Genomic DNA, 72,089 nt, shown 5'->3' with positions numbered 1-72,089 from the left:
GACTCTTCCATTTCGACCTGCCAGTACCTGCTGAGGAGATCTAAAGATGAAAAGACTACGTTATTGTCACCAAGGGATTCTAGCAAATCAGTGAGGACAGGTAACGGGAAACGGTCTGGAACGGTGACAGAATTGACCTTACGATAGTCGACTACTGGTCTAAAGTTGCTGTCCTTCTTTGGTACTAAGAAAAGTGGGCTCTTCCATGGACTGACGGAGGGTTCAATAATGTCCTGGTCTAACATGTTCTGTACCATTTGATCTGTTTGCTTTCTCTGGCTGTGAGGCAATCGATACGCTGGTATGTAAATCGGCTGAGTTCCTGGGAGTAGTTCAATCGTATGTTTGACAAGGTCTGTTCTACCCATCGGTTCACCGGGTGAGGCAACCACGTTTCTGTACGAGGTCAGAAGGTCGAGGAGTTGAGGCGTATGTTCTGGGAAATCTGTGCAAGTGAGATGTGAGAGCATATCGGGTGAATGCGTCGGCGCAGATCCCGTAGAGTTAATAGTACATACACCGATTGGCGTATCATCAGTCTGAATAGTAGGAATTGAGGAATCCTGGCACACCTTTACGGCTGCTGGGTATACTAGGAAGTCTCCAATCTTTACACCACGTTTAAGTTTCAGTGGAGCATTTGTGACATTGAGCAAGTACAGGTAGCATAAACTGTCCTCTAAGACTGTACATCATGCTGACTCGTAAGTCAAGCCATTCACACAACACGTCTCAGGTAGGGTTAGTACATCCACTCCTTTCGCACCGGCAACACAAACAGAGACTTTGGTGAACTCATGCAGTAACAAAATTGTGCACGTATTCGTTACTGCACGTTTCGTCTCTGCGTGTTGGAGATCATTCAGACTGTGTGAGGTAGGTAACTGAGACATCTCTGAGTCAGCGATAGTGTTATCGGGAGAGGATGTAAGAGCCATGTTCGAGGGCTGAGATGATGTATCAGGAGACATTGAGGAATTTATGTCCTTGCTCGCAGTCAGTAAAGGAATGATCTCTGTATTTTCAGATGATGATAGTGGTGGTTTGGGCTGGGTTGGACTTTTTGGTAGTGATAGGGACAGAGGTAATTGAAGGACTGATTTGATCGTAAGAACAGGACGGGGACATTCCATAGTGTAAACCGGGAATCCAGAAATGTCTATACTACCACAAGCAGGTAATAATGCAATGGAATGTTGTGCCATGGTGGAGAAACAAATAAGGGCATCTGCGGGATACTGCAAGTCATTAGCGACATGAAATTCAATGAGGATAGGGGGCAAATCGCTGTGGAGTTTGACTTCAAGGGTGACTCTTCCCTTAACCTTAAACTCTGAGCCGTTAACACCACATAGGCGAATGGCTGGTGGTTCTAGGAAACTGACGTGGCTGTGATGGCGATGAATAATTTGTAAGGAATTTTCGGAGATGAGATTTACTATAGATCCTGTGTCCAAGAAGAATGACGTTGGTATGTCATGACTGCTTCCGAGAATGACTAAACCCGAGGATGTTATGGGACCTACATGGCGGATGGGGAGATGGGTTTCTGGTTCTACGTGATATTGGTCCGATACGGGCGCGGCGCTTCCCCCGACTGTGGGCGGTTGAGGTAACGACATTCCTCAGTGGTGTGAGTCGTGCTTGATTTGTGGTATTTACAGTGTGGACGACGTGAGCGGGAAGGCGTACGCTGTCTGGTTTGGGAGTGAGGACGCCTGTATGTACGGTCGCAACTGGATGCTCGATGTCCAGGATGACCACAGTACCAGCAAAGAATTGAAGATTGTCTGTTCCGTCGGGCGCTAGATTGATCACGGCCTGCGGTAGGAGAGCGATGTGTGGCAGGTCTGCCGCGTGTGGTGGGACGGGAGCGAGATTGGTTTGGGGTAGTGGAAGTGTGACAGACTGAGGAGGCCAAGGGTTGGGTGGTGCCCTGACGCATGTAGTTCGAACCTGTTCTTTCATGAATGGCTTTAGTGACCTGAATAATTTTATCTCCTGGATTGAAACCGATTTCCAAGGTTAGCTCTCGCTGTTTAGGAGTAAGCCAGTGAAGGAATCTGAGGTAACCGATTAAGTCAGCAAAGTTGGTGAGTGAAAGCATTGGAACGCCATTCTTGTCTTCTAACCATTTCGTGCCTACCAGTAATTGGAGCATCTCGCTACTAGTTGCTTTCATGGCGGCGGCAGCTTCGCGGAGCTTGGCATATTGCGCTGGGACGCGCAAGTCCTCATCTAGTTGGTTTAGGAGATTAATGAATCCCATGAGAGACGCGGTATTTGAATGCTGGCAACAAAGGCTGATGAGTTCCGTACGAAAATCAGCAAAGGTACGAATGCTATCGAAATGTCCTGCACGGATCGCGGATCCGATGTCTGATTTACCGTGGTGCAAGCGACCGAGGAGGTAAGCTACTTTGAGCGATTCCTCGGTAATTTGTCTATTGTTTATTTCTGTTTCGACTTCTCTGAGGAAATCATAGACAGACCAAGTTGGGTCCTGGCTGGTAAATTTGGGACGACTGGCATCGTCGAGATAGATAGACTGTGGAGGGTTGGCCATGGCTGGAAGTGCAGAAGTGGCGGCAGGAGAGGTGTGGGAGAGAGAGAAGGTAGTGGCAGTTAAGGGCGAGCAAGACGGGGTATGAAGGGAGGCAGGAGAGGGAACGACAGGGGAAGGAGTAGAGGAAGAAGAAGGGAGTGTAGAGGCAGGAGTAGAGGAGGAGGTATCTGGATTTATGAGGGTAGGACGGGTAGTAAGTGATTCTGCGGGAAGTGAAACGGGAGTCTCAGGTACAGGGCGGTGGTACTCTTTGCCACTTCATAAATGAGTGATTGTGTTAGAGTCGGCAGACGGGGTATGAGCAGGTGATGTTTCCGGGTCGAGAGGGCTGGTGGTAAGCGGTTGACGTGGAAAGTATGACATTTAATGCGGCAATGGAAGATGAAAGGATGAAGATGGATACGTAGGTGGAAATGTATAAATAACAATGAGAGAATGGAATACACTAGGTGTGAAAATATGAATGAAGGTGCGGGGATGAATGGTTTAAATAAAATGCGAAGGACGAGATGGATAATAACGTAAGTGAAGATGAAAACGGGGTAATGGAAATGAGATGGAATTTTTACAATAACCAATCTGTAGAGAAAATAGAGGGTAATCTCTAGAGAACGGAAAGATATACTATAGTTACACAGTAGAAACGGGAGTGTCGAGATGTATGACGTGCAGGGTGGCTGGGCGTAGCTGGTCTGAGGCGGGCGGGGCGACGGGGCGGGGCGGGGCGGGGCGGCGGTGGAGAGACAGCTGGGCGGAGAGGAGAAGAGACGCCGTGATGAATCACCGGCAGGGAGTGGCGGTCGTAGGAGGCTCCGTAATGCAGACCAGATGCGGGCGACGGCGGAGGCCGGTGGTGGGTGGTGAGGCAGATGTCGGTGCAAGGCAGGTGTAGAGCTGGTGAGTTGCAAATGCAGAGAATGGTGGTGGGCAGGCAGCGGGCAGACTGATAAGTGGCACCGTGGGGGCAGGAGTTATGATGAGTCCGGAACAGGTGCTGGGAACAGGTGCAACAGGTGTGTAGGTCGGCGACGGCGACACGTGCGGTCAGGAACAAGGCGTATGGGTGCGGTTGTTGGAGAGGTGAGCACTGGTGAGAAAAATGGTACACTCGAAAAGCACAGCCAAGGTATAGAGGCACGGAGGAGGGGCGAGGCTGGCAGATGTGAGTCGTCGTGTATCTTGTTGTATCACTAAAAATCCAAGGAGGCAGTCAGAATGTGATGGTTCGAAACACCGCTGCTACCAAATGTAACTTGCAATACTTTGGTGATAGAAACTCCGTGTACAAACAGCTAGATAATGAGTTTATTACAAGCTCACAGTAAAATAGTCTGCCCGTGTCGGCTGTCTGATATGAACTGATGCAATAACGCCGTCTTCAGGCGTGGGAAAGCATGATGACCTAGCAAGATTAGTGGGGGCATGTATGCATTGGGGGGGGGACATATATACATCGGGGGTAGACATATTGTTGAGGGGGTACAACAGCTCTAGCATGTATTCATTATGGGAAAGAGAGAGGTGAGAAGAAAGGATGGTTGAAATGAGACAATGTAATGTAAGCCTACCCCATATGACCTTGGCCTTTGAACCCTTGACTTTGCTGACCTAAATATTTCATCGTCTTTTCATAATGTATCACTGACCAAAGTTTGGTCAAAATCCGTCGAGGGGTTCAGAAGATACCATGCCCGCAAGGATAAATTGTCAACCCCATAATTGTGACCCAACCTTTGATCCCTTGATCTAGATGGTCTCAACAGGTCTTCATCTCCTCATAATGCATTACTGAAAAAAGTTTAGAAGAAATCAGTCGATGGGTTTAGGAGTCCTAAAGAGTGTTACGGATGCACGTACCTCCAGTACACAGTCACGCACCTACCCATGGACAGACACACCAATCACTTAATGCTGTCTCCACCATAGGTGGGCGGAGGCATAATAAAGACTGGCTTTTTTTCCGCATATTTTTATTATTTGTTATATATTGTTGTGAAGGTAGAGTATGCTAGCGACCACAATAGCTTATGCTTGTGAGACTATGTCATAAGAGCGAAAAGTCAAATGATTACTGAAGAATGAAAGTGGAGTATATGCTAAGGACAGGATTAAGAAATAAAGTGATATTCAGTTGATGTAGACCAAGTAAGTCTGTTGATACTAAGATATATCAAGAAGACTGTGCTTAGGTAATATAGTTAGATGGAGTGAATATACTGTATAAGGACAGAATGAAGGTACAGGTATATATAAGCCTCAAGGTGGGAAGGGGTCTGCAAGAGCAAGAAGGTGGATGGATATCGATATTAAGTGTTTAAGAAAATGAGACAAAAATAATAAATTCACGAAACCTCATAACTGAAATTTTTTTTTAAGATTAATATCTGCTGTGAGTAATAATTTTTCTAGTACAAAGCGACACCAAACCAAAAGGTTCATAATATTATTGCCTCACATCAGTAACTAAGTCAGTATTCTAAAAGTGTATTTTCAGTGATATGCAAGGGAGGACTGATGTGTAATATGCAATATATATTGTCGTGGAATAATAGCCGAATTCCCCTTGACGTGAAAAAAAAAAATATTGTAAGAAATTTTAGCATGCTATTTTATTTCATTTTACAAATTCATCCATATATTCTCTTGCATGTTTCTCACTTCGATATAATGTCTTCAGTCCAGTAATGTATATTTCATTACACTCTTTACTTTCAATGATTTGATTCAACACATGGAAAAAAATCAGACAGTGTTGGGTTTATTGATGAAAGTTTCTAAGCCCGTCATTATAAATGGTCTCCCCTACCCATAAAGCCCGATTCACAAGACTCATTTGGTTCCAACAGGCAGGCCGCCGGCTTGACGTCGTCAGAATGCTGTGTATTCACATGACACGTTTCCGGTCCATCCAGCATCGTCATTCAGTGTGTGGTCATTGTTGCGTGAGGATCATGGCCGGTCGGTCTCTAAGGAATCTGGTGGCAATTGCTCTACTATTAGAAGAGGAGGAGGAAGAAAAAGTTCGTGGAAAGAGGAAAAGGTTATGGATACACCAGACACTGAAAAAGAGAAAGTTCGAGGGAGAATTCTGGACCCTGTATTTAGAACTGGGAGATGAGGTAAAATTTTTCAGTAGTCCTGCTGGAGTGCTACCTTGGGAGTGATATAACATATCCTGTATTATTGCTAGAGAAAAACAGTGAATTTTACCTGCAAAGATTATGAGTTATAAATTTTTGTATAAAAAATTAATGATTCACCTGGTTGGTTTACACTACTTCCTCACCGGTCACTTTCCATATCTTTATGCAGATTATCACTGTACTTCTTCTTAGTCATATCAAATAATTCTTCATAAGAATGCACAAGTTCGATCAGCCTTTCGTCCATGATGCCAAATAATGAACTGTGTGTGTTATCTACATGGACAAGGCGGTAACAGCAAGTCGTGGAATGCACGGGTACGCTACGTATCCTCGTTCACATGAACCATCACCAGCCCATCAGGCCGGCGTCAAGTCGCCAGCTAGCCAGCCAGGATTTCTCGAGAAGATATCCGTGACGTGTTGGTCAGCTGACGGACTGCTGCCGCCGTCATCTTGATGGGTCATTTGAACAGTTACATTAGAATGCATGTAAGAAATCTCGATGGCGTCTAGCCGCCGGATTGCCTGTCGGAACCAAAACGGGTCGTGTGAATCGGGCCTAATAAGGCCATCTGTAAGTGGCATAACGCTTTAAAGTATACACCACTGCTTCCTTGAGATAAACACTTTCACGCTCCCATGACTCACTCAGCTGATTAGAAACTTGGAATAAACTCAAATAGAATACTTAAGTTGTCATGACAAAGAAAGGGTTAATGGCGATAGTATTAGATTTCTGAAGCTAATGAAATTTACACTCTCCAGTAATCTTGTGGCGTCATCTGATATACGATAATTGAGAACATAACATGAGAGGGATAAAAAGCTGTTAACAGGAGACAGTGCATGAAAACTGACGTATAATGTGTAAATACAATGCTAAGAAATAAATGCTGCGAAGATATGATTCCCTAAATTTGGAATATGAAGCCTGCATCCCGTACTGGCTCCCTGGTAGCGGGTTCAATTCCTGATCTTGTGGGAGTATTGTGTGGATATTAGTTCTATCTAATTACGTCCACCGTTTGTTCAAATGGTCCTAACGTTTACGCTGCAACACTAGATCTGAATGAAATATCATTAGTGTCTCAACAGACATTGTGGTATTAGTGGTGGTTATCAAGACAGTAGATTGTTGCCCAAAAGAGCATCAGCTCCAGTTCAGGCTTGAGTATTGATTAGAATGATTATTTGAATTTCATTTAACTCATTTTTATTTATCATCCACAAGTTTATTTATCATCCACAAGAGCCACGGATGTCATTAAAAAAATGTAAATAATTAAATAAATAATACCATTTCATCAGTTCTGAACGAGGCAACCTTAGCATGTACTCAGTGGAGACGGTGGACAGTAATGGTGAAAAGGCGAAGTGTTAAAGTATTTTGAATAAAGAGAGACTGGCTGACACTAAGAGACGGATTGTTTGTTCTATGCCCAGAGTTGACGTCCGATGACTTATCGCAGTTTTTGGAGATCATCCTTCTATTATGGTGCTGAAAGTGGATTACTGAATCTAAAACACAGACCTCTTAGTCAGAGCTGGATGCATATAGAATGCAATTTTCTTTTAATTTCTCCTTTTTTTTAAGTTTTCCTTTAGTTCATACGTGTCACGTTGAATATTCTCGGGCTCCAATGACTCACTCGCCAAATAAAATCATCAAATGATAGCTGTAATATAGTGTTTAACATGAACGCTTAACATAGACAGTTAATATCTAGGTTCTGACTCATTCAATACTCATTTGACATTTGTCTTAGTAAAATATTTGAGTTGGACTGATCTTCAGTTTATTTCATTTTCATTTTTCCTTGTTTCCTTTATAAATCTTTCCCTGTGCATCTCTTTCATTTTTTCCACGTCAGTGACACTTTTTACAGCCACTCATTTTGATGTATCTCGTACTACACGCCTTGATCACTCTTAGTTTTTCTTCACTCGTCAACTTCCCTCCTTGAAATTTTCAGTCTCCACATTACATATCTCGCCTCATAACATGATTGCCGCCTTCCTTGTTCGCCTTTCATTTTGGTTTTCTCTTTATATCCGGTTTCTTTACTCATCTCGCCTGTTTCATCTTGCCTCGCCTCATTCCAATTATCATCACAGTAATGTATCTTATTTCCCATTTCTGTCTCAGTCTTCCTTCTCCTTCGTCCATTTTTCCCTTGTATAGAGTTTTCTCACACATTTCGGTTCTTGTTTCTCTCTCATCCCACTCCTTTCTTTTTGTCTCTCACCACGCTGTTTTAAGATTTAGCCAAAAGAACCAGGGTTGTCCCTTCATGTGTTGGGTCCTGTGAAGGTTGATATAACAAACCTTACTGCATAAAGTACCACTTATAATTGACCACAATTGTAAGGTTATAATCTCGTTGAAACTTATTTTCCGTGAAAAAAAAAAAAAAAGTTTCAGTAACAAGAAGGATCCAGACAAGATCTCTTAATATTTAAATTAGTATAAGGTGGAAGGTAGGGCATACACCATCCTCCCAGGTGACTTTTCTTTATGCAAGGAAGAAGGAACCAAAGGCCAGGGGCCCGCAAACAGTTCCTTAAAAAAAAAAAAAAAAAAAAAAAAAAAAAAAAAAAAAAATTCATGATCCGTTCATTTCGAGATGCCTGAACACACTGCGTTAGAAAAACTGGAGATCATAGGAAGTTGGAAATACAGAGGGAGACAGTTCCAGAGTTGGCCTGTTGCATAAATGAAGGACTGGAAATAACGGTTAACTCTTGCATTATAGACTTGGACAGAAAAGGGATGAGAGTTTGTTGCTAAACGGGTGCTACGTGCCCGTCGTAGAGGTGGAGGGATGCAAGCAGACAGTTCAGAGGAGCAGTGACCATTGAAGTAGCGACAGAAAAGAGAGAAAGATGCAACAGTGCAGCAAAGAGACAGAGGTTGAAGGAAGCCAGTAAGAAAGGGAGAGTTAATGAGACGAAAAGCCTTAGCCCACACGCTATTAAGAACAGCTGTATGTGGAGAGCCTCCCCACACATGACAGTTGTACTCCATATAGGGGCGAATAAAACCCATGTATAAAGTCAAGATCTGTGCAGGAGTAAACAACGTACGGAGTCGGCCTAGCACACTTAATCTCTTGGAAGCAGATTTTACAAGACATGTATTATGATCTTTCCAGGATAAGTCCCGAGAGAATGAAACCCCAAGTATGTTTAAGAACGATGGAGGATTGAGCTGAATATTATTAAACATTAGTGGGTACTCCTGTGGAAGATTTTGTCGGGTTGATAGGTGTAGAAATGAGTCATTGATGCATTAAAAAAAAACAAGATTACTTTTACTGCAGTCAGAGATGTGAATCAAGTCAGACATTAGGTGCGCCATAGCCTCATCCCTTGTTTCCTGAAGAAACTCCTGAGATGGACGTTGCAGGAACTGAATGGAAAGGTGGAGGTGGAGTCATCAGCGTATGAGTGGATAGGGTAAGATATACAGATTAGGTCATTGATGAATAAAAGGAAGAGAGCTGGTGACAGGACAGAGCCCTGAGGAACACCACTGTTGATAGATCTAGGAGAAGAATGGTGGCAGTCTACAACAGAAGTTACAGAACGACCAGAAAGGAAGCTATAGATGAAGGCACAGACAGAAGGATAGAAACCGTAAGAGGGCGGTTTGGAAATTAAAGATTTATGACAGACTCGATCGAAAGCCTTTGAGATATCAAGTGCAATGGCTCAGCTTTCGCCAAAGTTCCGAAAGGAGTCTGGAAGGTAGCTGAAAAGATTGCCAGTGGAGCGTCCCTGACGGAACCCATAGTGACGATCAAAAAGAAGGTTATGATAGGAAAGATGCTTTAAAGTTTTTGTTAAAAATAGACTCGAAAACTTTTGAGACACAGGATGTTAAAGGAATTGTGCGATAGTTAGAGGGTTGGGAATGGTCACCCTTCTTTGGGACTGGCTGAATGAGAGCAAACTTTCAGTAAGAAAGAGTTCACCTAGGCACGGTGTAAGCACAGAAGCACAGTTGTTGAGGACAACAGGAGGGACCTCATCAGGCCCATATGCCTTGTTAGTATTGAGGCCAGTGATGGCAGAAAATACATCAACTAAAGAAATTTTAATGTCAGCCATGAGGAATTCAGAGGGGGGGAAGTGATGGAGGAATAGCACCAGAATCGTCTAAGGTGGAATTGGACGAGAAAGTCTGAGCGTAGAGATCTGCTTTATCAGTAGAAGAAATCAGTAGAAGAAAGGAGGAGGGAAGGTTGATGAGGTAAAGTTGTTAGGAAGATTTTTGGCAAGGTGCCAGAAGGAGCGGCAAGAATTCGAGTTGGAGAGTCGAGAGCATTTAGTGCGGATTAAATTATTTTAGCAGTGCGAAGAGTATATTTAGCACGATTCTGGGCAGAAACATAAGAAAGATGTGATTCAGGGATGAGTTGGCACCGGTATCTTTTATGGCCCTTCTCCTTGTGAACAACATTAGAACAAGCGTTATTAAACACATGCTTTCATGCATTAGTCAAAGGATATGAGAAGGGAATATATGCCTCCATGCCTGAGAGAATTACCTCCGTAATGCGCGAGGCACACTCAGATGACTCCTGGCCATGGATGCAATAATCATTCCATGGAAATTAAAAAAGTACTGCCTGAGGGCCTCCCAATCAGCAGCCCAAAGTGCCACAACCGACGTTTCTTTGGAGGGTCCACACACCATACTGGAGCGATAAGACAGGTGGAGGTAATAAGGTTGTGATCGAAGGAGCCCAATGGAGAGGATAGATTAATAGTTTAAGTAGAAGGTTAGTTGTAAGGAAGAGATCAAGTATGTTGCAGCACTCTCCAAGGCGGTCAGGGATACGGGTATGATGCTGTACAAGCTGGCTGCTCTAGGTCATTAAGGATAGAAAAGATGTAGGCTTGTTCATCAGGTGAATCAGTGAAAGGAGAGGAGAGCCAGAATTGGTGGTGAACATTGAAATCTCATAGAATGGAGATTTCTGAGAATGGAGAAATGGATAGAATGTGTTCCATCGTAGAAGTAAGATAGCTAAAGAATTTTTCATAGTCAGTAGAATTAGGGGATAAGTAAACAGCACAGATGTACTTAGAGAATGACAGGAAAGCTGAAGCCAGAGATTGGAGAATTTAGAAGAATCAAGTTCAGTAACACGAGAGCAAGGTAAGTCATTGCGTACATGTACACAACAACCACCTTTGGCTTCGAAATGAGTATAAAGAAAGTAGTGCTGGGGTGGCCATACGTTATGGTGGCCAGGGCCACCCTGGATGCCTTTCCAGCTACTCCATTGCCCAAACCATGTATGTCATTCAGCATAATATGTCTGTGCACTGAATGAAATGCTTAGTAAATGGCTTGTAGGAAAAATAGTTACTAAGTATTGTTACTAGAACATGAGCTACACATTTATTCCAGCTTTTCCATCCTAAAGTTACAGTAAATATCCCAGTGACACTAAACACACCATCCATTCTTAATCTGTCTGTCTTCTGCACCGATCGCCTCCACTGCTACCGGCTTACTGTTCTCCAGACTTTCCCCGATTTAGGATGGAGTATCCATTTTTATGCACAGCAAGATAAACCGTAATATTGTTCAGTCTAAGCAGTATTGTCAATGCTTCCAATACAATAATCGGTTTCCTGATAATTGTTACTGTGCAGTAAACTTACCACGTCTATAGATAATTGCTAGGAATAATGGATTAAGGTCAACATCACCGTCATCAAAAACAACGAAAAGAAATCAAACAACCCACTGAACGGAGGATTGGAGCCAAAGCAAGTACCAGTGAACCATATTTTTGTCTTGCAATGTAGGCTCTTTACCCTTTTATGACAAGAGATTCATGTAGCCAAAAATATAATAGGCTTTTATTTTTCTTTTATAGTAGCAAATTAGTTCATAGCTTCATATTTATTTGAAACATACCCTTAATCTCCCATCCACCACGAGCGGGCGGTGCCCGACGCTAAGTCTAGTAATACCAAGTCGGTTCACTTTCCCTCAGTGCGCAGGGAGGCGTGGCTTGTGTGTGACGTCAGTCGGATTAAGTAACAATGTATAAAAGGGCAGACTCAAACATTTATAATAATGGAAAACGAAGAAGGGGAAGAAGTGTGGACTCGTTTAACCGTATAACATTGCAGTAAGTTCCCTCACACCCCTACGCCTTTCTTTACACATTTCAGTCCCTTCCCTCACTTCGGACTGAAAATGTGTCATGATCTGGAGAGTGCAGCATACATCCACTCACCACCATGGTCAGGTGTCAACTGAACTTTGGTTTCATGCAAGCTGACGTCACTCATACTCTGCCCCCTGCGGCAGCTTGGACCCGTTTTATATGGAAGTGATCCGACTTGGTATTAGTAGACTTAGGCGCGACGGGCAAACATAGTTACCAAATCACGTTCCAATTCACACGTTTAGAGGGTGGGTGGCGGCCACGAGTGTAAATGAAGTCATAAGCAGGGAAACCATGGGCAAACAATCGAAATGCCCTGCCCGTTGTCGAGGCACTGCCTACTGGGCTGATGGCCTTTATGTAGCCAACGGCCGTCGGGGACTGCTTGATCTGGAAACACTACTAAAAAAAAAAAAAACAGGTATATCCACTTAGCGGGCTGTGCCCATTGAGCACTGCCCGCTCGTGTGGATGGGGCCTAACTCTGTCTCTTTGTGATACGATATACCCACTACTTTCAGTGGAGAACACAGATTGGTTGTTAGCCCTTCCAGAGTCCAGGTCTTAAGCCCTGTCCACACGAGCTGGCAATGCCCGCGGGCACAAGCGAGCAGTTTGCCTGTTGACGGGCTCACCGCTTGTGCCCGCGGGCAAAGGCGTATATTGCCTGTGGCAATTTATGCCTTTGCCCGCGGGCACAAGCGGTGAGCCGGTCAACAGGCAAACTGCTCGCTTGTGCCCGCGGGCATTGCCCGCTCGTGTGGACAGGGCTTAACGCAGGGATGAGCCGATATCACCCGTCCCATGAAATTCCATGCATAGAAGGGGGATGCGCGGGACAACATAGGTTCCAGGAAGACTATAAACTCCTTTGATGGGTAGTGTAATTACGTAGGGTAAAAAAAAAATGAAGGTTGGCGAGGTATCCAAAAAGTATGGGCATGTCATGAGATGGGAATAAAATTACGTGACGAGGACTACTGGAAACAAGCACAAGGAAGAAACAGGAGTAGGTCGAAGAGGTGGTGACTGGATTGCATGAACGAGTGTTTAGAGAGAGAGAGAGAGAGAGAGAGAGTTTCCCTGATCTAGACCTTTATAGATCATATAGCCCTGCTAGGTGTCTGAAGAGCGCTAGCTCTCCCAGCAAGGCAGCTACCCAGGCGGGGCGCGAACGTTCGATCCTATGGTCTCGAGTCAAGCACTACCACTGAACAACCCTGCCTCCGAGAGAGAGAGAGAGAGAGAGAGAGAGAGAGAGAGAGAGAGACGCAGGACCAGGCTGTATGGTGTAGATTCGTCAATAATCTTTTTGTACAAGAAGGAAAATATGGAACAGATTTTTGCCGTGGCCATGAATCAAATTCAATGGCAAAAGTAAAGATACGAAATAATCTGGAAAACAGTGATTACGCCGATTCCCATCGATTGATAGACCATCACTAGGCTAGTATTTAAAAAAAATTTAAATTATAATGGTTAATTGCAATAGACTTTTTTTCAGCCACTATCCCTATATCTTCTGCCCTTTTTTCTATGCAGTGCTTCTTGAAAATCCGATCAATCAATACTCTGACAACCGAAAAAAAAAATCAGTTTTCACCCATACGCCGTAAAAAAGAAATAAGACTTGAAAATTCCTGGCAACAGTTTACGGGATATGTTTCTATCTAGTACATAAGGCGTGTGACAGTTATCTTGCTTAGTACGTTAGGTTTAAGTGTAAAGTCCTGTTAAAATTAATTACAACTTTAATTTAGATATTTAATTACATTTGTTAAAAAAAGCAGTGAGATGCAGGACTACTGGATCTTAACATTCAGGATAGGAGGCCCCCAAAGCAGCAGCATCCATTAACCTTTGTGGAAAAAAAAGAAAGGCTTACAAAAATTCATGATCAGGGTACTTAAAAGTATAAGTTCATACAGACAAAAACTCTTATCTGGACAAAATTGTACTCCAGCAAATGCCACGATTTTCTTTGGGCCATATAGTCAGCACCTACAGTGCCGAGAAATATTATGTTAATGATGCATAATATATTAGAAAAAATTAAGTCTCAAATGAGATTACAATGATCCTGGCCTGAACTTTTGTCCGAAACACTGCCAGGTCTATATAAAGCATCAACCTAATCAAACAACCCTATGAAATGTATGGATCAGGTCCTCCACTGAAAAATTCAGCTGTTCTTTTATGTAACAATATTAAACAGTGGGAACTTAAAATGTTCTGGAAAAAGGTAACGAATTATAAAAGGTCAAAAAAAAAAAAAAAAGTGGTAGAGGAGCGAAAAATAATAGATTGCTAGTGGCAAAGGGAGAAAAAAGTGAGCAGATAGAGAGAAGACGTTAAGGATTTGTTACACAGAATGAAAGTAATACAATTACAGTAACTGGGAGAAGGAGGAAGATGAGAAGGAAGGAAGAGAGCAGTAGGACTGAAGTAGTGGAAAAAATAGAACTAAAAAGTGGGAAGTGTCAAGAAATAAGTTGTGAAATGCTAAAACAAAAGGGAGAGACAGTAGAATGGATATGAAAGATGTGCAGATTGGACTTTACCTTTGTAGAGTTCCGAACGATTGGACCCATGTACCAAGGGAAACTGGGGAAGTGTGGAAATCACTGGGACATTTGTCTGTTTAATAGGTTAAGTATACAGTAGGATGGAAAAGTTTCTAGAGATGGGAAAAGTTTTATGCGGCCTTCAAGGATTTGGAGAAAGCATACGACAGTGGATATGTAAGGAATGTGGAAAATATTAATTTACGGCGTAAATGGAAAGCAGTTGAATGAGAAGAGTATATGTGGGCGCTAAGACTGCATTGTGTATGGATGGGGAACCTAGCGAAATTTTCGTTCCGAGAGTTTGATTGCAACAGGGGTGTATTAAGTCCCCCATGGCTGTATATTATAGGGATGGAGTTGTAACAGATTCAAGATAGGGCAGTGGATGGATGTTGGAGCAGTCCTATTGTGAGAGGGCAGCGTTTGGAAACTTGTTCGCAGATGATATTGTATTAAGTGAAGACGAAATGTGACAGCAAGGGTTGGTGAATAAATTTGCGATAGCGTTTAAGAAAAGTAATTTAAAGATGAATTTAGGGGTGAATAAAGTTGTGGTCTTCGAGAGAAATTAAGTCACTGAATGCACAGGAGCTAGATGGTGAGGAAATAGAGAACGTGAGTATTTTAGTATTTAGACAGCCATTAATACGGATGGAAGGTGAAAGGATGAAATGCTTGAAAAGAGCACGACAGGGAAGAAAGGTTGCTGGCTCTTTATAAAAAAAAAAAAAAAAAAAAAAAAAAAAAATCGGGAGGTGAGTATGGCAGTAAAAAAGTCGTTGATAATATCGAGATTCCAACTTTGAAGCCTGGACCTTGTTGGAAGGACAAGTCAAGAGTGAAAGCAGTAGAAATTATTTGCTTTGAGAGGAGCATGTAGATTTACATTGGGAGATACTAGATAAAAGAAGTGAAGGAGCGTTGTCTTGTGTATTTGGATTTGATAGGTGTCAGAAGAAATGCACCGAGGTGGTTTGGCCATGTGGAGAAGAGGGAGAGGGAGGACTAACGAGGAGAGTATGTGAAGGATTGGGAGGGAGAGGGGAGAGGGAGGGAGAGGGGAGAGGGAGGGAGAGGGGAGAGGGAGGGAGAGGGGAGGGAGAGGAGAGGGAGGGAGAGGGAGAGGGAGGGAGAGGGGAGAGGGAGGGAGAGGGGGAGAGGGTGGGAGAGGGGAGAGGGAGGGAGAGGGAGAGGGAGGAGAGGGAGAGGGAGGGAGAGGGAGAGGGAGGGAGAGGGGAGAGGGAGGGAGAGGGGAGAGGGAGGGAGAGGGGAGAGGGAGGGAGAGGGAGGGGGAGCAGCGTAATGGCAGGAGACACTGTAACATAGGCGATTAGCTTGTAGACACCCCTTACGAAATTAAGGAGTCTGATTATAGAGTATAGATATACAGTAACCCTTGTTTAAGCAAACCATACTCCCGAGGAAAAAAAAAACGTTCCTTTAAATCGAGCTTTAGTTACATCTTGCCCAGTTACCAACAATTAAAATAATTTTGCATCTATCTAGTAAGTGAATTTCCACAAATTGCATGGAAAATAGAGGGTGTTAATATCAATCCTGTCAGTTTTTTGGTCGCCTAATCCTATCCCTAGCAGAAAGGCTTTACCAATTTCAGAACTATAAAATTTCACTGTACGTAGTCTGATTTTGGGCTGTACAAGTAAATCCCTTGTGTAATACTGCACGGCTTAAAACAGCCTCAGGCAGAGGGCAGATTCGAAGTGTTAAACCTGGCTAATACCCTGCATGGGGGTAAAGTGCACCAAAAGGACGCTGAAAAATGGTATGCTCAATCTGTTAGTGATCTGAACAACTTTATGCACTTTGCCAGAAGCAACAACTGCACTTTATACATAATAATGAAGGAGGTTGAGTTTTCCAGCTACAATCAATATTTACTCTTTTCTTTAAACTGAACGTACCTGATCTATTTTACCCTACTCTATTTTTAATGTAGATGCTACAGCGAACTGATATAGAGCTGCAAAATACCCCCCGTCCCACTCACAAAACAGTTTACTAAAAATTGCACTTGCGACATCTGTACACAAGAGAAATGGCTAAAATTTGCATTAAGTGGTGAATAATGAGTAAATTCCTAAACACTATAGAATGGTAGACCGCAGTTAAATACAGGGCTCACTAGTTATTGTGGCTGGCATAGTGTGCAGTACAGGAACAGGGTTACCACTCTGTTTCAATTGTGGTTGTGCCAGCTTTGCTGTGACGTTTACGCCAACGCTTGTGGCGGATTTTCACCACAGGAGCTACCAGTGGGGCTGGTGCGATGATTGGAGCTGGTGCGATGAGTGGAGCCGGTGCGATGAGTGGAACCGGTGCGATGAGTGGAACCGGTGCGATGAGTGGAGCCGGTGCTATGACAGGTGGTGGTACTGCTATGACGGGAGGTGGTAAAACCATCTCTGTAGACTGCCCAGATCCCATGGCTCCTAAAAACAAATTTTATGAACGGCCATCTTAGTTAATTTACACCAATTACGTGTAAAGTGCTCACGAATATATCTCCACGATCTTTCCACACGGTCCGTATTATACTGAACGGCATTGGCTGGTTCAAATTATAATTTTGTATGGCCAACACAGCAACTCCGTTAAATAAAATCTAGGAGTGAAAATAGTAGTAGACCTATGGACATGACTCATGAAAATGTAAAAAAAGGAATTTATTAGCAAAGTTTTTGCTGTAACAGTTTTTAGAATAAGCCATTTAGTTAAAGCTGAACCACGAAGATTCAGAAGTGTTATCTCCAGCTTGCTTCGAAAATTCACAATTTAGATATTTTCATGCAATCTCCCTGAAATACCTCATAGGACTTCTGTGCCGATGTCACCTGACGACATTGCACCCGTGCTGAAATTAAGTGATTGGCTCTGCCCCTAGTTATTCGGATACTTAACCTTACCTAACCTAACCCAGTTTATTTTCATTTCTACTTAATTACTACACATATGGATTACAACACGAAACTAATTGGGTGAAACTCCGTTCACAGGCTCCTGTCCTACTGAACACTGCGCTAGGGTACAGGGAAGCATATTACTGTTTTACATAGGTAGAAATGTAAAAAAAAAAAAAAAAAGGGAATCAGTAAGTATATATAATCTCAGCACGGGTGCAATCTTTGCCGGCGACACCGGTCCAGTAGTTTATCACTGGATGAGGGCTTATAAACCCATTTAGCACAAATCACGTTTCAAGTAAAGTCTGCTTTAACAAAATGCATATCTTTAAACAATTTCCTGCCCAAGGCAGAATTGTATGTTAGGGTTCATTAGGAATGCAGGCCACCTCTCTACCAGCTCTCGCTCCAGAATCTGATATCTGATGCGACCAAGATCCGTAGGAAACCAGTTTCTAAACTAAATTTGTAAGAACATATTTTCTCTCAAACACTGTCCATAGCAGTACAGGTAAGTTTACAGTGTTTAAAGACCAACAGCTATGAAGTGTTAGCCGCGGGGGGTAAGGACTTAAAAATTTGGGCAAACTGTAGAACACGCATTTGAAAATTACAATTTCAGGACTGTTTCAGACATGTGATTCACATGGAAATTCTGCAGATATAATTTAGGTGGTAGTAAGAGTACTAAAGTTAAACGAATAACACCTGTACTAGAGCCAAACAACGGGCAGTAGATTGATTCAATTCCTAATCCGATTCGTTGTCAAGTCGTTCTGAACAAATAGGATAGAATAAATTAGGTTATGCTGGGAGAGGTTAGGTTCGGATAGGCTAGGTAGGGCTAGCCAAGGTTAAATTAGTGTTACGGCGGGTTGGATTAAGTTATTAGGGAATAAAGGACTGGTTACGAAATCTATCAGCCGAATCAACATGAAAGCTTATTATGGCATACGGAGCCATTTGCAGTGCTAGTGCGTTAAAATGAGAAAATAATTGTTCATATCGGAAATTACGCATTTCTGAAACTTTAAAATCATCAAGATACTCCACTAATATAAAATGAAATAAAATGAAAGGTAATAAACTAAACCAATCGAAATTCAGTGGTTTAAATATTCTTGAAGACAACAACAGGGCAGAGTCCCAAGGTATAAAAAGAACTCTAATTGGGAATCAATTCAATCATCCCGACACATGCGCCATACCAACAGCATACGGTAATATATCAGACAATAATTTTATAGGTAAAACCGGTAATCACAGCAAACTTACAACTCGGGGGGGAAGAATAGTTTCGAAGAGGTTATCACTGGGCAGCAAAATCACGCCTACACAAAACCAACGGTTTATACATGAGAAGTAGCACCGGTCTGACTTATTCTGGCAAGGTGGTGAGAAGAACTGAGAGCTGATTTGTGTTTCATCCTTTCTACGCCTTGCCTAAGCCCTCCCCACTCAAACTACCCCTCCCCCCTCCAAACATATCTCCAAACCCCCACACCTCCCACTTCAACCCTGACCCCATCCCACGGAGGAGAAAAGATACAGAATATTAACTCTTGCTGGCCAACATGAGGCCAGTGTAACGAGCTGGCTTGGTCAACAGATGGCGTTGTGGTCGCCGGTATGTCGTCTTTCTTGACCTGTAAGTTGACAGGTGGTATGCGAGAGGGCGTGGCGGTACAAATAAACATGGCTCCAAACCCTGGACACCGCTGTGCTGTTTGTGGGAAAAAACGACTAAGTAGAACTAACCTACGGTTTCGTTTCCTTCTACAGAACGAAAAGAGCGTAAAACAGATGTGACAAACTATGATGTATAAACAAGGATACCACGGTTAGAAATGTACAGTCGCTCAAAAAAGTATCCTCCTAAAGGTGCGGTGAGTCAATCTGACACAACGGACGAAGAAATATGGAAAATAATAAGTGAGCGTGAGATCTGTTAGTAGCCCCGGTTTACATACGGCGCAGCGGTGTAAGAGTTAAAGTGTCGTATGGAAACATTATGCCCTTGTGAAATGCAATAAGGGAATTATCTCGGATATATGAAATGGGATTATTCATGTATTTCCGATACATAACCTTTATGAGTAGAACAGAACAATATAGACTCTGTATCGGATATCTGAAATCCTCGACTCAAGGTACCGAATCAATCGTGATATTTGAGAGAGACAGGCTTGCCAACAATACCAACACTGCTTCAATCGCCCGACACACTGTGAAGTCCTGCGTTCATGCGGCAGGAGGATACTTTTTTGAGCGACTGTACAGTAGGTGCAAATTAGGAAGTCAAAACAGTTGAAACTGGGCTTCGGCACGTAGGCCTAAAATAGAAATCTGCAGGAATTACTATGCTTCATTACACGTATGATAAAGATACTTTGGGCACTGATATGGGAAATGTGAACTTGCTGAGGTAATATCGCTACATTCGCAACGGAATATATTATTTACCAGCCTTCACGTGATGAAAATTTATTGAAAATAATCATATATTTTGCCTTATTATTAATCTTGTGAGAATCACAGTGAAGATATGGACTATCATTAAATGATTTAACTCGTATACCTATAATTGGAAGTTACTATCACATGCAGGTAGGAACCATGTAATTAAATAAAAATTTACCTAAACCACATGATACACACACACACACACACACACACACCCATATATATATATATATATATATATATATATATATATATATATATACACGTACTGCATTGGCGGACACAAGGGGTGCTGTGGTTGAACCAGTGTCGCTTACTGTAAAGTATGCTTGCACCCAGTCGGCTTGCGCGGGCCGATTACACTTGGTTCACAGACTACACACACATCCAAAGCCACTCCAACACTACAGTTACACTTACAAGCACTTCTTACCCTACATACAATCTCCACTAGACAGCCTAAGCCACTTGGTAGAGATACATTGGCTGTATCGTCCCGACTTCGGTCGGGATAGGCCGGTCCTGCAGTGGATACTCAAACGGCTGATGATGATGATGATATACACAACAGAACAGAGGAAGGAAAAACAAATGAGTAAAAAAACAATAATCCATACTCCAGATAACTGGTGTCCTCCATTCACAAAATGTCTGTAACGGTTGGACTTGAACTGCTGTAGGTTGAAGGTTGGAGGGAAACAACTCTGGGGATGCGAGTTCCAATGAGATGCAGTTCGGGGAATGAAAAAATTCTGATAGGCAGAAGTTCTGCAATATGGCTGGGTGACGTTTGGGGAGGCGGTGGCTCAGTCGGTAGAAAGATGGCCTGTAGTCCTGCCGGACCCAGGTTCAAATCCCAGCTGGGGCAGGGAATAGTTTAAGGATTTAAATTTCATAAAATCAGACTTTACTGATCTACCAGAAGACCCGCCGACATGTAAAAATACCCCTGCTAATACCAATACACCAGGTCTGTAAGAGACAGCCTAACATGTATTCAATATGGATGGTGGGTGTTAGCGCCGAAGTGGTAACATGTAGAGGTGTATGGTATGTAGGAGGACTACTGGGCTTTGGTAGCAGGCTGTGGAGCCTATGCCCAGAGTTTGACTCATAAAAAAAAGAAAAAAAAAAAATGAGCGCTGCCAGATGCCCTTGTAACTTGAGGGAAGGCATGGAGAGGTGGCACAATGGATGCAACTTCGTCTCAGCATTTGCCATAAAAATACCTGTAAAATAATGCAAGGTAGGCAACATTCCTTCTTACCTGTTGGAGAGGTAGTTTATTTATAATAGCAGGGTTATTAATAAATTCCAGCAGCTTTGTTCTGAATTTTGTCTAATTGTTTTAATGCAACCTCTCCACATCCACTCCATAAGGATGAGCAATATTCAAGCTGAGAACCCACATGACTCTTATAAACTATAGCTAACTGCTCATCAGTGAAGAAGTTACGGACTTTGTACAATAATCCAAGTTTCTTTGAGGCGGTTTTAGCAAGTGATCTGACATGAGAGGTCCAGCTGAGGGCATTGTTCAGTGAGGCACCGAGAATTTCAGTGAATTCGGAGATAGGAATAATAATAGCATTGAAGGTAATATACGATTCTGGCAATATCTGTCTATTGGTAAATTGTATATATTTGGTTTTACTAGCATTGAATAAGACAAGGTTGTTTTGTCCCCATTCATCAATCGTAGATGTCTTGATTTATGGAGATGACTGTACTGAGCTGAGAGAGATATAAGACTGTAAATGTGTGTCTGAGGGTGAATGAACGATCAAGTGTTCAGTCATTTGCACATGAATAGATTGGGTTGTGGGTGACAGTTAAGAGATCATTAATATGAATCAGGAACAGGGTTGTTGCCATAAATGATCCCTGTGGCACGTTGGCGCTAATTGTGGGGAAATTGGAATATACATCATCTACTTTTATCTTTATTTTTCTGCCGCTGAGATGTGAGGAAAGCAGAGGAACAAAAGACGTTAGTCCATAGCACGGGAGTTTGGATAGCAGGGAACGGTGCCATATGCTGTCGAATGCTTTAGAAATATCCAGGATTACTGGATGAATTTCTCCATGTAGGTCGATTGTTTGATGAAAGGTATGATTCAGGAGATTGAGTATGTCAATGGTGGATCTTTCGTGGCGAAAACCATATTGTCTGTCTATCATTAAGTTGTTGGATTCAAGATGTTTAACTACCGGTATGTGCTTATTAATTAAAATTTCAAACACTTTCCAAGAGAAGATGTGACAGCTATTGGTCTGTAATCAGAGGGATCAGAGGAACTTCCTTTCTTTGGAATTGGGTGAATATTGGTTTCTTTCCATGAATTAGGGAATGAGGAAGTACGTATGCATAGTCTGAATAATTTAGCTAGAACAGAGGCAAGTTCTGGGGAACACTTTTTCAGAACAATTGGAGAGATTCCGTCCGGTCCTGGAGCTTTGTTGGTTGCTAAATTGTCTAGGACGGATTTTATGTGTCTTGTCTGATTTTTAAGTGGAACAGTTTCGGGAGAGTCAAGTTCTAGTACTGGGACGTTCTGGCTGATATCCTGTATGGTAGAATTTCTGGCAAATGTACTGGCAAAGATATCTGCATTCCCACGCGGGTCATTTATAATCTTGCCATCTGAAGATTATAGTGGGGGAATGGATGATGTCTTGTTAAAGGTATTATTGAAAGAATTGCGAGTTGACCAGAATATTCTATTGTCATTAGAGCTGTTAAGAAAGTTTGTTTTAGCAAGATTTATTACAGCTTTTGCACGGTTTCTATCAAATTTAAATTGAGAGTGATGGCGATGTTTTTGAATTTAAGTAAGAGTAATATCTATCTATCTATATTTATTTATGTGTGTGTGTGTGTGTGTGTGTGTGTGTGTGTGTGTGTGTGTGCGTGTTGTGACCAAAGACTGAAGGGTAAAGAGTATAGGATTATATATATATAAATATATATATATATATATATATATATATAAATATATATATATATATATATATATATATATATATATATATATATATAGATAGATAGATAGATAGATAGATAGAAGACATTACACGCTGTGTACAAATATTTTTTATGCTCCTGACCGTGAGTCGAACTCGAGACACCTAGGGGAAAAAAAAAAAGTCAGACACTGTTACACTACACCACAGCGTGATAAAAGCTGTGCTACCTGAATTCTTTGATGAACCAGGTAAACCCATTATGGAAGGATATATTTCAGTCACAACACATTAGGACTTTTGCTCAGTCCCACGCAACTCGGCAATTGACGGAGCAGTATTAATCTATCTCAGCCACAACATGAGCGTTTTATGTTGGAGAGACACACATTATACTCTTCTGTACAAATGTTTATTTTGTTTTTTTATGTGTTTTGTGGATTTTGAAAAGGCTTTTGATAGTGTTTTACGTGGAGCTATGTTGAAAATTATGAGATTCTATGGTATACCAGAAAAGTTTGTAAATATTATTAAAAGCTTGCATGAAGGTACTTTTGTAAGGTAATGGTGGGTGGTTCTTTGAGTGATCCATTTCAAGTTAGATCAGGAGTGATTCAAGGAGGAGTTCTTTCGCCATTGTTGTTTGTTTTGGTTATGGATTATGTTATGAAAAAGGTTGTAAGGAGAACAGGTGCAGGAATTAACTGGAAAGAAAATAAGAAGCTGATGTATTTGGACTATGCTGATGATATTGTACTGATTTGTGGAAGTATTTACGAGATGCAGAGGGTGCTAGATTGTCTGGTGGAGGTAGGAGAAAAAGTGGGATTGGTAATAAATTGTGGAAAGACTGAAATTATTAATATGAACGTGGAGAACCAAATCGATTGTGTAATTGGGAATAATGTGGTGAAGAATGTAGAAAACTTTAAATATTTGGGAACGATTGTATCATCTAATGGATCATTAAACAATGAAATTGAGGAGAGGATTAGACAGGCTTGGCGAGCTGTTGGAATGTTGAAATCTGTTTGGAATAATAATGTGCTTTCGGTACATACTAAAGTGAAAATTTACAAGTCCATGGTTAGCCCAATTTTAATTTACGGGCATAAGTCATGGTACAGTACAATTGCAACAGATCAAAAAGTATTAGGATTTGAGAATAAAATACTGAGAAGGATTCTTGGGGTAAAGTGGCAAGACAGAGTTACAAATGCAAGAGTAAGGGATATTACGAGAGTGGAACCAGTTAATGAATATGTGAGACTGTCTCGTTGGAAGTGGCTGGGGCACAAATACAGAAAAGAAGGTAGTTTAATACAGGATGTGCCAGAGTGGACTGCTAGAGGAAGAAGAGGTAGAGGTAGGCCGAGGGAAACCTGGTTGAGGACAATGAAAAAGGAAGCAGGAGAGGAGTGTTGGTGGGACCTGAAGGAGATGGCAAGAGACAAATATTGGTGGAGAGTTCATTGAGGCCCTATGCATCCCGTGGGGTGCTACAGGAAATGATTGATTGATTGATTGATTGATCAGTCCGTGGTGTAGTGGTAAGAGTGCCTGACTTTTATCTAGACGTCTCGGGTTGGATTCCCGGTCAAGAACGTAAAAGACATTTGTAAACACACGCGTAATGTGTGTCTATCCTACATAAAGACGCTCGTATTGTGAATGGGATAGATTAATACTGCTGTGTCATTTACGGAGTTGAATGGGGCTGAGCAATAGTTCTAATGTGTTGTAACTGAAATATACCCTTCCCTAATGGATTTACCTGGTTCGTAAAAAAAATCAGGTACTTTAGCCTTTATCACGCAGTGGTGTAGTGGTAACAGAGCCTGCCTTTTTATCTAGAAGCCTTAGGTTCGATTCCCGGTCAGGAGAGTAAGAAACGTATATATATATATATATATATATATATATATATATATATATATATATATATATATATATATATATATATATATATATATATATATATATATATATATATACGTTCAACTTAGTATGATTAAATACATCAATGAAAAAATAATACTATGATAATTATTCAAATCAAGTAATTGAGGTTGACAAGGCAAGTGGTGATGGACGCGGTCGTAAAGCGTATAGGTAAATTATTTATTCTGACATATGTTACTGGCCTGCATTACGATAATCCTACTTATTTTATTGTTGCTACTTCCAGGCGAAATTCATCCAGGTTTACGCCATTTCAGGTCTCTGAACTTCTGAATTACCGATTTTGCATGAGCAAGCGTGTGATCTGCCCAAGGTATAGGATATTTTGAAGTGGTTAAAACTGACGTGTTTTGTTCATGATTTGGGAATAGTCGTGTAGAAAACCGCACTGTGGAGACTATATATATAAACATATATATATATATATATATATATATATATATATATATATATATATATATATATATCATCATCATCAGCCATTACAAGTCCACTGCTGAACAAAGGTCTCCCGCAACCTTCTCCACGAATTCCTTAACTGAGCCAATCTCTGCCAAGTTTTCCCTGCAAATTTCTCACTCTCATCTGTCCACCTCCTGTAAGCAAGAAGGAACAAAAGGCTAGGAGCCCGCAACAGTTACTTCCAGGAAAAAACAAAAAACAAAAGTGACCCAAATTCAAGATCCGTTCATTTCAAGATGCCTGAACACACTGCGTTTGTAAGACTGGAGATCATAGGAAGCAGGAATTACAGACCGAAGGAGACAGTTCCAGAGTTGACCTGTTGCATAAATGAAGGACTGGAAATAATGGTTAACTCTTGCATTAGCGAGTTGGACGGAAAAGGCATGAAAGTTTGTTGATAGACGGGTGCTGCACACCCGTCGTAGAGGTGGAGGGATGCAAGCAGACAGTTCAGAGGAGCAGTGACCATGGAAGTAGCGATACAAAAGAGATAAAGAGGCAATTGTGTGGGGAAAAGACAGAGGATGAAGGGAGCCAGTAAGAGGAGGAGAGTTAATGAGACGAAAAGCCTTTGAGTCCACCCTATTAACCCGCCCCGTCCCGGAGGCGTGAATTCACGTCCTCACATGATGTGCACTCATATCCCGGAGACAATAAATTATATGCGGCAACATTGCAAGGTCCCTAATTTGCACAATTTTCAATTTTCGTGAGTGATTTCGTGAGTGATTTTTGGCACGTATACACGAGACACCTTCCTCTATTCCTCTACAAGATGCCAAGCAGGGACAATGCCTTACACCGCATAACCTCTCCCCTCCCCCCCCCTGCATGCCATTGTCTCGGCAATTCACCTGTTACCAGTGACCTGGCCAATAAAGACATTCAGGGCCAGAGTGGTTCCCCAATTGATGCCAATGTGGAGGACAAAGTTTACATATTAGAGTAAGAAACAGTCAGAAAAAAGGTCATGAATGGTGATGAGTTAGTGAGTGAAACAATGCTTATAATGCCTATATTACTGTTTGAAAACCAATATACTCTTGTACTACATATAAATTCGTACCAACTAAATAAATAAATACTGTTTATGAGTGGATAAAATAGTTACCCTCCCATAGAACTCGTTTTCTTTGGTGCCAGCCTGTTAGAAAACCCATTCAGGTAAGGAGGTACTCGTACCTGAATCGAATATTTTAAACCTCAGGTGAGCGATTTCTCAATGAATTTTCGATGTTTCTCACCAAACGCGAATGTTTGAGCCTAAAAAAAAAAAGGTCCAAAAATGTCGGGACTGGGGCATGCCACTGCCCAGAAAACGTCGGGATGGGGCGGGTTAAGAAGAGCTGTATGTCGGGAGCCTCCCCACACGTGAGAATTGTACTCTACGCAGGGGCGAATGAAACCCGTGTATAAAGTCAACAACTGTGCAGGGGTAAAGAAGGAACGGAGTCAGCTTAACACACCTATCTCTTGGAAGCAGATTTTACAAGAGATGTAATATAATCTTTCCAAGATAAATCCCGAGTGAATGAAACCCCTACCATGTTCAAGGATGATGCAGGCTTGAGCTAGATATTATTAAACATTAGTGGGTACTCCTGTGGAAGATTTTGTCAGGTTGATAGGTGTAAAAACTGTCTTTGATGCATTAAAAACAACAAGATTATTTTTACCTCAGTCAGAGATACGAACCAAGTCAGACATTAGATGTGCCATAGCCTCATCCCTTGTTTGTTGAAGTAACTGCTGGGATGGACGTTGCAGGAAACAAATGGAAAGGTGAAGGGTGGAATCATTAGCATACGAGTGGATAGGATTAGATGTACAGCTTAGAAGATCATTGATGAATAAAAGGAAGAGAGTTGGTGATAGGACAGAGCCTTGAGGAACACTACTGTTGATAGATCTAGAAAAACGATGGCCATCTACAACAGCGGTTATGGAATGACTAGAAAGGAAGCTGTAGATGAAGGCACAGATAGAAGGATAGAAACCGTAAGAGGGCAGTTTGGAAATTAAAGATATATGCCAGACTCGATCGAAAGCCTTTGAGATGTCAAGTGCAATGGCTTAGCTTTCGCCAAAGTCCCGAAAGGAGGATGACCAGGAGTCTAAAAGGTAAGTGAGAAGATCGCCAGTGGAGCGCCCCTGACAGAACCCATACTGACGATCAGAAAGAAGGTTGTGATTGAAAAGATGCTTTAAAAATTTTTCTGTTAAGAATAGACTCGAAAACTTTTGAGACACAAGATGTTAATGTAATTGGACGATAGTCAGAGGGTTGGGAATGGTCACCCTTCTTTGAGACTGGCTCAATGACAGCAATCTTTCAGCAAGAAGAAAAGGTACGAGTTGAAAGACCAAGGCGAAAGAGTTTGCCTAGGCAGTGGGTAAGCACAGAAGCACAGTTCTTGAGGACAACAGGAGAGACCCCATCAGGCCCATATGCCTTGTTAATATTGAGGCCAGTGATGGCAGAAAATACATCAGCTGAAGAAATTTTAGTGTCAGCCATGAGGAATTCAAAGGGAGGAAGTGATGGAGGAACAGCACCGGAATCGTCTAAGGTGGAATTAGAGGAAAAAGTCTGAGTGAAGAGATCTGCTTTATCAGTAGAAGAACTAACTACAGAGCCATAAGAGTAGAAAAGAGGAGGAAAGGATAATGAGGTAAAGTTGTTAAAAAGGTTTTTTGGCAAGGTGCCAGAAAGAGCGGGAAAAATTCGAGTTTGAGAGTTGAGAGCATTTATCTATCTATCTATCTATTGCCAGACGCCTCAATCCCGTTTGGGGTGGCCACAAACAAATCGCCTCCAAGTCGCCCTTTCCCCCGTCATTTAACTGCCCTGCTTCCAACTCACACCCCCCTCTCTCATATACCTCTCCACCCCATCCCTCCATCTCATCCTCGGCCTCTCCCTCCCTCTTCCCCCCTCCACCTCACTCACATACACTCTCTTCGTCAGCCTTTCACCCTCCATCCTCTCCACATGGCCAAACCACCTCAGTGTGTTCCTCATAACGCTTCCTATCGCATCCACATCCACACCACACCGCTCCTTTATATCCTCATTCGTCAGCCTGTCTCTCCATGTGCCTCCACAGGCTCCTCTTAAATAACTCATTTCCACTGCTCTCACTCTTGACTTGTGTCCTTCCAACAACGTCCAAGCTTCACTTCCATACGTTAGAGTTGGTATCACAATACTGTCATGTAGTAACTTTTTCACTTCCATGCTCACTTCCCTGTTTCTTATCACTGCTTTCAAAGAACCAGCAACCTTTCTTCCCTGCTGTCCCCTTTCAAGCACTTCACCCTCCAAACCTCCATCCTTACTCATCACACTACCCAAGTACTTAAACGTACTCACATTTTCCAATTCCTCACCATCCAACCTCACTGTACATTCACTGACTTCGCCTCTTTCAAAGACCATCACTTTACTCTTCCCTACATTCACCTTTAGATTCCGTTTCTTACACACTCTCCCAGACTCATCCACCAAGCCTTGCAGCTCCCCTTCGTCTTCACTCAACAACACAGTATCATCTGCAAACAACAGTACAGGGAGTTTCCAAACATTATCCTCTCTCACAAGGGCCACTCCAACATTCACTACCCTACCTTGTACCTCTTTTATTACCCCATCCATGTACAGATTGAACAACCATGGAGACATGACACATCCCTGTTTCAACCCAACTTTCAAAGAGAAAAATTCACTTAGTTCACCATCCACACGCACTGCAGCCTTCACACCATCGTACATACTCTTCACAGCATTCAACAACTTCCCATCTACTCCATATATTCTTAACACTTTCCACAATCCTCGTCTATCCACCCTGTCATATCCTTTCTCCAAATCCATGAAAGCCGCATACAACTTCTTTCCCTTCTCTAGAAACTTTTCCACTAAAGATCTAAAAATGAATATGTGATCCACACAACCTCTTCCCTTCCTAAAGCCTCCCTGTTCTTCTCCAACTAATTTCTTTGTTCTTTCTCTAACTCTGTCAGTAAGTATCCTACCATACACTTTTCCTATTATTCTAAGAAGACAAATGCCCCTATGATTACCACACACTTCTTTTTCGCCTTTTCCTTTGTACAAGGGAATAATTATACTGTACCTGACTTCCAATCCTCCGGGACGCTACCTTCCTCCCAGGCCAATCTGCACATCTTCCACATCCATTCTACTACTATTTCTCCCCCATGCTTCAGCATTTCACCAAACACTCTATCACTTCCTGGGGCTCTCCCCGATTAAACTTTCTTCATTGCTTCCACAACTTCTATCCTACTGATTTCTTCCTGTCTTCTCACCTCCCTCCTTCTCCCAGCCTTTCCCCAACCACTTATACTCGCATTACTTACATCCTCTATGTTCAACAGTTCCTTAACAACGAAAAATCTACAGATAAAAGACTCTCAACTAGATATACCGTCACTAGTAGAACTGATTGCTTTAGAGATGGACACATGTGAATGGAAAATTACTGTGGCAGATTTATATATGCCACCCAAAACAAACATTTGGAAAACAGGCAAACATGAAGACGTGGCAGAAAGTGCAATTCTGAGTTTTGGAGTCCTAGTACATGAAAGGGAAGAGAATTCTGAAACAATTACCATTAGTGCAGATTTCAGTTCAGATATAAACTGGAATACTCGAGATATCAGAAGCTATGAAAGCTGTTGGGATCAAAAGCTCCTAGATCTTGTACAGTTTTTCTTAACATGTAAAGGAAAACACTAGAAAAAGGTGACTTGATCCATCATTACTAGATCTTATACAGTATTTACCAGACAAGGTAATGATATCGACAGCGTAATGTATCACCCTCCATTCAGCGAAAGTGACAACGTAGCATTAAGTTTCAACTTCAGGATTGGATATGATATACTTAGCAGTAAATGAAAGTTACAAAAAAAGACTAAACTACAAAAAAGGTAACTACCATGACCTAAAGAAGTACATCATAGAAATATATTAGAAAAAAGAGCTTAGAGGACAAGATATAAATGTTGCATATATATATATATATATATATATATATATATATATAGATATATATATATATAGATAGATATATAGAGAGAGAGAGAGAGAGAGAGAGAGAGAGAGAGAGAGAGAGAGAGAGAGAGAGAAATTCCTTGAATTATATGAAACAGGAGTCCAAAATTATATCCCTCAGCACAAAGAAATCGAAATAAGAATAAAAAAGCTGTTTAACACAGAATGTAAAAAATCAAAAGAGAAGAGGCTCTTGCTGAGGAGTAGATACAGAAGACACAATGGTGAGAGGGATTATAACAATTATAAACAGGCAAGAAATGATTACAGTATAGAAGGAAAAAGAAAGAAGCTCAATGGCAGTTTGGGGAAGCTATGTCCGAAGCAAAACTAAAGATAAAATATAGTCCATCATGAATGAGGGGATAACCTGTATCCAAGGAAATGATATTTGCGAAATCCTGAACAAGAATTTCTAATCACTTTTTGCAGAAGAAAGTAATTTTGAGGAAGATGATAAGGAATATGTATGCCAACACATATTCACAGATACTCTTATAGCAGAACATGAGGTACAGGAAGAGTTTAGCAATTTAAACAATGGAAAAGCAAATGGTCCTGACGATATTTAGGTCTGGATTCTACCTGAATGTGCAGAAGAGTTAAGCAGACAAATATATTTAATATTCATGGAAATCTCAATTCAAGGAAAACTACCTGATATTTGGAAGAAAGCAAACATTGTTCCTCTATTCAAGAAAGAAGATTGACAGAATCCACTCAGCTATAGACCAGTAACTCTGACTAGTGTTGTAAGCAAGGTACTAGAAAAGCTAATAAAACAATTTTGGGTAAACAATCTGGAAAAATACAATGTGATAACAAATAGGAATAGGAAAATCATGTGTTACAAATCTATTAAGCTACGACGATATAGCTGCAGAAACATTACGGAAAAGAGAAGGATGGGTGGACAGTATCTCTCTAGATTAAAAAAAAAAAAACATTTGAGAGATTTAGGAGCAGACTGTACCACCAGTCGAGCAGGGCAGTACTCCCGAGGTGGATGGAAAACTGATGACAGGGAGTGCTGGAGCTCCCATTTCATCAGCCCTCAAGACTAGTTCCTGACCATCTCCCTTTGCTGAACTTTTTCAGTGTCTCAGTTACACAGAGAGTAGGCCAAAATGCTCTCCAATACAAATTTCTCTATCTACACCAAACTACATGCACAGTACACAATACACTTCCTTTTCCAAAATTCAAAAAAATCATGGCGTGCCAACACTCAGCCTCGGAGTCCCCGGGGGGGGGGGGGCATAAATGACCCCACCTTCCGCCCCTCTCCCGATGACCACTTGAGCTGCCTGGAACCACTGTCTAACTCACTTCTTCATTTCTGCAACATTCGCGGCCTTTCCTCTAAATTTCGCTCTTTTGAGCACCACCTCTCCTCCTATAAACCTCACCATCTCTTTCTAACTGAGACTCATCTGTCTGAGGCAACTGACAGCAAACTCTTTTCTGTAACCTCCTACTTTCTCTATACTCATTTCAAAGCCAAAGGTGGCTGTTGTGTATATATACGCAACGACTTATCTTGCTCTCGTGTTCCTGAACTCGATTCTTCTGAATTCTCTACACTCTGGCTTCGGCTTTCCTGTCATTCTCTAACTCAATATATCTGTGCTGTTTACTTATCCCCTAATTCTACTGACTATCAAAAATTCTTCGACTATCTTACTTCTACGATGGAACATATTCTATCCATTTCTCCTTTCTCAGAAATTTCCATTTTAGGAGATTTCAATGTTCACCACCACCTTTGGCCCTCCTCTCCATTCACTGATCCACCTGATGAACAAGCCTACAACTTTTCTATCTTTAATGACCTAGAGCAGCTTGTACAGCACCCTACCTGTATCCCAGACCACCTTGGAGAGAGCTCCAACATACTTGACCTCTTCCTTACAACTAATCCTTCTGCTTACACTGTTAATCTTTTCTCTCTGTTGGGCTCCTCCGATCACAACCTAATCATCTTAACCTGTCCTATCACTCCGATACTGCCTGTGGACCATCCAGGGAAATGTCGTCTGTGGCATTTTGGAGCCGCGGATTGGGAGGCCCTCAGCCAGTACTTCTTTGATTTTCCCAGGAATGATTATTGCTTCCATGGCCGTGAGCCATCTGAGTGTGCCTTGCACATTACGGAGGTTATTCTCTCGGGCATGGAAGCATACATTCCTTTCTCATATCCTTTGTCTAACGGAAGAAAACCTTGTTTTAATCACGCTTGTTCTAATGCTGTCCGCAACAAGGAGAGGGCCTACAAAAGGTACCAGAGCCAACTCACCCCTGAATCACATCATCTTTACGTTTCTGCCCGGAATCATGCTAAGTCTGTTCTTCGCTCTGCTAAAAATAATTTCATCCATACTAAATGCTGTCAACTCTCCAACTCGAATTCTTCCCACTCCTTCTGGCACCTTGCCAAAAACGTTTCTAACAACTTTACATCATCATCCTTCCCTCCTCTTTTATACTCTGATGGTTCTATAGCTATTTATTCTACTGATAAAGCAGATCTCTTTGCACAGACTTTCTCCTCCAATTCCACCTTAGAAGATTCCAGTGCTGTTCCTCCATCACTTCCCCCCTCTGACTTCCTCATGGCTGAAATTAAAATTTCTTCAGCTGATGTATTTTCTGCCATAACTGGCCTTAATACTAACAAGGCATATGGGCCTGATGGAGTCCCACCTATTGTTCTCAAGAACTGTGCTTACACCCTGCCTTGGCAAATTCTTTCGCCTTTGTCTGTCAACTTGTACCTTTCCTTCTTGCTTGAAGTTTGCTCTCATTCAGCCAGTCCCAAAGAAGGGCGACCACTCCCAACCCTCCAACTATCGTCCAACTGCTTTAACGTCCTGTATTTCAAAAGTTTTTGAGTCAATTCTCAATAGAAAAATTTTAAGGCATCTTTCCTATCACAACCTTCTTTCTGATCGTCAGTACGGGTTCCGTCAGGGACGCTCCACTGGCGATCTTCTCACCTACCTTTCAGACTCCTGGTCATCCCCCTTTCGGGACTTTGGCGAAAGCTTTGACATCTCAAAGGCTTTCGATCGAGTCTGGCATAAATCTTTAATTTCCAAACTGTCCTCTTACGGTTTCTATCCTTCTATCTGTGCCTTCATCGCTAGCTTCCTTACTGGTCGTTCTATGGCCGCTGTTGTAGTCAGCCATCGTTCTTCTCCTAGCTCTATCAACAGAGCTGTTCCTCAGGGCTTTGTCCTATCACCAACTCTCTTCCTTTTATTCATCAATGATCTTCTAAGCTGTACATCTAACCCTATCCACTCATACACTGATGACTCCACCCTTCACCTTTCCATTCGGTTCCTGCAACGCCCATCTCAGCAGTTACTTCAACAAACAAGGGACGAAGCTATGGCACACCTAATGTCTGACTTGGCTCGTATCTCTGACTGGGGTATCTCTGACTGTTTTTAATGCATCTAAGACTCAGTTCTTACGCCTATCGACCTGACAAAATCTTCCACAGGTATACACACTAATGTTTAATAATATTCAGTTTAATCCTGCATCATCCTTGAACATGCTTGGGGTTTCATTTACTCGGGACTTATCTTGGAAAGAACATATTACATCTCTTGTAAAATCTGCTTCCAAGAGATTAGGTGTGCTAAGCCGACTCCATTCTTTCCTTACCCCTGCACGGTTGTTGACTCTATACAGGGGTTTTATCCGCCCCTGTGTGGAGGACAACTCTCATGTATGGGAAGGCTCCGCACATACAGCTCTTCCCCAATAGGGTGGAGTCAAAGGCTTTTCGTCTCATTAATTCTCCTCCTCTTACTGACTCCCTTCAACCTCTGTCTCTTCGCCGCACTGTTGCATCTTTATCTCTTTTCTATCGCTACTTTAATAGTCACTGCTCCTCTGAACTGTCTGCATGCATTCCTCCACCTCTACAATGGGCGCATAGCACCCGTCTAGCAGCAAACTCTCATCCCTTTTCTGTCCAACTCTCTAATGCAAGAGTTAACCGTTACTCCCAGTCCTTCATTTATGCAATAGGTCATCTCTGGAACTGTCTCCCTCTGTCTGTATATCCTGCTCCCTACGATCTCCAGTCTTTCAAGCACTGTGTGTCCAGGCATCTTGAAATGATCGGGTCTTGAATTTGGCTCTCTATTGTATTTTGTTTTTCTTTTGGAGGGAACTGTTATTGCGGGGTCATGGCATTTTTTTCCTTCTTTCTCACATTTAAAAAAAAAAGCACTTTTATGTAAACTGTACCATCAAGCAGGAATCCAAGGTAATCTCTTCTGCTGGATGCAAGAGTTTCTCATAATAAGGGAAATCAGAAGAGTGCTAAGGGGTACATACTCATCATGGAGTGAAGTGGGTAGAGAGTTCTATAGAGCTTAGTGCTGACACCAATTATGTTATTAGCATAAATAAATAATATAGACAGGAACACTGGAAATGGGAGCTATCTAAATATGGTTGCTGATGATGCAAGGAAGTTCAACCCTACACATATCAGAAAAGGAGAAGGATCTGGGAGTGATTACCAAAACAGACTATTTCTGGCTGACCACATAAATGAGGAGGTACGGAACATGCACACATTGCTTACTGTTATGAGAATAACATTGACATATATAAATTAAGATATGCTAAGAAAGATAATAACATCATTCATCAGACCAACATTGGAATATGCATCATTGGTCTGGAATCCTCATCTCAAAAAACACGTAGATAAGATTGAAAAAGTACAAAGGGACATTACAAGATGGGTACCAAGCTGAAATGATCTAAGCCATAAAGAAAAACTAGAAAAACTGAACCTACCAACAATACAGGAGCGAAGAAAGAAAGGATGATTACACTATAAATGCATCTCAGAGCAAGAGAAAATATACACCAATCAGTATATAACCTATGGCGAGGCATCAGCAAGAGGACTCTGCAAAAAACTGCGTAAAAAGAGAGGTGACAATGACGTAAGAAAATTCAGCTTCCCAAGTAGGGCAATTGATCAGTGGAATAAACTACTGAATGAAATAATGTGTGCTAAAGCTATTAACATACTTAAGGACATAATGATAAAAATGGTTTGCTACACGGGATACTACGAGCTTGACTCATTCCTGTAATGATGCAATTAGGTAAGAACATACACACATCCAAATGCAGAGTGAACAACCATGGAGACACGACACATCCCAGTTTCAATACACCATTTAAATAGAAAACTTCATTCATTTCATTATCCACATGCGCTGCAGCCTTATCACCCTCATACGTACTCTTCACTGCATTCAACACCTTCCCATTTACTCCATATATCCTTAATATTTTCCACCCTGTCATATGCCTTCTCAAAATCCATGCAGGCTGCATACAACATCTTTCCCTTCACTAGAAACTTTTCTATCAGGGACCTAAGGATGAATATCTGATCTACAGAACCTCTTCCCTTCCTAAAATCTCCTTGTTCTTCTCCAACTAATTCCTCTGTTATTTCCCTAACTCGGTCACTCAGTATCGTACCAAATACTTTTCTTATTACAACTAAGAAGACAAATGCCCCTATGATTACCACACACTTCTTTTTCCCCTTTCCGTTTGTACAGGGGAATAATTATACCTGGCTTCCAGTCCTCGGAGACTCTACCTTCCTCCCAAGCCAATCTGCACATCGTCCATATCCATTCTACAAGTATCTCTCCCCCATGCACTTGTGCTTCACCACACATTGCTTCAATTCCTGGGGCTTTCCCCATGTTGACTTTCTTCATTGCTTCCACTACTTCCAGCCTACTGATTCCTTCCTCTCTTCTCATCTCCCTCCTCATCCTCTCAGCCATTCCCCAGCCACTTATACTAGCATTACTTTCATTCTCTATGTTCGACAATTCCTTGAAGTGTTCTCTCCATCTGCTCACTTTTTCTCCCTTCTCCACTAGTAATCTACCATTTTTATCTTTCTCTCCCCAACTAACTTACTTGGCACCCTGCCTAACTCTCTTTACCTCTTTCCAGAACATTTTCTCACTTTCATTCCATTTTACACTCAAATTCCTTCCGAATTCCTCATCCACTCTCTTCTTTTCTCTCTTACTAATCTTTTCACCTTTCTCTGCTTCTCTACATATGACTTTCTTCTCTCTCTCAACTTCCTCCATGCCCCTGTTTCTCATCCACTCACTATATACTTTCTTCTTTTGCCTCATGGCCAGTTTCATCTCTTCATTCCACCATGCAGTTCTTTGCACTCCCTTTCATCCTCTCTTCAACCCACGCACCACCTCACATGCTGCACAGATTTCTTGTGAATATCTTGCACACACCTAACACATCCCCCATCTGCTCCAAAGCATATTTACCCAATCGCTTCTCCTTTTGTCTCTTAAACTCGGCCTATTTCCCATCCCCTTGCAAACTTTCTACCGTCCTTAAATGGACTACTTCCTCCATCCAGAAAGTCCCTTCCTTAAACTTGTGTATCCTTGTGCATCCATTACACACCTTCTCATTCTATCATCCACACACACATAATCAATCATTGCCTTTCCTTCATTCAGTTCACCACCCACCCCTGTCATCACTTGCCATATATACCTGCGGATTATTTTGTGTCTAAAGAGGGTATTAGCTATCACCAACGCCCTCTTTGCACAAATGTCCACTAGAGCACTGTCATTCTCATCCACTTCTGCAGGCACACCCCACTCACCACCTACTCCATACATCTTCACATTCCCTACTTTTCCACTGAATTCTCCAATCAAAAACACTCTGTCATTCCTTTCAAACTTTTAAATGCACGCTTCCACATTTGTCCAGAACTCTTCTTTCACTCTACTTGCACGATCTTTATTTCAGTTTGTTTAATGTTCGGCCCTCAGATCTGCTGAAACTGTGCCAACCCCGATTGGTGGCACATTGTCCGTTAACAGAGGAGGCAGGAATGACTGAATATTCATTGCCAGTAGAATTCATATTTGTTTGGGGGGGGGGGAGATTGTGCTATGGAATCACATCTCCCTGTCATATAATTTCTGATGAAATGAAATTTTTGTGCCACTTTATTCACTATACTCGTTGGAGTGTAATATATAGGCCTAATTATGTTGGGGGTCCTATTGCCCGCGTCACTAATACGGTTCCTCGTATTATCAACGAGACATTCTCCTGTTTGCCAGCCTGGGACACACTAGAAAGCATGGGGATTCTTCTCCTGGGAGTGGCATTACTTGAACAATAAACTCCAACTACTTTAGATGGAGCCCTTAAAGACTCCGCCCAGTTGAAACGCAAGAACCCACTACCCACTGAAGCAGGTGAGTCTGGACCTAGAGAGAGAGAGAGAGAGCATCGAATGAATGGATGATAGGTAGCTTCATCTACCAAGACACCAAGTATCATATATATATATATATATATGAATTGGAGCAGATGGGGGACGTAGAAGGTGTGTGTAGAATATTTACAGAAGAAATATGTGCAGCATGTGATGTGGTGTGTGGAAGGAAGAGAAGACGGAGGGGGGTGCAAGGATCAGCGTGGTGGACTGAAGAGGTGAAACGGGCTGTGGCACAAAAGAAGAAAGCATACAATGAATGGATGAGAAATAGGGGCGTGGAAGAAGTTGAGAGGCGGAAGAGAGAGTTATATGTAGAAAGAAAGAGAGAGGTGAAAAGATTAGTAAGAGAGAGTAAGAAGAGAGTGGATGAGGAATTTGGAAGGAATTTGAGTGTAAAGTGGAGGGTCTGTAAGAAAATGTTCTGGAAAGAGGTGAAAAGAGTAAGACAGGGTGGAAGTGAAGTTAGCAGGGGAGTGAAAGATAAAAATGGTAGATTACTAGTGGAAAAGGGAGAAAAAGTGAGCAGATGGAGAGAACACTTTAAGGAATTGTTGAACGTGGAGGATGGAAGTAATGCGAGTATAAGTGGCTGGGGAATGGCTGGGAGAAGGAGGGAGGTGAGAAGACAGGAAGAAATCAGTAGGATAGAAGTTGTGGAAGCAATGAAGAAAGTTAAATCAGGGAAAGCCCCAGGAATTGATGGAGTGTGTGGTGAAATGCTGAAGCATGGGGGAGAGATAGTAGTAGAATGGATGTGGAAGATGTGCAGATTGGCCTGGGAGGAAGGTAGAGGCCCGGAGGATTGGAAGTCAGGTATAATTATTCCCTTGTACAAAGGAAAAGGGGAAAAAGAAGTGTGTGGTAATCATAGGGGCATTTGTCTTCTTAGTATAATAGGAAAAGTGTATGGTAGGATACTTATTGACAGAGTTAGAGAAAGAACAGAGAAATTAGTTGGAGAAGAACAGGGAGGCTTTAGGAAGAGAAGAGGCTGTGTAGATCAGATATTCATTCTTAGATCTTTAGTGGAAAAGTTTCTAGAGAAGGGAAAGAAGTTGTATGCGGCTTTCATGGATTTGGAGAAAGCATATGACAGGGTGGATAGACTAGGATTGTGGAAAGTGTTAAGAATATATGGAGTAGATGGGAAGTTGTTGAATGCTGTGAAGAGTATGTACGATGGTGCGAAGGCTGCAGTGCGTGTGGATGGTGAACTAAGTGAATTTTTCTCTTTGAAAGTTGGGTTGAAACAGGGATGTGTCATGTCTCCATGGTTGTTCAATCTGTACATGGATGGAGTAATAAAAGAGGTACAAGGTAGGGTAGTGGATGTTGGAGTGGCCCTGGTGAGAGAGGATAGTGTTTGGAAACTCCCTGTACTGTTGTTTGCAGATGATACTGTGTTGTTGAGTGAAGTCGAAGGGGAGCTGCAAGGCTTGGTGGATGAGTTTGAGAGAGTGTGTAAGAAACGGAATCTAAAGGTGAATGTAGGGAAGAGTAAAGTGATGGTCTTTGAGAGAGGTGAAGTCAGTGAATGTACAGCGAGGTTGGATGGTGAGGAATTGGAAAATGTGAGTACGTTTAAGTACTCGGGTAGTGTGATGAGTAAGGATGGAGGTTTGGAGGGTGAAGTGCTTGAAAGGGGACAGCAGGGAAGAAAGGTTGCTGGTTCTTTGAAAGCAGTGATAAGAAACAGGGAAGTGAGCATGGAAGTGAAAAAGTTACTACATGACAGTATTGTGATACCAACTCTAACGTACGGAAGTGAAGCTTGGACGTTGTTGGAAGGACACAAGTCAAGAGTGAGAGCCGTGGAAATGAGTTATTTAAGAGGAGCCTGTGGAGTCACATGGAGAGACAGGCTGACGAATGAGGATATAAAGGAGCGTTGTGGTGTTGATGTGGATGTGATAGGAAGCGTTATGAGGAACACACTGAGGTGGTTTGGCCACGTGGAGAGGATGGAGGGTGAAAGACTGACGAAGAGCGTGTCTGTGAGTGAGGTGGAGGGGGAAAGAGGGCGGGGGAGCCCGAGGATGAGATGGAGAGATGGGGTGGAGAGGTATATGAGAGAGGGGGGTGTGAGTTGGGAGCAGGGGAGTGAAATGGCGGGGGACAGGGCGACTTGGAGGCGATTTGTTTGTGGCCACCCCAAACGGGGTTGAGGCGTCTGGCAATATATATATATATATATATATATATATATATATATATATATATATATATATATATATATATATATATTGTTACATAGCCTATGATTTCATCATCCTTTGTGTAATTTTAACGCACAGTATGCTGCATGTTTGATCACGAGCGTGTTCTGCCTCAGTCCCCCCCTTCTACCGTTATAGTAGAGCAAGTCGTTCTCTCTGTTGTCCAGAGCGGGATTGTCAACTCTATGTCCCCATGGCTTCATTTGCGCGTCCTTATTACAAGTTGTATCAAGCTCTCCTGGCTCCTATATAATGAGCTCAGTCTCTGCATCATTGCCACTTAGATCTGCTCCTCATTTTGTTCACATCTCTGTCCTCCCCTGTACAGATATTATTATTGTCAGTGCTCAAGAAATCTCCAACCATCTAGCAGCTGTGTGTAATTTGAGTATAACTGTTGTTGCATTTTTTCTTGTACTGTATAGCATAAGTTTAATTTGTAGGCCTAGTGAAGTTTTTGTAATTCATGTAGGGTTCTTTATGTCAGTCATTTTTGATAATAGTTTGTATCTGTAATTATTTATCTGGCATTCACTGAGTATTATCTGGTATCTCATTTTATCAGGGCTGACTTAGATAAATTTACTCTTGCTAATTTTGTGTTAATAGAGGCTATTGCAGTTAACCATATATTTAACCTGTTTATTTGCCATTACATTATCCTTATGAGTCCTGAATGTTTTGTTGTTAGTTTGAGCATTAAACTTTAACTTGTAATTTTACCTAACTCTTTTGTTTTGAACCTGGAACTTTACGGGACAGTAGTGATTATTAGTATTCTCACTTAAAGTGTACATTATCTTTCTCTGTTCCGTAACATAAATTTGGCGACCTCATATCAGGATATTCAGAATATTATCATAAGGATATTGTTTGATATTTTGTGACTGTGATATATTCATGATGGCTACTATTTCTACACTTGATGAAGCCAAAGATTTTTTGTCAAATGTGCAAACAGTGTGTGATATAGAAAACAGAACAAAGAATGAACTTAAGCTTGTTGCTCAACAATTGGGAATTGCAGTTCACTCTCATCATTCTAAAGATCAAATTGTTGGCATGATTAATAAAAGCTTGTTTAATGTAACTCCTCCAAATGAGCAAACGCAGATTGAATTAGCTAAGTTACAGCTAGCCCTGCAGGAGGCTAAGGCTAAGGAGGCGGAGTCTCGTGTGAAGGAAGCTGAATTTCAAGCACAGGCTAAGGAGGCTGAGTTTCACGCACAAGTTGAAATTGCTAGGATTCAGGCGGACCATGAGTATCGCATGAAACAAGGTGGAACTGGATCATCTAGCTCTGATGATTTTGATGTGGCTAAAAATGTTAAACTTGTCCCTCCTTTTAATGAATCTGATTTAACAAAGTATTTTCAGTTGTTTGAGAGGGTAGCTACAGGTTTTAATTGGCCTAAGGAGTATTGGCCAGTACTAATTCAAACTGTTCTCACCGGTAAAGCTCAAGTAACTTATGCATCTTTGCCTCAGGATCAGTCTGATAATTATGATGTAGTTAAGAGCTTGATTCTTAAGGCCTATGAGCTTGTTCCTGAAGCCTATAGAGTAAAATTTAGGACAACTTACAAGCAAGATAAGCAATCCCATGTTGAGTATGCAAAAATCAAAGAAGATCTGTTAGAGCAGTGGTTAAATTCTAAGAATGTGGATTCTGATTTTGACAAATTTAAGCAGATGATTTTGCTGGAGGACTTCAAAAGGTGTATTAGTAAAGATGTAAGCCTATATCTTGATGAGAAAAGAATAGATAATTTGTCTGATGCTGCAGTTTTAGCTGATGAATATGTTCTCACTCACAAGAGATATTCTAAAGAAAAAGGGAAAGCTGAGAGTAAGTACGTTGCCTCTACTCAGAGTACAGGTAACAGGAAAGAGAATAAGGATGATGTTTCTCAGGAAGTAAATACCAACTTCACCTCTAGATTTCAGAAAAGTAAATGTACTTATTGTAGTAAGCTTGGTCATACTACGGAGAGATGTTTTAGGAGACAGCGTGATGGGAACAAAAAGGAGTCTTTAAATATTCAGTCAATTGGTCTAGTGTCCACTCTTGAGAGTTCCCAGAATTCTTTAACTGAGTTAACTGAACCTGCTTTGAGGGGTAACTTAAATTCTCATGATGGAGCTCCTCTTTTGAGCAGTAACGTGGGTGACACTCTCAAGAGTTCATGTGCTAATTTCCTGTCTGATGGTTTTGTCAGTCCTCTGGACAGTAATGACAGGAAATCAGTTAAAATATATCGTGATACAGGTGCTTGCCAATCCCTTATGCTGACCAGTGTTCTAGGCTCTAATTTTAATTCCTCTGATGAAACTGTAATCTTACAAGGTGTAGGGAATAATTACTTCTCTGTTCCTCTGTGCAGAGTGAATTTAGAGTCTGGTTTTGTTAATGGTTCTGTTATGGTTGGGTTGGTTGAGACACTCCCAATGTCAGGTGTAACTTTCTTACTTGGAAATGATATTGGTGGAAGTCAAGTGTGTCCAGCTCCTCAGTTGTCTAGTGAGCCAGTGGCTGCGTCCCAGGATTGTGATGTCCCTGATGTGTTCCCTGCATGTGCTGTCACTAGGGCTAAGTCTAAAGTTACTGGTGATTTAGAGGATAATGATGATGATGATGTTATCCTAGCTGACACTTTTCTTGCTAATTTGGACCACTCACCAGATGAGGCAGTACCCCGTAGTGTTGATAATTTGTCTCGTCAAGAGTTGGTTGAGTTGCAGGTTGCTGACCCTGAGTTGAAAGGTCTAGCTAACTCTGCTTACAGTGAAGAAGAGTCAGCCGGTGCTTCTACTTGTTATTATGTAAAGTCAGGAGTACTTATGAGGAAGTGGAGACCCCCAACAGCATCAGCCGACTGTGAATGGGAGGTTGTACATCAAGTTGTCATCCCTCGTGTTTGTAGGCAGGATATCATTAGAGTGGCTCATGATTCCAGTTTGGCAGGACACCTTGGAGTGAGGAAGACTGTGGCACGCATTTTGAAACACTTCTACTGGCCAGGTATCTTCAGGGATGTTTCCTGGTATTGTAAGTCTTGTCACACCTGTCAAGTTGTGGGGAAGTGTAATCAGACCGAAAAGGTTGCACCTCTAGTTCCCATTCCTCCTTTTGAGGCGCCTTTCACCCGTGTGTGTTGGTGGATATTGTGGGCCCTCTTCCTAAGACTTCTTCAGGATTTTCTTATGTGTTGACCATGATTGATATGGCTACTCGTTATCCTGAAGCCATTCCACTTAGAAACATCTCAGCAAAGAACGTGGTTAAGGAAATGCTAGGGTTCTTCACAAAGTTTGGTCTGCCCAAGGAGGTACAGTCAGACCGGGGAAGTAATTTCATGTCAAATGTTTTCAAGCAGTCTCTGAAAGAGTTGGGCATCACCCAGATCACGTCTTCAGCTTACCATCCCCAGACTCAAGGAGCGTTGGAGAGATATCATCAAACACTCTAATCGATGCTCAAGAAATACTGTTTGGAACATCAGAAAGACTGGGATAAAGGTCTTCCATTCGTTGTGTTTGCTGCAAGAGAATCTCCAAATGAATCACTGGGCTTCTCACCTTTTGAACTACTGTTTGGCCATGAAGTAAGAGGACCCCTTAAGTTACTCAAGGAATGCTGGCTGTCGGAGGAAGATGACGTCAACCTGCTGGAGTATGTGATGAAGTTCAAAGAACGGCTGTCCACTGCTTTACAACTGGCAAGAGAGAATTTAGGAGCTGCTCAGGAGAAGATGAAGACTTGGTATGATAAGAAGTCCAGGTTACGCCACTTTCAGCCAGGAGATCAGGTTTTGATTCCGCTACCAGTTCATGGGCAACCTCTTCAAGCCAAGTTTAGTGGCCCTTATTTCGTGGAGAAGAAACTCAGTGATGTCAGCTATGTCATCGCCACACCAGATCGTAGAAAGAGCAAGCAACTATGTCACATCAACATGCTAAAATTATATCACAGGCGGGATGAAAATAATCCAGTCTGCACTGTAGCTGTTCCAATCTTGAGTCTGCAAGTGAAGCTCTCCCATGCAGTATGAGCCTGAGTGATAGTTTGGGGAAGAATCCTGATATCATGAATGATCTCCAGACTAAGCTTTCTCATCTACCACCCAAGGAAAGGCAGGAGTTTTCGGCATTACTGCAGGAGTACCCGCAAGTGTTCCGTGCCACTCCAGGAAGAACCACTGTGTTGATGCATGATGTCGATGTTGGAGACGCAAAGCCAATCAAATTGCCTCCTTACCGTGTGAACCCAGTGAAAGTTCCTCTCATCCAGAAGGAGCTTGGCTACCTGTTGGACCACAAGATGATTGAGCCCTGTCAGAGCGAGTGGAGTTCTCCTGTCACTCTAGTCCCTAAGCCAGGTGGGTCACAGAGGCTTTGCATCGACTACAGACGTGTTAATCAGATAACCAAAACAGACACTTACCCTCTCCTTCGTGTGGAAGATTGCATAGACAAGATCGGAAAGGCTAGGTACATAAGTAAGTTTGATTTGTTAAAGGGATACTGGCAAGTACCTATGACTGAACGTGCTAGGGAGATCTCATGTTTTGTAACACTAGGAAAGGCTTTTTCATGTTCAGTAATGCCGTATGGTATGAAGAATGCACCAGTCACATTTCAGAAGCTCATGAATGTTGTAACAGAGGGTTTGGCAGGGTGTGTTGTTTATATTGATGATGTATTAATCTTCAGTGACAACTGGAAAGATCACCTATGCCATGTCAGTAAATTTCTTGACCGTTTAGTTCATGCTAATCTTGTAGCTAATTTATCAAAGTGTGAGTTTGGTCAAGCTAAAGTTCAGTACCTTGGGTATGTAATTGGTGATGGACATGTTGCACCACCAGGAGCTAAGGTTCAGGTTATAAGTGATCTTCCCAGACCTAAAAGTAGGAAAGAGCTACAAAGATTTTTGGGAATGGTAGGTTATTACAGGAGATTTGTTCTTAACTTTTCTATTCTTGTATCACCACTTACAGACCTACTGAAAAAGGGAGTTGAATTTGTCTGGACCGATAACTGTGAATCCTCTTTCAACAAACTTAAAGCTATTCTATTAAGTCAGCCAGTGCTCGCTTCTCATAATTTTGCTAAGCCTTTTAAGATGGATGTTGATGCAAGTGATACATGAGCTGGGGCTGTTTTTTGTTGCAAGAGGATGATCAGGGTATTGAACATCCTGTATCTTATTACAGTAAGAAGTTCACTCCACCTCAAAAGAACTACTTAACTATTGAGAAAGAGCTTTTTGGCCTTGATTTTGGGTTTACAGCATTTTTCATTTTATTTGTGTTCTGGTTTTGACCCCATAGTCATTTATACCGATCATAACCCACTGAAATTCCTTAGTAAGTTTAAAGATAAAAATCAGAGATTGACAAGATGGAGTCTACTTCTTCAGGAGTATTCATTAGACATACAACATGTCAAGGGGAAAGAAAATGTTATTGCAGATTGCTTATCTAGACTTTAGACAGATTGTTTTAGAGTAATAAGAAATTTCCTTTGTAAATTTCTTTTTTCTTTGTGGGGAGGTGTTACATAGCCTATGATTTCATCATCCTTTGTGTAATTTTAACGCACAGTATGCTGCATGTTTGATCACGAGCGTGTTCTGCCTCAGTCCCCCCTTCTACCGTTATAGTAGAGTAAGTCGTTCTCTCTGTTGTCCAGAGCGGGATTGTCAGCTCTATGTCCCCATGGCTTCATTTGCGCGTCCTTATTACAAGTTGTATCAAGCTCTCCTGGCTCCTATATAATGAGCTCAGTCTCTGCATCATTGCCACTTAGATCTGCTCCTCATTTTGTTCACATCTCTGTCCTCCCCTGTACAGATATTATTATTGTGAGTGCTCAAGAAATCTCCAACCATCTAGCAGCTGTGTGTAATTTGAGTATAACTGTTGTTGCATTTTTTCTTGTACTGTATAGCATAAGTTTAATTTGTAGGTCTAGTGAAGTTTTTGTAATTCATGTAGGGTTCTTTATGTCAGTCATTTTTGATAATAGTTTGTATCTGTAATTATTTATCTGGCATTCACTGAGTATTATCTGGTATCTCATTTTATCAGGGCTGACTTAGATAAATTTACTCTTGCTAATTTTGTGTTAATAGAGGCTATTGCAGTTAACCATATATTTAACCTGTTTATTTGCCATTACATTATCCTTATGAGTCCTGAATGTTTTGTTGTTAGTTTGAGCATTAAACTTTAACTTGTAATTTTACCTAACTCTTTTGTTTTGAACCTGGAACTTTACGGGACAGTAGTGATTATTAGTATTCTCACTTAAAGTGTACATTATCTTTCTCTGTTCCGTAACAATATATATTTATGTATCTATCTATATATATATATATATGTATCTATCTATATATATGGTTACATTCTAAGAGGGATGAGTAAGTAGTCCGATTATCAGAAAAGGAATAGAAGAAATTGAATGTAGGCTAGTGAGGAGCATTGAATGAGGGAATTAATAACATCCTTTTGAAATAATAAATTTTTACCAACAACCTATACACAGAAATATTATCCATGAACCAAATGTGCATAAGTTTATTCTTTAGGATTTTTATGGGTGTTAATAGCTATGGTTCTTTTACCTGCTTAAAGAAAAATAATTTCACACACACACACACACACACACACACACACACACACAATGCAGTCATTTATACCCGCATATCATTTATTCTATGCACTTTTTTATAAGTGAATCAAAAAATTCGCTTCTTTCTTTTAAAGCAACAATAACGTTGAAACAGTCAACCGACGTCAAACAAGCCACATGAGTAGACTGGAAAATTAGAATTTGTGAGGCTAGCGAATGTTAGTAAATGTGTTGAGGAATTACAGCACTGTGAATGCTTTACTTGCAAGAAGTCTTTATAAGGATATCTCTAATACTTAGATATTAGAAAAAAAACAAAAAACTCAATGATTTCACAACTCGAAGTGATACAATAACATGCAAACTAATATGAGTAACTGCAAACAAAGCCTTTAGGGGTAAATCAACACTATGTCATTACATTAAAGACATTTTTACTCTACTCAGACTATCCAGAAAACATAGTTTTGGAGCCTGAATTAGTGGCCGTGGAAAATGTATCTGATATTGACACCAAAAATACAATATCTTGAATCAGAATCTCAAGGGAATAAGGAAATATAGAACTAATCTATATCAATGAAACTACAATACGTAGCTACGGAACGTAAATCTCAGCTTTGTCCAAACCAGATTTCCCCTAAACCTCCAAGGGTGCAAGGAAACCTTGCCTTCACCGACCCTCCACTAAGTTTATGATCCTGTGTGAGTTATGACCCAATGAAGCCTCCTAAAAGGGCCTGAATTAGGATTTAAGCTGCACGGTCGAATATTCTAAAGTGCATGGGTAGTAGTGTTTAAAGGTCACTCAATATATTCCTAAACCGCCCTAAATACAACGACAACAACACACACACACACACACACACACACACACACACACACACATACCCCCACACGCACACACTCACACACACATACCCCCCACACGCACACACTCACACACACAACCCACCCCTACACACACACATATGCACACACCCACACCCACATACACACCCACACCAACCCACCTACAAACCCACACACACACACACACACAAAGACACTCACAAATACACACACACAAACACACACACACACACACACACACACACACACACACAAAGACACACACAAATACACACACACACACACACACACACACAAGCATGGAACACCCGTTGAAAACATATATTATCTTAAAATAATCTAATACAAATAGAAAGCAATGGAGGAATCAGATACCGTCAGACCACTGCTATGCCAATTTGATATTAATGTTAGAACAAAAGTTCTTTAGGAAAAATGCCGGTGACAATATTAAATGAAAGTACAGGGAATGATAAAGGCAATATGAACTGTAACAAATTTGAAATATAAGCAGAGAGAGAGAATGCCAATAAAAGGAGTCAGGACAAGTTCATGAACTTAAGAGGCTTCTACCTACGGTCATTGAGGCAGGGTAAGATAGGACACAGGGTTAGACAAGGAACAAGGTAATGTCAGACAGAGGGCAAGATAAGGCTCATGGTAAGGCAGGGCACAGAGTGAGGTGGGACACAGGGTAAGGCAGGACACAGAGTAAGGCAGGGCACAGGGTGAGGCACAACATAGAGAAAGACAAGGCACAAAGTAAGATAGTAAATGGAGTAAGGTAGGGCACAGGGTAAGACAGGACACAGATTAAGGCTGGGAACAGGGAAAGGTAAAGCACAGGGTAAGACAGGACACAGGGTAACATTATGGCACAAGGTAACACAGGATGCAGGGTAACATATGACACAAGATAAGACAGGACACAGGGTAAGACAGGACACAGGGTAACATAAGGCACAGGGTAAGACAGGACACAGGGTAAGCCAGGGCAGGGTAGAGCAGTGCGGTAAATGCAGGATACTCTATCAGTACAATGATGTCTTCTTCCTTTTCTTAACCTGCCGTGTCCCGTTGACGTGAATAAACGTCCACACGTTTTGTCACTGCCAATCCCGTTGATGTACATAAACGCAAATCAATTGCAAGGTACCTAATTTGCACAATTTTCAATTTTCGCGGGTGATTTTGGTACATATACACGGGACACCTTCCTCTACAAGATGCCAGGCAGGGACAATGCCTTACCCAGCATGACCTCCCTCTTCCCGCACGCCATTGTCTCGGCAATTCACCTGTTACCAGTGACCTGGCCAGTAAAGACATGTCGTGCCACGGTACGAAATTCAGGACCAGAGTGATTCCCAAATCGATGACAATGTGGAGGACAAAGTTTGATAGCATTAAAGGAAGAAACATTCAGAAATGATGATCAGGTAATGTCACCAAAAAGGTATGTTGATGTGTTTCGTGAGTGAAACAATGCTTATACTGCCTATATTACTGCTTGAAAACCAATATACTCTCGTACTACATATACATTCATACCAAATAAATAAATAAATACCATTTATGAGTGGTGTGGAATGGTTACCATCCCAAAGAACTCATTTTCTTTGGAGCCAGCCTGATAGAAAACACAGTAAGGTGAGGACGTACTGCTACCTGTATCGAGTATTTTAAACCTCAGGTGAGAGATTTCTCTATGAATTTTCAATGTTTTTCACCAAAAGCGGAGGTTTGAGCCAAAAAAAAAAAAATCCGAAAATGGTCAAGATTGGGGGGAGTCAGTTGTGGAAAAGTGATCGGGACGGGGCGGGTTAATGCTACCGAAGAGAAAACTTATTGCAGTTTAGAGGAGTCATCTGGATATGAATACATAATGACGATTCTGTCTAAAGTTCAGATGTTTCCGCTAAATTGATTAACATCATCCACAGGCAACACGATTACAATATAAAATGCATCATTATGAGAAGTTAACAGGACCCAATCAAACGTGGGAAGTCTTTGGCCAACAGATTACACTACTTCGAATTTCCACGCGATAGTTTTCCTTCCATGTCCCAGGGTCATCAAAATTACTGTGTACGTTTCAGGGGTTAGTCTCTGGCTCATGGAAGCATTTGACAGCACTGATTTTTCGTATTCCTAATCTAATGTTGAAACACCCGTAATCTAACCACGCGTATTCTTGTGCTATCCTAAAAGAGGGTGGTTCTTAAAAGGTACATGAGTCAGTTTATCTCTAAATCATGTGTATGTCACTTTGGAATCGTAATAAATCTCTCCTTTCTCATGCTAAAATCAAATTCGTTTTAGTGAAATGAAATAAACAGTCCAAAGAAATTTACACTTCTAGCGTTTGATGAAAAACCTCACCACAACATTACATCTTCAACTTTCACTCCGTTTTATCACTCAGATAACTTTTTATAAATTTCCTTTTCTGATGAATCTGGACCATATCCATTAATTTTTTTACACCTTTTACATTTTGGACAAGTCAGGTACTGTTCCTCCATCATTTTCCCCTTCTGAATTTCTTGTCCCAGTCATTGAAACTTCTTATAATAATGTACACCTCTGGACAGAAATTCGTGATACAGGGTAATCTGTCACCAGAGGTCAGGTTAATCGCACACTTGTACCCCCCCCTAACTCCCCCTCCTTACCCCCACCAAAACACTGATTTGTTGGGCGGATGGACCGGAGATATGAAGCTTCGCTCACTCTCACGCCATGCCGCATGTAATATTACTTTCTTTTATCTTACTATTAGGTGTATTATTAAGTGCATAGATCCATCTTCAGTTCCATGAGAAGTGATTATATCGAAGTTTTAGCAGATTAAATACAATGACCCTAATGTATAGAGCCTGGTTTCCAAATAGTTATCCAACGTGTTATAAGCAACAGACTAAAATCCTATTAATAGTTAAAAGTTATATGGCTAGATAAGTCCCTCTCTTGCCTTGTCATGTGGACAGCCCCATATACACTTACCTACTTATCCACCTACCAACTCAGTCCATCCAACACAACCCACCTACCTCACCCCTGTCACCCACCCAGCCCATCGATCCCTGCTATCCACCCTGCTAACCCATGAATGCCACACACGAAGTTCACCCAAGAATGCCAGTCACTCAACTCATTTACTCATTCACTTCTCCACCCTGAACCCATCCAGCCACCCAACCCAACCACCCACTTAGATAATCCCGACCACGCAATCGTCTCAGCCACCCTGGCGACCAAAGGAGCTCACTCACCCTGGTGACTCACTTTGCCCACACATCCCGACAACCTATCTTGCCCACCGACCCCTACCAACCACCCTCACCACTCACAAATTCCACCCACCCTTCACGCTCATGAATTCCACTCACCTTGGTCACCAAACAATACCAATCTTCTCAACCATCCACACAACCCTCCCACCTCTCCCTGAACACTCCCCACCCACCTCACCCTACCTATCCACCCATCCTGTCCACCCACTTCTCCCCCGGTCCACCTGCTCATCCACCCTTCTTACCCAATCCCATTCACTCTGCCACCCCATTCATCCATTTGAACCCGACCTATCCATCAAACTCATCTTATCCAAGTCTAACTTACCGACCCCTCCCCAACCACCCACATATCCAACCACCTACCCACTCAGACCACCAAAGGCATCCACTTACTAACCCAGTTACCCCTACAACCCACCCAAAACCACTCCACACACCACACCCAACAACTGCCCCCCACCCCCACTCCACCATTATCATTGTCCACCCACCCTGGCGATGCACCGAACTACCACACCCACCAACTCATCCTCATCAACTCCACCCACCCAACCAACTGACTCTCTCTCTCTCTCTCTCTCTCTCTCTCTCTCACACACACACACACACACACACACACACACACACACACACACACACACACAGACTGACACAATAAGGGCGCGCCCACATGTATGCTCGAGCAAGTGCTGGGAAAATGTAAGCAAAATAGTAACGATCACGCTGCAAACATGTTGGGAACAGCGGCGTTCAGATCGTGTTTGCAACATCATGATGAAGTCTCAACTGCCTTGTATGGATACACTTATCCCATCGCCTCTCCTGCAAGTGTTCAAAGCTGCACTGAAACATGTTTGCATACATCTGTCCAAATACTGCTGCAAGCATGTTCCCGAACCTGTTGCCTGCCGTTTTGCCAATATACAGTATTTTCGAGAGCACGTGTGGATATTCACGGAAGAGATAAGCGCAGCGTGTGAGGCGGTTTGTGGAGTGAGGAGGAGATGCAAGGGTGTGCAAGGAACAGCATGGTGGAATGATGAGGTGAAACGAGCTGTGGAACAAAAGAAGAAGGCATATGGTGAATGGTTGGCGAGTAGAGGTAGGGGAGAAGATGAGAGAGAGAAGAGAGAGGTATATGTGAGCAGGAGAAGGGAGGTTAAGAGACTGGTGAAGGAGAGTAAGAAGAAAGTGGATGAAGAGTTTGGGAGGAATCTGAGTGTGAAATGGAGGGAGAGTAAGAAATTGTTTTGGAAGGAGGTAAAGAAAGTAAGGCAGTGTGAAAGGGAAATAGTAGGGGAGTGAAAGATAGGAATAATAGATTGTTGGTGGAGAAGAGAGAGAAATTGAGGAGATGGAAGGAGCACTTTGAGGATTTGTTGAATGTAGAGAGTGAGAGCAGTGTGAGTATAAGTGGTTGGGGAATGGCTGGGAGAAGAAGAGATGAGAGGAGGGAGGAAGAGATCAGTAGGTCAGAAGTAGTGGAAGCGATGAAGAAGATTAAGCTTGGGGAAGGCCCCAGGAATTGATGGAGTGTGTGGTGAAATGCTTAGGTATGGGGGTGAGATTGTTGTGGAGTGGATATGGAAGTTGTGTAGATTGGCTTGGGAAGAGGGAAGGGTTCCAGAGGACTGGAAATCAGGTATAATTGTTCCTCTGTACAAAGGAAAAGGGGAGAGAGAAGTATGTGGTAACCATAGGGGTATTTGCCTTCTTAGTGTGACTGGTAAAATATATGGTAGAATACTCATTGATAGGGTTAGGCATATGACAGAGGAGCTAGTTGGAGAAGAACAAGGGGATTTAGGAAGGGAAAAGGGTGTGTAGATCAGATATTTGTTCTAAGATGTTTAGTGGAAAAGTATCTAGAGAAGGGAAGGAAAGTGTACGCTGCCTTCATGGACTTGGAGAAAGCTTATGACAGAATAGATAGGAAAGGTATGTGGAAGGTATTAAGAATATATGGAGTGGAGGGGAAATTGTTGAGTGCTGTGAAGAGTATGTACGAGGGAGCTAGGGCTACGGTGCGAGTGGATGGTGAGCTGAGTGAGTTCTTTGATCTCAATGTGGGACTGAAACAGGGGTGTGTAATGTCTCCATGGCTGTTTAATATATATATGGATGGGGTCATAAAGGAGGTACAAGGTAGGGCAGTGGATGTGGGGGTGGCCCTAATGAATGACGGTGGAGATTTGGAAGCTTCCGGTGTTGCTGTTTGCTGATGATACAGTATTGTTGAGTGAAGATGAATGGGAGTTGCAAGGTTTGGTGAATGAATTTGGGACAGTGTGTAGGAGGAGGAAGCTGAAAGTTAATGTAAACAAAAGTAAAGTTATGGTGTTTGAGAGGAATGAAGTCACAGAGTGTGCAGTGAGGTTGGATGGTGAGGATATGGAGAATGTGAGTGCATTCAAGTACTTGGGTAGTGTGATGAGTAAGGATGGAACTTTGGGGGATGAAGTACGTGAAAGGGTACAGCAGGGAAGGAAGGCTGTTGGCACACTGAAAGCAGTGATGAGAAATAGGGAGGTGAGTATGGAAGTTAAGAAGTCACTGCATGATGGTATTGTGATCCCTACCCTGACGTATGGAAGCGAGGCGTGGACCTTGCAAGAGGGGAACAAGTCAAGAGTGAGAGCAGTGGAAATGAGTTACTTGAGAGGAGCATGTGGAGTGACATGGAGGGACAGGTTGACGAATGAAGAAGTGAAGGAACGTTGTGGGGTAGATGTGGATGTGGTTGAAAAGATTAGGAGAAATACACTGAGGTGGTTTGGACATGTGGAGAGGATGGAGAATGAAAGACTGACTAAGAGGGTGTATGTAGGTGAGGTGGAGGGAGGGAGAGGGAGGGGTAGACCGAGGATGAGGTGGAGGGATGGAGTTGAGAGGTATGTGAGGGAGGGGGGGGTGAGTTGGGGGGAGGGGAGTCAAATGGTGGGTGACAGAGTGACTTGGAGGCGTTTTGTCTGCGGCCACCCTTTGCGGGATTAGGGCGTCGGGCTATAGATAGATAGATAGATAGACGTGTGGATTCGTCCTAAGAGAAACAAAACACGCATAAACACACACACACACACACACACACACACACACACACACACACACACACACACACACACACACACAGGGAGAGAGTAGTTCACAACAACTTCACTCACTAATCATCCTCAGCGGTTGTTTATCCCCGAGGAAGATTGGCCCCATGTCTTACGAATTACTGTTTGATGGTTCACTGTATAATCATTGAACAGTATGAATAGCATGTAATATTGAAACTAGCATAGTTCTGATATTTAATATTTTACCAAAGTATTCCCTCATTAAAACTATTGCCAATTGGATGGCATATCATGGAATCTTAATGGAAATACATCCATAATATAGCTGAATTAAAGGGTCTATGTCGGAGATACCATTCAGTGTACTGTGCAAGCTGCTATTAGAACAATACTAGACACTTCCACATCTCGTCCGTCCCCTTCATCGTCCCCAAATCCTCCCTCCCTCCTTTCCCACCCTTTCGCATCTGTGTGTGTGTGTGTGTGTGTGTGTGTGTGTGTGTGTGTGTGTGTGTGTGTGTGTGTGTGTGTGTGTGTGTGTGTGTGTGTGTGTGTGTGCATATATCTCTTCTTATCTAATTATTTTTATCTGATTGTATCCTTCCAGGAATGAGTCAAGCTCGTACTGTCCCGTGTATTAAACCATTTTTATCATACATATCCTTAAATTTAATAATGGTTTTGGGACGCATTATTTCATTCGGTAGCGCATTCCACTGATCAACTGTCCTGTTTGTGAAACTGAATTTGCTTATGTCTTTCTCACCTCTCTTTTTAAGTAGTTTTATTTTTCAGTGTCCTCTTGCTGATGCTTCCCCATTGGTTATATACTCATTGACGTCTATTCTTTCTTTCCCTGAGATGTATTTATATAGCGTCATCATGTTTCCTCTTTCTTCTCTCTTGTAGTATTGGTAGGTTCAGTTTTCTTAGTCTTTCTTCATAGCTTATATCCTTTAAGCTTGATACCCATCTTGAAGCAGCCCATTGTACTTTTTCAGTCTTATCTATGTGTTTTTTGAGATGAGGATTCCAGACTACTAATGCAAATTCGAGGGTTGATCTGATGAATGAGGTAATTATCTTTCTCGGCATGCCTTCATTTATATATGTGAATGCTATTCTCATATTAGCAAGCAGTGTGTGCATGTTTCGTACCTTCTCATTTATGTGGTCTGCCGGAGAAAAAGTCTGTTATTGATAATCACTCTTAGGTCCTTCTTTTCTGATATGTGTGGGGATGAACTTCCTATCCTATAATCCCGATCTGGTCCTTTTCCACTTTTACCAAACTTAATTATATGGCATTTGTCCACACTGACTTCCATTTGCCATCTATTGCTCCATTTATGAAGCTTGTTTAATTCTTCTTGTAGCTCACTGCAAGAGTCTGTAATTCTCCTGTCTGTTTATGCATGTTTTGTTTCTCTCTCTCTCTCTTTCTCTCTCTCTCTGTTTTTTTTTATACGAGGAAGAAGGAACCAAAGGCCATGAGCCCGCAATAAGAGTTCCCTCCAAGAGAAAAACATAATACAAGAGAGAGCCAAATTCAAGATCCATTCATTTAATTTCCAGATGCCTGGACACACTGCGTTTGAAAGACTGGAGATCATAGGCAGCAGGAAATACAGACAGAGGGAGACAGTGCCAGAGTTGACCTGTTGCATAAATGAAGGACTGCGAGTAACGGTAACTCTTGCATTAGAGAGTTGGACAGAAAAGGGATGAGAGTTTGCTGCTAGAAGGGTGCTACGCGCCCGTCGTAGAGGTGGAGGAATGCATGCAGACAGTTCAGAGGAGCAGTGACCATTAAAGTAGCGATAGAAAAGCGATAAAGATGCAACAGTGCGGCCAAGCGACAGAGGTTGAAGGGAGTCAGTAAGAGGAGGAGAGTTAATGAGATGAAAAGCCTTTGACTCCACCCTATTGAGAAGAGGTGTGTGTGGGGAGCCTCCCCACACATCAGAGCTGTACTCCACACAGGGGTGGATAAAACCCCTGTATAGAGGCAACAATTGTGTAGGAGTAAAGAAAGAACGGAGTCGGCTTAGCACACCCAATCTCTTGGAAGCAGATTTTACAAGAGATGTAATATGATCTTTCCAAGATAAGTCCCGAGTAAATGAAACCCCAAGCATGTTCAAGGATGATGCAGGATTAAGGTGAATATTATTAAACATTAGTGGGTATACCTGTGGAAGATTTTGACGGGTTGATAGGTGTAAGAACTGAGTCTTTGATGCATTAAAAACAACAAGATTATTTTTACCCCAGTCAGAGATACGAGCCAAGTCAGACATTAGATGTGCCATAGCTTCATCCCTTGTTTGTTGAAGTAACTGCTGAGATGGGCGTTGCGGGAACCGAATGGAAAGGTGAAGGGTGGAGTCATCAGCGTATGAGTGGATAAGGTTAGATGTACAGGTTAGAAGGTCATTGATGAATAGAAGGAAGAGAGTTGGTGACAGGACAGAGCCCTGAGGAACACCACTGATGATACAACAGCGGCTATAGAACGACCAGAAAGGAAGCTAGCGATTAAGGCACAGATAGAAAGATAGAAACCGTAAGAGGGCAGTTTGGAAATTAAAAATTTATGCCAGACTCGATCGAAAGCCTTTGAGATGTCAAGTGCAATGGCAAAGCGTTTGCGAAAGTCCTGAAAGGAGGATGAACAGGAGTCTGAAAGGTAGGTGAGAAGATCACCAGTGGAGCATCCCTGACGGAACCCGTACTGACGATCAGAAAGAAGGTTGTGATGGGAAAGATGCCTTAAAATTTGTGTGTTTGTGTGTGTGTGTGTGTGTGTGTGTGTGTGTGTGTGTGTGTGTGTGTGTGTGTGTGTGTTTCTGTCTGTTTATGCATGAATTTGTTTTGTTCTCTCTCTCTCTCTCTCTCTCTCTCTATGTGTGTGTGTGTGTGTGTGTGTGTGTGTGTGTGTGTGTGTGTGTGTGTGTGTGTGTGTGTGTGTGTGTGTGTGTGAGTCAGTTTGTAGGGTGGTTGGAGTTGATGAGGTTGAGTTGGTGGGTATGGTAGTTCGGTGCATCGCTAGGGTGGGTGGACAGTGGTAATGGTGGAGAGGGGGGTGGGGGACAATTGTTGAGTGTGATGTGTGGAGTGGTTTTGGGTGGGTTGTAGAGGTAAATGGGTTAGTGAGTGGATGCGTTTGGTGAGCTGGGTGATTAGCTGGCTGGATATGTGGGTGGTCGGGGAGGGGTCGGTAAGTTAGGTTTGGATAAGATGAGTTTGATGGGTAAGTCTGGTTCAAATGGGTGAATGGGATGGTGGAGTGAATGGGGTTTGGTTCAGATGGGTGAATGAGGTGACGGAGTGAATGGGGTTGGGTTCAAATGGGTGAACGGGGTTGGGTAAGGAGGGTGGATGGGCCGGTGAGTCGGTGGGAGGAGTGGATGGACAGGATGGGTGGATAAGCAGGGTGAGGTGGGTGGGGAGTGTTCAGGGAGAGGTGGGAGGGTTGTGTGGATGGTTGAGATGGATGGCATTGATGGGTGACTAGGGTGGGTGGAATTCGTGAGTGAGAAGAGAGAGTGGAATTTGTGAGTGGTGAGGGTGGGTGGTAGGCGTCGGTGGACAATATAGGTTGTCGGGATGTGTGGGCAAAGTGAGTCGTCAGGGTGAGTGGGCACTGTTGGTCGCCAGGGTGGCTGAGACGATTGCGTGGTCGGGATGATCTAAGTGGGTGGTTGGGTTGGGTGGCTGGATGGGTTCAGGGTGGAGAAGTGAATGTGTAAATGAGTTAAGTGGCACTGTTGGGTGAACATCGTGTGTGGCATTCGTGGGTTAGCAGGGTGGATAGCAGGGATCGATGGGTTGAGTGGGTGGCAGGGGTGAGGTCAGTGGGTTGTGTTGGATGGGTTGAGTGGGTAGGTGGATAAGTAGGTTGGTGTATATGTGGCTGTCCCGATGACAAGGCAAGAGAGGGACTTATCTGGCCGTATAACTTTTAACTGTTACTTGTATTTTAGTCTATCGCTTAGAACACGTTGGATAACTATTTGGAAACCAGACTCTATACATTAAGGTCATTGTATTGAAATCTTCTAAAACTTCTATATAATCACTTCTCATGGAACTGAAGATGGATCTATGCACTTGATAATACACCTAATAGTAAGATAAATGAAAGTAACATTACATGCGGCAAGACGTGAGAGTGAGCGAAGCTTCATATCTCCGATCCATCCGCCCAACAAATCAGTGTTTTGGTGGGGGTAAGGAGGGGGAGTTGGAGGGGGGATAGACGTGTGCGATTAACCTGACCTCTGGTTGCAGATTACCCTGTATAACAAATTTCTGTCCGGAGGTGTACATACTTCCTTCCATCATTAACTCACTATTAACAAGGCGATTAGTCTTATGGGGTCTCTTTAATTGTTTTCAGGAACTTGACAATTAATGTCGCTTATGGTACGGGCTAACCCCCAAAGGCATTAGTGAGTCACTTGTAATCAAGAGGGAAAAACTCGTTGTATCCAGGAGAGAACTGGGCCAGACTGGAGACCCAAGGGTGGCCTCAGCAGACTGCCCCGTGACTACCTGGATAATAGGCGATGTTGCCCAAGGATTTGTGTCATATTCATAGAGATTCTAAAGTTTGTAAAACATCCCATTTTAGCCCTCGTTGGCTTTCTTCGCTCCTTTTTAGGCCAAGATCCACCATGGATTTGGCAATAAACAGCCTGGCTGCTCTTGGATTCAGAATAAAAGAATCTCTGAGTATCAAAAATATTAACCATTGAGTGGTGGAATTTCCCTTGGTGGAGCAATACAGTATGTCGTAATGTAATTACTTCGTGTTTCAATTAAAGAAAAAAAAAATACTCAAAATGGTTTTTGAAGCCTTTTCAGTGCTACGAACTTTCTCAGTTAAATAATATTATGTTCTTGCTTTATATATATATATATATATATATATATATATATATATATATACAAAGAGAGAGAGAGAGAGAGAGAGAGAGAGTAAATACGAGAAAGAAGGAATGAAAGGCCAGGAGCCCGCAAAACGTTCCTTCGAAGAAAAAAAAAAAGGGCCAAATTCAAGATCCGTTCATTTTGAGACGCCTGGACACACTGCGTTTGAAAGACTGGAGCTCATGGGAAGTGAGATATACAGACAGAGAGAGACAGTTCCAGAGTTGACCTGTTGCGTAAATGAAGGACTGGGAGTAAATAATAACTCTTGCATTAGAGAGCTGCACAGAAAAGGGATGAGAGTTTGTTGCTAGACAGGTTCTACACACCCACCGTAGAGGTGGAGGGATGCAAGCAGACAGTTCAGAGGAGCAGTGACAACTGAAGTAACGATAGAAAAGAAATAGATAATGCAACAGAGCGGCGAAGAGACAGAGGTTGAAGGGAGCCAGTAAGAGGAGGAGACTCAATGAGGCAAAAAGCCTTTGACTCCACCCTATTGAGAAGAGTTGTATGTGGGGAGCCTCACCACACATGAGAGTCGCACTCTACTCAGGGGTGAATATAACCGGTGTATGAAGTCAACAACTGTGCAGGGGTAAAGAATGTATGGAGTCGGCTTACCACACCCAATCTCTGGGAAGCAGATTTTTCAAGAGATGCAATATCATCTCTCCAAGATAAGTCCCGAGTGAAAGAAACCCGAGGCATGATCAAGGATGATGCAGGATTGAGCTGGATATTATTAAACATTAGTGGGTACTCCTGTGGACGATTGTGTCAGGTTGATAGGTATAACAACTGAGATTTTGATGCATTAAGAACATGATTACTTTTACCCCAGTCAGGGATACAAGCCAAGTCAGACATTAGGTGTTCCACAGCCTCATCCCTTGCTTGTTGAAGTAACTGTTGAGATGAATGTTGCGAGAACTGAATGGAAAGATGAAGGGTGGAATCATCAGCGTACAAGTGGATAGGGTTAGATGTACACCTTAGGTCATGGATGAATAAAAGGAAGAGAGTTCGTGCTAGGACAGAGCCCTGAGGAACAGCACTGTTGATAGATCTAGAAAAACGATGGCCGTCTACAGCGGCGGCGATAGAACGACCAGAAAGGAAGCTACAGATGAAAGCACAGATAGAAGGATAGAAACCGTAAGAGGGCAGTTCGGAAATCAAAGATTTATGTCATACTCGATCGAAAGCCTTTGAGATGTCAAGTGCAAATGGCAAAGCTTTCGCCAAAGTCCCGAAAGGAGGATGACCAGGAGTCTGAAAGGTAGGTGAGAAGATCACCAGTGGAGCGTCCCTGACGAAACCCATACTCACGATCAGAAAGAAGGTTGTGATATAGTCAAAATGGTTTTTTGAAGCCTTATCAGTGCTAGAAAATTTCTCGGATAAATAATATTATGTTCTTACTTTATCTATAAATAATATTATGTTCTTGCTTTATATATATATATATATATATATATATATATATATATATATATATATATATATATATATATATATATATATATATATATAGTGTGTGTGTGTGTGTATATGTACATGTATGTATGTATGTATGTATTTATATTCTTAAATGCGCAAACTGCTGCCAAAGGGTCAGGTAAAACAGCCGTGTTATAAAAACGCAGACAATTGTTGCAGTTAATCTCCCTTGTCACAAGTGTGATTAAGTCATCGATCTTTGTGTCGAACGGTTAATAAAAAAAACTTTGATTGCTTTTAAAGCTTTTATTTGGCCTGTGGGGTGATGGTGTGTGTGTGTGTGTGTGTGTGTGTGTGTGTGTGTGTGTGTGTGTGTGTGTGTGTGTGTGTGTGTGTGTGTGTGTGTAAGATGAAGGACCCGGCGATTTTTTTTAATAACAGAACAGAAGAAGGAAAATTAAACGAATCAATAAAATAATCCATACACCATATTAATGGCGTCCTCCATTCATAAAATATCTAACAGTTGGACTTGAACAGCTGTAGGCTGAAGTTTGGGGGGAAACAACTCCGGGAATGAGAGTTCCAGAGAGATGCAGTTCATCGAATAAAATAATTCTGATAGGCACAAGTTCTGCAGTATGGCTGTGTGACATTCCAGTCATGAGTGCTACCAGATGCCCTTGTAGGACGAGAGAAGGCAAGGAGAGGTGGCACAATGGACGCAACTTCGTCCGAGCATTTGCCATAAAAATGTCTGTATAATAATGCAAGGGAGGCAGCGTTCCTTCTTACTTGTAGGGGAGGTAGTTTATATATAATAGCAGGGTTATTAATAATTCCAACAGCTTTGTTCTAAATATTGTTTAGTTGTTTAAGTGCAACCTCAACACATCCATTCCACAAGGGTGAGCAATATTCGAGCTGAGAGCGCACTTGACTCTTATAAACTAACTGCTCGTCAGTGAAGAAGTTACGGACTCAGTACAATAATCCAAGTTTCTCTGAGGCGGTTTTAGCAAGTGATCTGACATGAGAGGTCCTTGTACATATTTGGTTTTACTAGCATTAAATGAGACAAGGTTGTTTTGTTCTGATTCACTGATCTCAGATATGTCTTGTTTTATGGAGATGTCAGTACTGAGTTGAGTGATAGAGACATTAGACTTTGTTAATGGGTGTTTGAGTGCGATGAACTTTGAGGTCTTGAGTCATCTGGATATGAGTTTAAAGGATTGTAGGTGACAGCTAAAAGATATTGATATGAACCAGGAACTGGTTTGGCTTTAGAACTGATCCCTGTAGCACGCCGGCATTAACTGAGGGGAAATTGGAATATACATCATCTACTTTGTCGCTGAGATGTGAGGAAAGCAGAGGAACAAAAGGCGTTAGTACATAGCAAGCGAATTTGGACAGTGGGGAATGGTGCCACACTCTGTCGAAAGCTTTAGAAATATCAAGGGCTACTGCATGATTTTCTCCATGTTGGTCAATTGATTGATGGATGGTATGAGTCAGAAGACTATGTCTATGGTGGATCTTTCATGGCGAAAATCATATTGTCTATCACTAATTAAGTTGTTGGATTCAAGATGTTTAACTATGTGCTTATTAATTGAAATTTCAAATACTTTACCAAGGGATGATGTGACAGCTAATGGTCTGTAATCAGAGGGGTCAAAGGAACTTCCTTTCTTTGGAACTGGATGGATATTGGCTTCTTTCCATGAATCAGGGAATGAAGAAGTATATATGCATAGTCCGAATAATTTAGCTGGAACAGAGGCAAGTTCAGGAGAACACTTTTTCAAAACAATTGAGGGATTTTTATCTGGGTTTGGAGCTTTGTTGGATGGTAAATTGTCTAGGATGGATTTTACGTATCTTGCCTATATTGTAAATGGAACAATTTCGGGAGACTCAAGTTCTAGTACTGGGACGTTCTGGCTGACTTCCTCTATAGTCGAATTTCTGGGAAATGTACTGAAAAGATATTCGCTTTCCCATGCGGGTCATTTGTAATGTTGCCATCTGAAGATTTTAGTGGAGGAATGGATGATGACTTATTAAAGTTATTACTGAAAGACTTGAGAGCTGACCAGAATATTCTATTGTCATTAGGGTTGTTAAGTAGTTTTGAGGCTTGATTTTGAAGAAAGTTTGATTTAACGAGATTTATTACAGCTTGTGCATGGTTTCTAGCATTATAAATTGACAGTGATTCAGATGTTTTTTTTATTTTAAGTAAGAGTTATATGCTTATGACTTTTGGGGTGTTGCACTGGCATAGTCACTATCAAACCACTTTGGAAAATTCAATCTTTTAATGAGCTGTTGACTTGGTATGAATAAATCCATACCAGCTAGTATTAAGTCATTAATGTGGGACTGGGTAGAACTGACATCACTAAAGAAAGACTGCCATGGAATGTCAGCAAGATAATTTCTAAATCTATCCCAGTTTGCCCTATCAAAGTGCCATCAGGTCAACCTGACAGGTACAGGTCGAGGAGGTTTGGGGGGGGCAAATTAATAAGGCTTTGATTAGATTGTGGTCATAGAATCCAAGTGGTGACAGTACTTTTATTCTTTATTGATATGGATTATTTGTCAGGAATAGATCCAAGAGAAGGGCATTACGGTGAGGATTATCTGATATTCTGGTTGGTTGTTTTACCATTTTTTTTTTTTAATTGTCCGACTCTGGGCATAGGCTTCACACCCTGCTCTCAAGGCCCAGTAGTCCTCCAACATGCCATACACATCTACTTGTCACCACTTCGGTGGTAACACCCATCGTTCAAATTGAATACATGCTAGGTTCTGTCTCACACAGGACTGGTGTATTGGTATTAGCAGGGGTATTTTTACGACATGTCGGTGGGTATTCTGGTAGATCAGTAAAGTCTGATTTTATGAAATTCAAATCCTTAATCTGTTCCCTACCCCAGCGGGGATTTGAACCAGGGTTCCACAGTAATGCAGGCCACCTCTCTACCGACTGAGCCACCGCTTGAGATTAAACGATTCTGCAAACAGCTCGCACCCTAGACCAGCATCGTCAGTTCTGGCAGAATGCAATAACCATTCAACATTATGCACATTAAAATCACCCAAAATGGTAATTTAGGTGCCAAGGGCAAGGTTAAGGTTACTCAAATATGTCGATATGGAGTCAAATACACTGGGTTCTAAAGAAGGATTGGGGGAGCGATAGACTATGCAGATATATTTGGTAACAACTGATATCTATTCTAACCTTTTAATAGAGCGACTTCTCTGTATAATTGCTACCTCTAAATTAGCTAAAATGTGTCACAATAAAAGTGATCATTGCGGTCTTATCTAAGTCTTCCAGTAAATAAGGCATCTTCAAAGATGCTTAAAAGAGCTGAATATGACAGGAATGTGTACTTACATCATCATAGTAGTAATCCTATGGCTGGAGAAATAATTTTAAGAATTTCACCACCATATACCATAGCAAGAATAAACTAAATTATAGACGTTTTTGTGCTGCATAGGTTAACAGTGTATGCAGTTAGTGCAGTGAAGACAAAATATATGACCTCCATTCCAGCACTTATAGCGTTCATATCAATCTTCCTATCCATTGTAGATTCATGAGATTCGTATGTTCTATATATTCTATTAGTATGGAAAGTTCTAAACATTACGACGACGTTCCATATATATATATATATATATATATATATATATATATATATATATATATATATATATATATATATATATATATATATATCATTAACTAACAGAAGTGCCGATGGCCAATGTTTGTACTAAAGTCTTTCACATCTCATCATAACAGTTCTGCTCCCTTACCAGTGCCACACAGCCTTTTGGTGGGAGGATCGATGATGTGATCTGTCGTCCATGAAGGGTGCGATTCGCGGATTATCATCAATTGCGAGTCTTCTGAACGGGGTTATAGCATACCAGTGAGTGGTTCACATGGCTGGCATTTTTAATCATTCCTTCTAGTAGACGATTTTATGAGGCACATGTATGGTTAGGACTAGAAAAATACTAGATTGAAAAGCGTCTCCAAAGCTTAATACAAGTACTCAAGTGGTAGTGACATTTTATTTAGAAATAAAATCATGATATCGAAGAGTAAAGGACACTAACCGACCCTAACTCAGCCAGTCCTAACCTAACCTAACAACCACACATTGCCACTACTATCAGTTTTCCAGTGAGCACCAACCCATATCATGTAAATCGACGGTAGGATGGTTAAAAAAATAAAATAAAAAGTTTCATTTAGCATATTTATCCCTATATGACCCAAACCTAACCTAAGCTAAATTATCCAAACCTCGGCTAGCTCTGTTAAACAACCCCAACTAAAGCGACCATTCTTGTTTTATCCTTGAACCCTCAAATGGAGAATTATCATTTTTCTTTCAACAGTGGTTGTCATCAGAAATTTTACAAACCATTGGGAAAACACTCCTGGTCGGAGAGTTACCTACATTAATTGAACGTAGCCTTCATTAACTAAACCCATCATTAATCTCTTTATCCAGTCTTAACCAAACCTAAACTGTCTGTGCGGGATCGCTTCACATAGGCAGTCGCTCCAAATCCATGCCTTAACGAGCCTGCTTCTCAACCGAGAATACGTATTACCTCATTATAGCCTACTGGGCGGGGGAGGGGGCCAGGTTGGAAAGGGCTAAGGGGTGGAGAAGGAGTAAGAAAAGAGAGAGGAAATTGAAGGAAAAGAAAAAAAAAAAAGGAAAGATGGGAGAGGGACAAGGGAAAGGGAGATCAGAGAAAAGAGAAAGGAAAGGAAAAAGGAAGGAGAGGAAAGAGGGAGAAGAGAAGGAAACAAACAAAGGAGGGTCGTGGGTAAAATGGAAAGGGCACAGAGATTAAGAAAAGGAGGGAGGAAGGGAAGGCAAGTTAGATTATCATGAGAGAGAGAGAGAGAGAGAGAATACGGAAATGGAAAGGGTGAGGGAAAGTGGATATGAGACTATAAAAAGTGGGATGAAAAAGGTAGTAACTGGGAAGAAAGACAAAAAACGAGAGAGAGAGAGGGGGGGGGGGAAATAGGGAAACGGAAAGGGAGAGGGAAAGTAGATACAGTCCAGCCAATGTAGCTATACACCCAAACCAAATTGCAATAGTAAAAATGTGAAAGATGTGGTTCAGGTACTACGCCATTTGTACCAAAGTTTTAGAGAAAATGAGAGGTAAGGCTCATGTATCATTTCATAACCTTCACATTATCAGGTACATCTTGTCCTCTCTGGTCTCATTTGATGCTTTTTACAACTGGCTATGATAATATAAAACTTTTATTAGAACACAGGTCAAGATACCTAAACAAAGAGTAAATCAATATAAAAAATAATAAAAGACGAAAATCGAGTTCTAATTCTCAGCTTGTTTTTAATGCGTGTCACATGCTCAGGCCCAATGCATAATGACCAAATGATCAATATTATACATATATACCGTATACATACGTGCATACATATGTATTTAATCATGATGACTGTCGCTGTCTGCATTTTGCATTGTACAATTGCTGCAGTGAATGCCATTACACTCTCCACATGCTAGCGAGAATACTAACCCATACTTCCGGCTTCCACAGCGTTTGCTCATGCAACACGATTTACAGTTGCTACGATTAACCTCCAGAAGACACACTGGGGCAGGATGCATGTCTGTGGTCATACGTATCATCTGTCCTGTCTGAATTAACCATCCCCAGTCTTCAGTGGGAAGAGTGTCCCTTTGCCACTGCTGTACTTGGTGATATACTTCTAGACTATGATACTTGGCAGAAGCAAAAGGAAGGTGGCAGAATTCGGGGTTGTACACATACAGTATAGTGCTGGAGAACACCTTTTGATGGAAGATCTGCAATCTGAGGCTGTTAATAGTCTCTCCATGTTTGCCACGACAGAAGGAGACAAGTGCATTTTCTCCAGCTGTCACAACATCATGCAGTGTGGAGCAGCTTGCAGACGAGAGTGGTCACTAGATGGGGTCTTCTTCAGGACGCTTGGCTCGCCGATGACATACAAAAGCGATGTGCTGTCGCAGCTCAGGATGGCATGCACGAAAAGAAGGCTATCAACAACATGCATACCCACAGCCTTCTGCAGTAGTTGAATGTCCCAACAATATGGTGGTTTGAGGGCATTTGTTTTTTGCTCAGGCCTGAGGAATAGCTTGTGATTTGTGCTGTGTGCCAAACTGCACAAGAGTACAAGCAGATCAGCATCTTCAACAACAACTGTGTCATGGTCTTGTGTCATTTGAATCGCAGTCTGGACGATTAACACATCAGCGTCTGATTGAGCATGGAACTCATGGTTACTAGCATATTCAAATCGGCACTGAGTAGATTTAAAAATTTCTGCTTGTTGGCGCTGTTGGATAAGAAATTATCCTTTGGAGGATTGCAAATCATGTCACTTGCGAAAAGTACTTTTGGGTCTGGCTTGCTCTTTTGCCGAATCGAATGTGTGTTGTCTTTCGTTGATGGCCCAGATTTGCACCCATGAAAGACAATGGCCACCTGTCCATATCTGTTCTTCACAGACCTGACGTAATTTTGGCATATGTCTATATAAGTTTCGCTTAGTGGACCAGCGTCCCATGGTAATTTGTGAAGAAGTGCACCACCATCAAGTGCATACTTAACTCCACTTGGAAGATCTTCACCTGCATTTGGCATGAGATTCCACAGTGCATTGGCCAGAGAAGCTTTGTCGGTCTCCAACGGGAATAGCCCATTCTGGAACCAAGCTGGTGGGTAAGTCCAGAGTTCATACTGAAACACGTGCTCCAGTTCACCGCCACTGATTCCTGCAGCAATAATTCGCTGAAAGAGCAGTTGTGGTTCGATTCCAACAAAAAAGGAACCAATGTGCACTGCAGATTTCTTGGCCATGTTAACTATCTGCTCCTATTTCTTGAACACATGATCCTAGACATATTTCCCTCTCATGCTACTTTTGATTTTCTCACCAACACACTTTGCAGTGTCTGCAGTGACATCAGAGTCAGCACACACACCAGAGTCAATGCAGATTTGATTGGTGTCACGTACAAAGGGGGACCTGGTAGACAGGAAGGAGAGAAGCATCGTTGTGTCACTCATGTCCCTTTCTTGACGTGCCTTGGACATATCCCTGTGCTTGTCACTTGTGCTGAAGGTTACTGAGGTAAGTTCCTGCATGGCATGGTTGAGTTCCGCACATTGTGAGCTTGACAACAACCAGATAAGCCGCCGAGTCTCATCCATGCTACGTCCTCGCCTAAGGCCTCCTTTGGTTTTAGGGCTTCTTATTAGAACCTGTTCAGTATACATATCTGTGGAACACCCTGCCCAAAACCTGTCTGAACATCGCACCACATGGAGTCTATCATTGAAAATCTTCTCTATTGATATAAGCTGCATGCACTGTAATAAATATAGACAGATTCTGTGTAGAGGTCATGCCCAGCAGCTGCCATGTACGGAAGCATTTCCTGCAAAACTGTAGATAAAGTTTTAGTCAGCTGTTCGGTCTAACCGGATGAAACGGCGCATGATACTAGCCATGCCAATATACTGCAGTTACAGTTATTATGTTTGTTTCTCCGACGGTCTCACCAGTAGCTGCACTCCAAAAAGCCCACGTGACATGAAACTGACTTCTTTTCAAAAATTGCTGAAGTTACCAGAATAATGCATGTATAAGTAGACACATATGTCACAAGTGGAATCCTATTAATGCCACCTATGTGATTTTTAGGGGAAATGTTGCGATATTTCAAAAGAACGTTACCTCAGTCAGATGTAAAAAGCAATATTTGATTGTGGTTTATATTAGATATGATATAGCCTACTACATAAAATTTAAAAACTATTGCTAAATGTTTCATTACTGTTTCAATTACTTGGGGGTTTGGCCAAATTTAAGCACAGACTGACTGGCCTAATACAGGACTAGAGAAAGTGAGATGAAAAAGGAAGAAACTGGGAAGAAAGAAGGGAAAGAAAAAAATGGGGAACAATATGGCAGAGAAGGAAGAATCTTGTATGATGAAATGAAGGAGTGTGAAAAAAGGAGAACAGGAAGAATACAATACGAAAACAAGTGAAAAAAAAAAACAGTGAGGAGAGCTGACGGAAATGAGAGAGCGAGAAAGGAAGAATGAATAGTGGGAGAAAGAAAGAGAAGAAGAAAAAATAGAAATGTATCTGAAAGGGGAGGATAAAGGGATAAACAATGAGAGGGCAAGGGGAAAAGCAGAAGGGATTTCGAAATTACTAAGAAAAATGTTAGAAGAAAGATTGCTGCATAATACAAGTTAGAATAATGAGCCAGAATAAAGAGAAGGTTGGTGTCAACTTTAGGATGTTTGGCAGAAATGTGGAGACGGATGAATGAAGAATAATTTAGTGTGGTGAGGAAGCGTTTTGTAACGTTGGGCTATTTAAAGTACAGTACCTTGGTCCAGCGATAGGCAAGAATGGTATTCTGTATGTGCAAAGGAATTAAAGAGAGTGGGTAAATTAAGTAAAGTGGCTGACGCTGTTATGTCCTTGGAACGGGAAAGACGAATAAATACCTAGGCTGCAAGACGACTACATGAGGATGAGGTATTGCCTTCATTATCGTCAGAGTGTGAGCCTCAGGCAGAAATAAAATGTTCAGCGAGGGTGACAGTAGTAGGCAATAGGCATATGGCTCAGGTTTGCAGTATTGGATGGAGAATTTAAATGAAAAGTGTGAATTAGGTGCAGTCAACAAATTCACTGGTCAAAAAATAAAGAATACACTATGCTAAGAGTGAAAAGTCACAACATTAATATATATGAACAGGGATGGGAAAGAGTATATGTGAATGAGGTAGGCTACGGGTTGATGGCTAAGAACATCGATGAATATAGTAACTGCATGTGTGAGTCAGCGAGGTAAAGAAGATAAAAAAGTAAAAAACAAACAAACGATGGAGAGAGAGAACCAATAAAATAAAGAAGTGGATGGACTTTGCTGGCATGGATGGCATGGGTTGCAAAATTGTTTTTAAACTTGGCAGCAAGGGAACGGTAGTTGTCTAGTAAAAATTAAGATGCATATTTTTGTGTGGATCATTCAGCCTGAGAGGTGGTTCGAGAAATTCCGTCTTGGAGGATGAGTTAGAGGATATTTGGCTGATTACATTGAATACTTAGCACTCCGTTGATGGTTCTTCCAAGTTGTGATTACCTGTTCAATTTTCTGACTCATACCTGTCCTATTAGTTTATTAGTGTGATGCAGGGTTATGAAGGATGAGGACGATTATGATATTAAATCTAGACACCTCTAAGTCTATCGTTTGATAATTTTTGTCCCAGCAGGAGCATAGGAGCACGGGGCTTGGCTACTGAAGCCTGATATTTATGGCAAGGGTGACCAGCCTCGTCCTGCCCTGAGTGGCATTATATAAGTGATAAACTCAACCCACCCTTCTTTGTAAACCTTAACGTGATTAATCCAGTTGGACCATCTTAACCCACTAGACCACCAGACGTTCATATTACATAGTTACCACCTAATGGAACGGTTGGGTGGTAAAGAGACACTGGTTAGAGCTTAAATTCTTTATTTTCTCCAAAGTTTCTGGTTACACAGAACCCATCTGTAAAGAGTCTGAACATGAAGTGTCTTTATCTTTTTTCCTTTTAATGATATCAGTTGCGTTCCTTTTTGGTTTCAACAGTAAGACTACCGGATTGCATAGTATCATAAAGGTTTCTATGATATACCAAAGCTCATTATATACGAACTCATTCCCGTAAATTTTATACGCCCTTAGGAAAATTCCTATAACAACTCCAGCCTTGGTCCTTTCGTTGTGTGCAGAGATATAGTGGATGAAGTCATCTTTGCTGGTTCATTTACGGCACACGAATATTTAGCCCCCTTGTCTGTTCTCCGTATCATAGTATTTACAAGTGCTCGTGGGCACTTCGGGCCCTCTTGCACTTGCTCCTGCGGAGGACTCTCGTGCTATGTGCTCGCTTTCTCGTGCTTTGCACTCGTTTTCTCGCGCTTCGCGCGCACACTGCGGTCATTTCAGTAATCCGAGTCATGTTTATGTGCTGTTCTAGTCTAACTTTGTCACTATCGGCCGTCAAGGCCACACTGAAGGGCCCATGATGGTCTGTTTATGTGCTGTTCTAGTCTAACGTTGTCACTTGGATTTTTTGCAGCTAACCAATATATCGTGTTATTTGCAGCTTCGGGAATGGAACCCAAGTTGTCCCCGCACGCAAGTCCGAGATATTAACCACTCGGACACCGCAACCGACTGGGCGCCGGGAGCGGCGTTTTTTGGTCAAAATTTTATCGCTCATTAAATATAGTGAAAGTTTTTAAAACGTGATAGGACCAAGTTTTTTCATATCAGCAAATTTTTTGCGATTTTTGTGCCAATTTTGGTGCAATTTGAATGTGTAGTTTCGGCTGCCCAAAATACACACACACACACACACACAGACACAAACACGGCTACAGCTATAGTATATTAGAAGAATGGGATTTTTTTTCTTTGTCTTCTTCTGCTGTGAATTGTATGTCATCATTCATGTTGTTTAAAATTCTCAGTTTATTTAGAATATTGGTGTCCCCAGGTAGAATTATTAAGACATCATTCACATATCTGCACCAAGTTGCATCCCTATCTATGATTCTCTTACAGCAGTCAGCTTCTAATGTTTCCATATATAGGCAAACTATGACTGCAGAAAGAGGCGAGTCCATGGCTAAACTCTTGTGTTGCCGACATTCCTCTCCACTGAAAGTAAATGATCCGAATTTAACAAATAGTGATATCAGTTCGATGTAGTGAGACGCTGGGAAGGGTAACTCCTCATCTTCGATGACATCTTCTTCGATGACTGCTCTTCGCACTGCCTGCATTGCCCCGACCATCAGCATGTTGGTGAATGGTTACTTTGCATTGAAGTTTGCCATTCTCTTTTTGCTGAAGTCCACATCTTTGAGCTTTTTGAGTAAATCCGCCAAATTTCTTAGATGGTCACCACTTGTAGAACATGTGTCAAACCTGTCTCTAATCTGTGCCTCTCTCCCACCTCACCTTTCCATTAACCCGCCCCGTCCCGACGACGTATGGGTACGTCACCACGATTTGCATTTGCCAGTCCCGGCGACGTACCAGTACGTCGTGCAATTGCAAGGTACCTAATTTGCACAATTTTCAATTTTCGCACATGATTTTTCGTATGTATACACGGGACACCTTCCTCTATTCCTGTACAAGATACCAAGCAGGGACAATGCCTTACACTGCATAACCTCCCCCCTCCCCCCCTCACGCCATTGTCTTGGCAAAGGACCTGTTACCAGTGACCTGGCTAGTAAAGTTATTCAGGGCCAGAGTGATTCCCCAATCGATGCCAATGTGGAGGACAATGTTTACATAGCATTAGAAGAAGAAACAGCCAGAAATAATGATCAGGTAGTGTGGCAAAAATAGGTCAGGTATGGTGATTAGATAGTGAGTGAAACAATGCTTATAATGCCTTTATTACTGCTTGAAAACCAATATACTGTCATACTACATATACATTCGTACCAAGTAAATAAATAAATACCGTTTATGAGTGGATAAAATAGTTACCCTCCCATAGAATTCGTTTTCTTTGGTGCCAGCATGTTAGAAAACCCACTCAGGTAAGGAGGAACTCCTACCTGGATTGGGTACTTTAAACCTCAGGTGAGCGATTTCTCTATGAATTTTCGATGTTTCTCACCAAAAGCGAAGGTTTTAGCCAAAAAAAAAAAAATCGAAAATACCTCGGGACTGGGGGATGTCGGAGGTGCGGAAAACCTCGGGACGTGACGGGTTAAATTTTGTTGCAATGGATCATTTACATATTCCGGGTGATGGCAGGGAACCAGGTGATACTGAGCAGGAATTC

The sequence above is a fragment of the Coenobita brevimanus genome, chromosome 102 (assembly GCF_032717465.1).
Source record: "Coenobita brevimanus isolate Jiangsu-jjx chromosome 102, ASM3271746v2, whole genome shotgun sequence".
Classification (NCBI taxonomy): domain Eukaryota; kingdom Metazoa; phylum Arthropoda; class Malacostraca; order Decapoda; family Coenobitidae; genus Coenobita; species Coenobita brevimanus.
The sequence above is the reverse complement of the archived record's forward strand: the minus strand, read 5'-3'. Positions refer to the sequence as shown.